The sequence below is a fragment of the Gordionus sp. m RMFG-2023 genome, chromosome 2 (genome assembly GCF_954871325.1).
Source record: "Gordionus sp. m RMFG-2023 chromosome 2, tfGorSpeb1-WG-v2, whole genome shotgun sequence".
Lineage (NCBI taxonomy): Eukaryota > Metazoa > Nematomorpha > Gordioida > Chordodea > Parachordodidae > Gordionus > Gordionus sp. m RMFG-2023.
Window position 1 is genome coordinate 41,396,820 of NC_088776.1, and position 72,089 is coordinate 41,468,908.

The following is a 72,089-nucleotide window of genomic DNA, read 5'->3' on the forward strand; positions in this document are numbered from 1 at the left end:
TGAGACTAGCAATCTAGGTTGGCTGCAAATACGGAATGAATAAATATGGAATCGTGCCATCAATTGTTACCGATAGCCAAGTGACCTATACAATCACCAAAAAAGGTGGGTCCAGATCGCCTGTAGTGAATCACTTCTAACCAAGATCATGCTATCAATAGGATTCGCAAATTACGTCCATCTAGCGCGAAACTTAACCTGGATTGCTTCGGAAGATAACCTTGCGGACGAGCCGAGTTGGCAGTGGATTCTGGATGAGCAAGCGCACAACACCTTACACGACATCGACGTGGAGGGTCTGCCCCCCCCCCCCCCGATCATAATACTAATGAACAACATTATTTTGTTAAAACCTTTTATTATATAAATAAATAAAGATTATTGTACACAATAACTTTTGACGATAGTCAACTATAGGCCGATAGACCTACTGGAAACGGTCATCATGATAATGATAACCTATCTGTTCCAGCTTTACCTCCTAGGGAGAAAAACAGAGACTAGGGTATCCACCATAAGAAATAAAGTCCCATGCCTATAAATAGGCTGCGCAAGGTTAATTGTTTACTTTTTCGTATTTTTATTTAAATTAAACAAATTAAATTAACCTTGCGTAGGCTAGAGGATACCTCTCTGTTTTCTCCCAAGATGGAATATCAGTTCGCACATGGCAAATCCTGCGGATTGCCATCACATTTTAAAATGATAATTATACTATAGTGAATTATAAAATAAGATCTGACATTTATATTAATTGATACATATATTATAACTATGTTAATAAATGGAAATAAAGAATGGCCTGGCATGGCCTCAGGGTCCTCCAGTACCTTGTGTACTCGAGGGCCCTGCAAATAATCATGACTTTTGCCACTTTTCTATTTAAATTTTGATTAACTTGTTTATAGTTTATATTTTAACCATTTTCTTCAAAATATTCCAATAAATTACTAACATAGCTATTATCATTTTTTCATGGTTCTTCATCACTGAAATATTGATTTAACATGTTTACAACAGTGTATATATTTATCTATTTGCTTCAATTAAATTCAAAAAAGTGTAATAATAATAATGATTATGAATTTGTCAGATTTATATGGGGCATCTTCACTGAAATTTTAATTTAACATGTTTACAATATCTATTTTTTACCCATTTGCCTAAAAAAATTCAAAAAATAACGATTATGACAATTGTCACTTTCCTATTATCTTCATTGAAATTTTAACTTAACATGTTTATAATATAATTTTTACCCATTTACCTTAAAAAAATTCAAAAATGACAATTGTCACTCCTATGGTACATCTTCACTGAATTTTCAATTTAACATGTTTACAAATTATATTTTTACCCATTTGCCTTAAAAAAGTTCAAAAATGACGATTATGACAAATGTCACTTTCCTATGGTACATCTTCACTGAAATTTTAATTTAACATTTTACAATATCTATTTTTACCCATTTGCTTAAAAAAAATCAAATAAGTTGAAGTCGTAAATAACGACCCGATGTTTGAATTTGAGTCGAAAAAACAACCCAAACTTTGAGTCGTAGTCGAGAAAAACGACCCATATTTTGGATCGAAGTCATTTTTACGGCTTAAACTCGGGTCGAAGTCGAAAAAAACGACCCACTCTGAGTCGGAGTAGAAAAAACGATTCAAACTTTGAGTCGGAGTCGGAAAAACGACCCGTACTTTGGGTCGGGGTGGACTTTGGGCGTTTTAACACTAGTTGCATTGATGAGAAAAAATATTGTCCCAGTTTTTCAATATGTTTAAGGTTATTTCTATAAGTTAATTTGAAAATTCTATCCAAAAACAAAATCAAAACATATTTTTAAATTTTGTGACATTTTTAAAACTTTATTAGGCCCTTTTAACGTTTTATAGAGAATTATATGACATAATGTGAGTTACACATGTAGCATCATTAGACGTTTCTTAATTTAATTAAAAATAGTAGAGTTAATCATGTGAATTCAGGTGCAATTAAAAATTTCCTTATAAATTTCAATTTTAAAGTGGATTATTCTATCATTCAATACAGTAAAACCTCGCTATAATGAACTCACCTGGGGGAATAAATTTTTTATTCTCTAAAGAATATTCGTTATCTGTATTATTTAGATTACATTATATGGTACCAATTTGATTAACTATAATGTAAATTTACTAGAAGTTTTACTATATAAAATAAAATTATAAGTATGAAGCATGGTAGGGTAAATATCTATATTAAAAATTTATTTAATGTTAATAGGATGATATATAATTGACATAAATGCCTTGTTAAAAAATTTAACTATGTCTTAAATGTTCGAAACTAAATATAGCCAGGTGAATAAAATTTTGCGTGATAATCAAGTGAATAAAATAAAGAATGTTTAAATTTTGATTATAACTAGTAGACATTTAAAAAAAACAAACATTGTTAATATATAATATATCACATATTACATTTTAACCAATGGTAAGTTTTTAAAAAAATATTTCGTTCCAAATAATATAAAATACAAAAAAAATTGATTATACTAAATTAACTCAAATTTAATATAAAAAACATATAAATCTATTATAATTAATAAGAAATTAGAAGCAAAAAAATATGAAATCTCAAAATTCATATCCAATAGCTAAATACTTATGGGTTTGAGATATTTATCTAATCAAACAATATTGTTCAATAGTCATTCAAATTATATAGGAAATTTTCAATACAAAAAACCATACAATTTTTAATAAATATATTTTATATAAAAGATTGGTTTTAAATATAGAAAATACATATGAAATATTTGTATTTTTTGACGAATCCGATTCAAAAATATTTCAAACACCATGTATATCCCCCATAGATATGAGATTGTAAAAAAAATATGTATAAGTAATTAATTATTAAAATTTGATATATATATTATCTAAAACGAATAAGATAAAAAATTTGAATAAATACGATTATAACAACGGATTTCAGAATTAACAACGCGTGTATAAAAATCTAAAAAAATGATGTTTCAATTTTCTAAATTTTAAATCTATGATACATTTCAATAATATATTATTATACAACAAAGGGCCGCGAAAAGAGTATAATATAATGATGGAGAATATATTTAAAAATAACTAAATTAATAAAATCTCAAGAAAATATTATAACTAGATGATGCTTGATAAGTATTTGCGAGGGTAATATTACAAAATTTAATATATTAAATTAAAACATAGTATATTAAATATATAATATACTATTTTAGGAGATATATAATTTTGTTAAATTTTTTTATAATAATCATAGGCCCTATGCTAGGAACATAATATAAATATATTAAAATATTTACTATATCATGAGATAGTACTAATTAACAAGGTAACTCAAATACTGTTTTAAAAAAATCGTTGTTATATTTATAATCGTATAATATTTTAAATTGTGTAACATTTTTGATAAATGACACATAAAATACTATGATACCCAAATTTTTTCTCTAATTCGAATTTTGTTAAAAATAAATAAACAATAAATTGTAAAAATTAAGCACAAACAATTTTTATAAAATGGGATTATTTTTTAGCGTAATTAGATTGACCAATATTGGTTTCTAGGAAATCAGGAATATCTTGATGTGTTTGCAAAAGAGTCTTATGCAAATTTTTAAAGACGTTCCTATTTTTTTCGTTGACAAATGTAGTCGAGTTTCCTGTAAATTTTCAGACATTTGAATTACAAAAATTAATATTTCCAATCATTTTAATATATATCATATGGTGAAGGTATTAAAGTAGGACTACAGTCAAAGTTTTAAAAGTAAGACCGATGTACCAAACTTAGAAACTGTATAATAGAGTATAAAAACCTATATTTTATTAAATATAATTAGTGCCTGCATGGGATGTACGCCCTGAGCCTCGGGCATCGAAGACTATTCGTCCCGGGACAAGGCTGTAAGAAGTAAATCAGCCCAAAAATTAAATATTATAAATATGCTCAATAATTATTTTATTTTGGCGAAAAGTTAATCAGAATCACATGTTATTTTTAATTTTACACATGTCCTTCATTCATTTACGTAATTTCCACTTCCAAATTAATAATAGCCTATTTATGGGGGGAGGGTGGGGGCGGGTAAATATACTTTTATTAAAGGCATTTTTAATTTTTACTAAGATATTAAACTCAGATTCATAAATTATTTTAATCGAGTCAGGCTGGAACAAAATATTTATGATTGGGCAGTAAATTTTTTTAGTTGGGTTCGAACCGCGAAAAAATTATTTTGCAGGGCTCTAGACATAATATAGTAGTTTGGATCAGTTGAATGTAAAATTATGATAGAAATTAAAATTGTAAACCAGTATTTCCAACTCTTCCAGTTCTACCTATCCTATGTATATATTCGTCTATATCGTTAGGCATGTCGTAATTTATAACTAGCTTGACGTTAGGAATATCTAAGCCTCTAGAGGCAACCTTGAGAAAATAAATTACCAAAATATTATATTTTGAATCGAATTAGATTCAGCATAAAAATTTATTTAATTTGGGTAATATTCTATTGATATGATTGATCATTATATATTAAGATGATTTTACAAAGGATACTTAAATTTAATGTTAATTCGAAAAGTAAAAAATAACATTGAGTTAACAGATGTTTTATAAAATTGGTATGTTTTACTCATAAAAATTCAATAAATTAGCAAGAATTAATATAAATTTCGGGATCAACAAATGGAAAGTAATTGCACTAAGGGAGACCAGAGCAAAGCGATCGACGGGTTAACAATGTTAACGCAAATAACGTATTAACCTTTGAGCATAAAAACCTTATATTTGGTGTGAAGATGTGTTTTTATATTTAATTTCTTACATCAATCAATCTTTATAAAAACTTTCCTGGTTTGATATATTTCGCTAAAAAACCGTTCTTACCCCAAAATTAAAAAAATCACTTTGTTTATTTTGCTCCTAGCAAAAGAAATTATGATTCAGAATTTAAAATTTTTTATAGATCTTCCTTAAAGCTATGATATAAAATAAATTTTATAGGAAGTTTAGCTCAATTTAAAAGTCCACAATAACAATGTGTACAATATATATAATCTTGGAAAGTTGTTATGGAAAAAGCGATTAAAATATTCGGCTTGATTTAAGTTGTAAAAAGATAATTTTCAAATATAAACGTATACACCATATAAAATGATACTTTTGAGCAAAAAGGAACAAAGAAATGGTCAGAGGAGAATGACTAAAATGATTGATGTGTCTAAAATAGGCAGACTCAAAACGTACTATTTTAAATACATTTTTTCATTCCTGTATTGTATTGATTAGTTGTTGCTAAAAGTGATGAATAGATGTCTATTTAATTAAACAATATAAATATGTTCAATTTTATTTTAACCACTTTACCTTGGATATGGGGCAAAATGGCATACTTCACATAATTTATCAGAGCTCTTAAAGAATTATAGGTAGAGAGCTACCGTTTTTTTGTAGATGTGGAATTTGACTACAAATAAATCTATAATTTGTTCTGTTTTTTTTATGTTTCAAAATTTATGGTAAAAATGCAAAATACAAATCGTTTTACCCAGGTCTCCCCTTAGTTAATATCGTATCAGAGCAATTCCATTGCAAATCGATAAATTATTCGGACAACTATTTTAAAAAGGGAGAAACTTGGATGAAAGTTAAACGGATTGTATATTTTATACAAATCCGGATTTTAATGTCTTAGCTCAAATATATTCCGAGTTCTAAGTATTCAAAGTTCGATGTGAGCCTTTTCCTCTTTTAACGATTCTCAAAATACTCAAAAAAATTTTGGATTTTAAACCATGAAACTTATGAAATATGTTTATTGCCAATATATTTAAATAAAGTAAAAAAAATAAGATCAAAATTTAATAGTTTTTACAATTTTAGTAATAAATCGATAAAATAATTATAATATATTTTCTTTATAATGGGGTATAAAAAACGGATTTAATAAATATTCTAGTGTATTTATAATGATAGAAATATTTATGATTATTTATAATATAAAATTCTTACTTTATTTATATACATTATATTATAATCATCTTTTTCAATAACGCCCTCTATAATTAGTTTATTTATTCCTATATTTATAAAAAAATTCAATTCTTATTTTCTTCATTTTACTTTAATATTTAAATATATTGATAATAGACATATTTGATGGTTTCGTCATTTCAAACTGTTGTGATAATTAGAATGGTATTATTTTTGTTTGAAGTTAATTAAATAGTTTTGTTTATATAAATTTGAATATTTACGGAAAATAGTTTTTTTTTATACATAAAGTTGAATATTTAGAGTCCATGTAAAATTTGAATATCGAGATTATGTAAATTTTAGTAGTATAAATATAGAGATAAAAAATGTAAATATTAAGTATAATTTTTAGTTTGACTTTCTATTTTTACGTTTTAGTTTATTTATTTGTTATTTTAGATTTTAATTATATTTAATAAATTGTCATCTTCAATTCGTGTTCATATTAAATATTCAACTTCTAACAATGGTGCCGAAACCGTATGTACTATGATGGACCTAAACATTCAGTCTAATTAACGAAGAAAAGAAATTCTAAATAAAGGGGGAGGGGGATGCATTAAATGACCATCGAAGACGCAAAATGAGATGAATGAAACAATGGTATCAATATCCAGGCAAATGGTCGTAGTTCGAAAAAGTATAGAATTAGTCGTTTTAGTCAAAGAGATCGTTATAGATAAAAGCAATTCGTCACAAGAGATCGTTTTAACTAAAAGAAATTCGTTACAATTTTTATTAAAGATATAGGTTTAACTGTTATTTAAGTTGATAATATTTAGCAAAATATTAGTTTGTTGATTAACCAAAATCTTCATAAAAAGAAACGGCTTTCATCATTAAAATATTCATGCCGCAATAGAGCTCATTTAGAGATCGGATTTTTATTTTGGATCAAAAGATACAAGAAATTGCTATCATATAAGAGATCTTTATTACAAGGAATGGTTATGGTTACAAGAAATTGGTACCCTTAGGATCGTGACAAGAGTCAGTATCGTTACAAAAGAGCCTTATCGTTATAGGAGATCTTTATCGTAGACATTATGGGACAAAAGAGATGCCTTAGCAAAAGATGGGGATAACTCAATGTTCAAGCTGTAATTGGACACGAACGGTTGTTAGAAACTAAGAATACTAGGCAAAGAGAGCCGTAGTTATAAATTAAAATACATTAAAGATTGAATAGATTTGGTGGAAATGCAAGACTAAGTCGAAATCGAAAGAAAGTTAGTCATTCGCAGAAGGGTGGATCCAACTTTAGTGGAAGGGTGTTGTGATAATTAGAATGGTATTATTTTTGTTTGCAGTTAATTAAATAGTTTTGTTTATATATTGAATATTTACGGAAAATAGTTTTTTTGTATATAAAGTTGATATTTAGAGTTCATGTAAAATTTGAATATGTATACCAGATTATGTAAATTTTAGTAGTATAAATATAGAAATAAAAAATGTAATATTAAGAAGAAAAAAAGAAAGGAAAACCTTTTTTTTATAATTTTTAGTTTGACTTTGATTTTATATTTTTACGTTATAGTTTATTTATGTATTTTAGATTTTGATTATATTTAATAAATTAAATTGACATCTTAAAAAAAAAGAAAAACCTTTTTTTATAATTTTTAGTTTGACTTTTTATATTTGTTTGATTTTATATTTTTTACGTTTTAGTTTATTTATGTTATTTTAGATTTTGATTATATTTAATAAATTGGCATCTACATTCATGTTCATATTAAATATTCAACTTCTAATACAAACATCCTTTGTAATTGATTTTTTTTATTCCTAAAATAAAATTATAGAAAACTAAATAAAATTTAAATTCTTATTTTTTTGTTGTTTATTCTTTTTGTTTGACTTGTGAAAATACCTTTTTATAATAATTTTTCTTAAAATATAATTTATAAATAAAATAATATATTATAATTCCATTTATTAATACATTATATTAATAATTTGAATATAATATATTATTTTTTTAAAAATAAAATTTAATGGTAACAATGGTCCGTAGCACAACAGGTACTTCAGCAGGCTTCACAATAGCCGAAGGAGTTCATCAAAAGTCGGCTCTCAGCCCACTTCTCTTCATTACAGTAATAGATGTATTAGCACAGTCTATACCTCAAACAGTCCCGTGGAATATGATATTTGCAGATGATATTGTGATACTTGCCGAATCTAAGGATGAAATGAAAGAAAGGTTAGTGAATTGGATAAATATCCTAGAAACGCACGGATTAAAAGTAAATAGAGAAAAGACGGAGTATATGGTGATAGGAGGAGATGAAACGGAGAGTATTGATATAAATGATTGGCAGATATCCGCAATTAAAAGCTGCAAATATTTGGGCTCCACTATACAAACAAACGGCACAATAGAAAAAGAGATAAAAAATAAGATTAATCAAGGGTGGTTAAAGTGGAGATCTTTATCTGGAGTGCTATTTGACAAAAGAATCCTACACAAATTAAAGGGAAAAATCTACAGTTCCATAGTACAACCAACTATTCTATATAGTTCGGAAACATCAGACGAGAGAAGTCTACAAACTATGGAGATGAGAATGCTGAGGATGATTGCTGGGGTAACAAGAAAGGATAAGGTGCGCAGTATAAGAATACTAAATAGTTTAAAGGTAGTGCCCATTAAGACTAAGTTAATGGTAAACAGACTTAGGTGGTATGGGCACACAATGAGAAGGCCTATGAACTACATAGGAAATAAAGTTGAAAGTTTGGAAGTGATGGGCAAACGTAAAAGAGGAAGGCAATGGGGCCATAAAGTTAGAGCCAATATAAAGAAGTATAAAATAGGTAAAAGAGATTGTATGAATAACATAAAGTGGAGAGAGATGTTGAAGGAGCTTACCACCAGAAAAGGTGAAAGCTAAAGAGAAAAAAAAATATATGGTATCTATAAAGTTATAAAGTATAAAGATGAACTTATAAAATAAATCATTTATATAATATGGGATAAACTTTTAATATTTAAAAATTTATGCAAAACCAATTAAATTAAAATTGATCCTAAATTTTATAAATTTGTCTGAAAAATACAATTTGAGCAGAAATAGTCTTTAAAAAAAATTTAAATGACTATATTAATATTTTTACTTAAATAAGTATATTGGTAATAAACATATTCAGTGAGTTTCATACTTTTCTATTAGATCCTTCTCAAAATAATTTTTAACAGAAACGACACTTATGATATTATTATAATAATTTTTGCAATTTTGAAGAAGAATTTTAGGGACTACAAAATGAAATATAATTTGTTACTTTAGACCAAAATAATTTTAAGTAATATGATATTCGTTAAAAGAGGAAAAGGGTCTCATAAACTTTGAAGGTCAATAACTCAAGATATATTTGCGCTAGAGCATTAAAATTATGATTTGCATAAAATATACAATCAATTTAACTTTCATCTATTTTAAAAACGTCGTTCGATAATCACGTTATTTTGTTCGATTTGTCATAGAATCACCCACCAATTAATGTTGTTATATGAGCCAAGTTTTACGATTAAGTAGTAAAAATTAGCTCGGACTAATAAAAATTCCAGGCTTAAGCCGACTAGATGAGTTGGTTCAAGTTTAATTTTGAGCCGAAATATATTTATTAATTATTAAAATATTTAAAACTTCTTTCTTTACTTTTCATTATTTTTTAATATCGTTCGTTAACTCGAATTTTTATATTTTCGTGTAAATCCATTAAACTATTAAGAGATTTTAATGTTTTTTGACATAATTCAATTTCTCTTTAGTAATTTTTTTTGCCATTTTAAATCATTCTGTCAAATATTCATTGATTTATATAATTTTTCTTGCGTATTGTTAAAAGTAAAATATTGTTCAAATAAAATTAGCCAAAATAAAGTATTAGGCTAGAGTGGTAGATTTTTTAATAATATTTATACAATATATGAATCTGTGTGGTAGAGTTTTTTAATTTATTTAATTTTAGTTAAAAATAAGCAAGAGTAACCTAAGAGTTTTAGAGCAGATTTAACCAACCTACTCATGTTGCCCATCAAACTAGATTGATTCTGAATCCATTTTTCCACTCAAAACTTGATAGTCGTACACTAATTCGGCATAATATTTTTTAAATGTTTCCATCACAATTAAATAAATTTCGGATCAAAATTAAACTCAAACCAACTAAAGGGACTCGAGCAAGTCGACTCATGTTGCTCAATAAGCTGGCCCATGTCTGAGTTAATTTTTTACTCAAAATCTAGCTGATTTCATGGGATAGTTTAGCCGTTTAACAACACTAGTACCAATATATAAACTTGATACCATCAATTCATTTTCTTAATCTAGTATAAATAAAAAGACCTTGTAATAACCTTATAATAACTATTTAAAATTGATTATAAAAATATTAAGCGAGCCTGTAAATTTTGCTCATAGATGGCATAATGGTTTGACGTCCATTAACGAAATATCGAGGCTTACGTAATATTATTTTGCCTAATATTTTAATTGCAAATTGGTGAAATAAAGCAGTTTAACAAAACTAATTTATTTAAATGATTAATTTAATTATATCAATTTATTTAAACCCCTAAGCAAACATACATCATAGAAAAAGAATATTATCGTTAGGATACTCTTCCTTTATGATTAATATCGATAAGCCTCGATGATTCCAATAAACTATATGTATTTAAATATGACCCCTCTTATGAAATCTATTATATTATCTCCCCTCTTTTCAATTATTTTTTGTAAATTAGTTTGTAATAGGGGTTACAGAAGTAGCAAGTAAAATGGCAATCCTTCCAGTTTTAAAAGCAGTGAGCGATTGTTCTCGTTTATCCTGGCAATGATCACCGTGTATGCTCATGGCCTGATAACCTTGAGCTCTCAAGTAATTTTCGAGGGAGTCTACACATTTTTTGCGCTCCAGGAAAATAAGGATAGAAGCAGTTTCCAGATCTTTTTATTTATTTATTTATTAAGATAAGTATGCGATTAGCATATTGTTAATATGATTAAGAGAAACAGCCTTATTAAATTTGATTCTATTACCCTTACTTTCTTTAAGGTTGCATTAATTATTAGCTCTATAATACCTTCCATATTGAGTAAGTTCATGAGAGTTCTTTTTTTCTCGTTATCCTCGACCCATAGCAACTTTTGTGTTATATCTTCAGTAGTAGCTCCGATTTTGCCAACAGTCAAAAACAAATAATCTTTCAAAAAATCTTGAGCCATAGCCTGGAATAATTTATTATATATTATACTATATTTATATCTGATAAAATTGATATCACCCCAACCCCAGACTTTATAAGGTAGGGATCATTCCGTTAGCTACCATTTAAAAAAAAATGTTAAACCTAGCAATTTTAAAATCTTTAAGGATTTACAAATACAATGATTTATTTTTATATTTATTTGTATTTTGTTTAATTTATCATTGGTTCCCTTTTTTAAAAAATTCTGATATTACTTTTATAATACGCTTCATCGATTTTTAATCATATACAACCTTAGAATTTATCATATTTAAAATAATCGAAATGGTGATGAAACAAAAAAAATTTAGGGCTGGAATATCCAAATAATAAGGTTAATATTTTTATATAAAATAATTAAGAATTTCCAACTTATAAAAAGAAACCTGAATTTCTTTAGGAAAAGTGGCAGAGAAAAGCATAGTTTGTCGAGCGCCTATCATAGGTAGATCGTAATTCTCTATAACATCTCGTATTTGGGGCTCGAATCCCATGTCCAACATTTTATCAGCTTCATCCAGAACTAAAAACCTTTTATTTATTTTTTAACAAACAAAATATTAGTCTATTTATCACTAGTGCGCCTAAAGTATATTCAAATCAAAGATATTCGTTAAAATATTCCAATCGAATTTTATCATTCAACCGTCGTCATTATATGTATTTAGATAATTTTATTTTGATATTTACGATTTTTTTCTATTTAGTAAATTTTAGGACCTGCTTGGGTATATTTAAAAAAATAAAAATATTAGGATCGGGCCTGCAGGTTTCTGAATTTTATATAAATTTGTATATCATATTATTATTTAAATAGTAAATTATGGAAAATTTTACTCTTGGCAGTAAAGTATTAGGTTTGATATTGGTGTATCTCTAACTATTTAAAAATTTTTTTCAAAAGCCAGAAACAGCAAATTACTTAAAAATAATTTATATAACTAACTCATCATTTTCAAGTAAATTTTTTATTATACAAAATAATGCTTAAAATATTTTTATTGGACTATAAATTATTTTCCAAATAGTTCTAAAAGGTGTGCTTGTTTAATACTAATTGTAAGATATAATATTTTTAAGGTAGCTTATTTTATTTCACATGATATGTTCCGTATTTATTAATGATAAAAGTTTTTAACCCTTTCGTGCCAGACTTGTTTTCCCTCGATGAAAAAATTTTTTTTTTAAGAGTTATTTATTATAGACACAAATAACACATTTTCATCAAAAAAACTTATTTCCAGTATTTCTATCAAAAGATATTCAATGATTCCAATTGTTATCAATGGGCAAAATGCAAGTTCATTTAAAAAATATTTTATTTCATATGAAATGACAAATAACAATTTCGTTTATTATTTAAACATAAATAGATATTACATTTTTTGCAAATAATTCTTGAATAGGCTTCTACGCAATACTTGCACCTTTGCTTAATACTTACGGGCATTGGGAAATGACCTACTTGGTCATATCTTATATCCGATATGGGGGCAATGTTGATAGCTTTTCTTCTTTTAACATCTATGCTGGAAGGTCTGCCGGTTTTCTTTGTATTATCCTTTCCTGCAAGCATCAACCCTTTTGCTATCTGCGATTTAAATACCAGTAAAGGCATAAATTTTATATTATTTAATGCTTTCATATGGCGTCTATATAGGAGCCAGGCATTTACCACACAAGAATCCAATAATTTACCACACAAGAATCCAATAAATGGAAAACCATTCGCATATAATATCGTTTCCATTTAATATCTGTCCGATATAACTCCACCAGCATATCGTGAAGATCTACTCCACCCATACCCTCATTATAGTTTTTAATTATTGAGGGCATTTCTACATTTATAAAGACTTTATCCGAAACAGACCATCGCTTAACTTTGGTTGTAGGTAAAACACCAAGTTAGATATAGTAGTAACGGCTTTGTTGTCCTGCCACTTGCAGATAATAATACCATTCTTTTCGCTTTTGTAATCTATGGCGCCTCTTCCTTCTTTTTTTAAAGCCTTATCATTTTTAAGTGTGCACCCTGATAAGCGATTTGATCTTATCGTTCCAGATACCAAATATCCCTTTTTTTAAGCATCAAATATAATTGATATGAGGAGAAAAAATTATCCATATATAATTTGTGGTTTATGTTTGGAGGTATAATTTCCGATAGCCGAAGAACGATATCCCCACTGATACCCAAACATGATTTTATGATGTTTGTTGACTTTCCCTGGTATATTTCAAAATCATACATGTACCCGGAAGAGCCACATAAAGCAAACACTTTTATCCCCCATTTATGGGGCTTCGATTTGATATATTGTCGTAATATTGATCGTCCCTTGAAGGGAATTATGAATTCATCGATGGCTAACTTCTCTTCAAGTTTAATTTTTTTGAAATTTTGTTTTAATTGGAATATGAAGGGTTGAATTTTGAATAATTTGTTGTATCCTTTGTCTTCCCTAGCTACCATATCCTTGTTATTATTGACATGGAAAAATTTCCGGATCAAAAGGAAACGGTTGCGGGACATAGTTTCCGCTATTTGTGGAATAGATGTTTCAACAGACCAATATTGTCGTATAGAAGGCATCTTAACTATACTAGTATATAAATGTATCCCAATAAATTTTTCAATTTCATCACTATCTGTATTTATAGATTTACCGGAACATTGGAATGAATAAATATTTGTTTCCGATACAAAATTACTGATTATCTGATTGTCAAAAAATTTACGAAAATATGTTAGTGGAGTTGAATCCTCTTCAGGAATTTCTAATATAGGGATATATTCTGTATTCATATTTCCTATGTCTTTCTTAGACCACATGGGGTTATCTTTTATTTTAATTATAGAAGTATCTTCTATTATATCCTCCACATCAAGGCCTAGTTGATTTGTTATATAAGATGAAGTCGGCAAATCATCTGCCAGCAAAGAATAATATATTGTCTTCTTCGTCTGAGCCCTCTATATCAGCCTCAGATATATCACCCTCGGGGATAAGTGTAGTATATCTAAATGCATATTGATATAAAAAGCATTTCATATTACATTTTATTTATATAAAATATTTATTAGAACCTCTCCCAATATCCAAGAAAACCCACTAATAGATATTAGATAATCAATATAGGTAACTATTAACAAAATCTAATCTAATTACCCCCCCCCCTTCCGTTTCCATAATTTTAAATCTAAATATCCTAAATAATTTGCCAAAAATTTCCATTTATTGATAAAAAATATTTTAGTGCATAAGAAATGACCAATGATGCCAAATGGCATTATGTTCAATTTCCAACACACAAAATGATTAAAAAGATGATAATTTTTAAATAAAAATATTAATATATATATATATTAATAATAAAATTATTACTTATATTTTTAGCAAGATTTGATAACCAGAAATATGAATTAAAATTTTGGCGCGAAATTGGTAAGAAAAAATTGATTTTTTATAACTATAATATGATATAATAACATATGTAACAAAGCGAGTTATTGATAAAATACGAAACAGCAAATATTCAAAATTAAAAATATGATTTCAAAAGTTATCAGTGGTTATTTTTAATGCATAAAAAATACTATTGAAAAATTATGATTCCAAAAGTTATCCATGGGCGCGAAAGGGTTAAACTTATTCAAATATTGTTAAAAATTATATTATTATAAATGAAATAATATTCGAATAGATGGAATTTTTACACTATTCATAAAAATAAAGTACTATTTTTCTCTATATTATGGAAATTACTATTCCAGCCTGTTGCCCTAAAAATATTATTAATTAAAAAGTTTTATTATTCAGAAAAAAACTCTAAATATCTTGAAAAAAAGTGATCCTAATAAATGGTCAAAAAATTTCATCAGTTTTACAATTTTCTTAAGAAAAAAAAAAGTTATATTAAAAAGTGTAGATAATTTCTAGTAGAATTTGTAGAAATAATATGCTAATATTTTCTGTCATTTATAATTTAAAAAAATAAGTCTTTTTTGAATTATTGAATGTATTCTGATGGTATTCAACCCGATAATGTGTATAAAATCAGCTATTCATTTTTAATATCAAAATACTCGCAAAGCGCAAGTGAAAGTACTCTTCTGCCAGTCGTTGCCACATTTCCGTTCATTCCCATTTGTCCGTTTTGGGCTGGGTTATATCCGTTAGCACCATAACCGCTAGCCCCATAATTATTGTTATTATAATTGGCAGTAAAATCTCTTGTATCCCTTCTCTCTAGGATATCCCTAAGTCTTCCTGGGGTAGCCACTAATATATGGCAACCTCCTCCAGACCGTAAATTACTAATTTGGGCCCATGGTTTTGTTCCTCCATAGACTACTTTACATTTGATCCGGGTTTTGAGAGTAAGTTTAAGACATTCAGAGTGAATCTGCAAAGCCAACTCCCGGGTAGGGGATAAAATCAAAGCGTGTGGTGTGACAAATGGTGGATCTGGCTCCGATAACGATTTCTAGGAAGATAAACAATTAAATGAAAAAGAAATCAAATTACCAAAATTATTTAAAGCCCAAATTTGGATCTTTTAGAATGTCAATAAATGAAAAAATAGAATTCATTTTAGAAAGGTTATTTGAGATCTATACTTGCAGGTTTTTTGGCCAGATTTGGATCATAGTTCATCCCAGATAAAAATCATAAACCCTGTTCAGTTCAAGGTGTGTTCAGCAAAATATAAGTTCGATTAAGTTTGGGTTCAGAAACTACAATTCTTTTTAAGTCACTCAAATTTTTAAATGTTAATTAAAAATTTTAAGCTGCCTATTTTTTACAAATCTGTTTTTTATTTAAAATATATTTTAATTTTTATTGAACTAATATAAAAAATTAGCAACAAAAAGATAAATCTATGGTAGAGCCCTGCATTGAACTTATTTTTTAAGGTCCAACTGAGATATAAAACAGAACCCTATTAGTCTGACAAACTCTAATTAGAACCATATAATAATCAAGCCAAGGGAAAAGATATAAGGTAAATATTAGTGGCAGAGAAAGAGGAAAAATGGAAACCGATTAAGAAGTTGAACTAAATGTTTTCAATAGTGACTGACTTCATTTTCTATTAAAAAGTGAGCTTATCAGATACATTTTTTTAAAAATGTTTGAAATTAAAGAAAGTTTTTTATATTTAATCATAAAATCTAATTTTATTTTTTAAATTTTATGGCAAAAATAGAAAGAAAATAAAAAATAATTCTTTTTAAAAGGGGTAAGGAGAATAACCAAAAAAGCATTTTAATATTCAAGATTAGGTTTATAATTTTTTCACCAAAATAAGAAATATGGTAATATAATAGACAACAATTTATTTATGAAAATTTAGAGGAGGATATTAGGTGTTACCTAAGATAATAATAATATTAAATTAAAAAACAATTAAATTTTTATTTTAAATACTATCATTAAATCGCTGAATAACATACCCTTGCTTTGTTGGCAACGTAGAAAGGAATTTCCATAATTTTGTTGATAATAGGAATCAAGAATGCGGCCGTTTTCCCGGAACCTGATCATCATTGAATAGTTTGTTTTTAAAAAAATTCGCTAAAATTAAAACCATGTGCATATAAATTCTTAAAACACAATAATATAATATGACTGACTAACTAAAATTACCCCCCTTCCCCAGGAAAGAAATATTTTGAGCCTTTTATCGATAATCGTTTATCGAGGTTACAAGATCTAAAATATTTTGTAAGGATGGATGAAAAACAATTATGAATGAAAATCTCGAAAAAGATGCAAGAAGATTCCAAGAATCATGTTAAAACAAAATATTTTTTTGAAATTGTTATATGTCAATAAGGGTCATTCCACATCAAATAAATCACTTTACAACCCGGCCATCTCAGATTTTGCTAAAATTTGGTATATAAGTTAATGAAGTGTTGCATTGGCGAACTAAAATATTAGCCCCTTAACTCTACTAGAACCAGAGATATAGTCTCAAGGTAGCTCTGTTTGATCATTTTTCGAAAATGATTTTTTAAAATAGGGATAACTTTAATATTGGATGCGCTATATATATCTATCATTGCTCATTTTATAGCACTAAGTAAAATCTTCGATGTATTTTAAAAAAAATTAATTTATAATTTATAAATTTTTTAAAATTGCGGTCAAAAATTTATAATTAATTATTTTTTTAATGTTAGTTTTTAGATATTTAGAGTGGTAAAAAAAGGTAAAGTAGGATAAATGCTTAAAAAAAATACAACTAGATGGCGTTAATAATTTCAAAAGATTTTTTAAAATATAAGTCTTTATATTCCATAATATAAATTGTTGAATAAAATCCTATTTTGGCACAAAAATACAATTTCCGCTATATGGCGCAAGTAATTTTAAAAAATAGCTAATTATGATTTAAATTAATTATTGATTTTTCGATTCATTTTACCAATAAATTTATCAATTCCAGTTGCCAATCTTTACAGAAATTTATCGCTTTTTAAAATTATTTATAATATTTAAATATCATATGTAAAAATTCTTTTAATATAAAAAACATTAATCAAAGAAGGGATTACGCAAAGTCGCTGGATGATGGAATTTGCCAAAATCAATATTGGCGATTATTATTGTTGAATGCCACCGCTACAACTTAAAATGAAGTCTTAAATTACAGCATAGAAATAGAAAATGATATTCCAATTAATAACGATGACGCACAACCCCTACAACTTTCTTAGAGTTCTTAAATTGAACGATATTAGATATTGGACAATCTCTAATTAAAAAAAAGAGATTAAAAGAAAAGGGATATCTTAAGCAAAAGCTTGCGAGAATTTCAAAGGGTATAGGCGATATTCTTCAACCAGCGATGGAGATAAATAATAGCAACAATTTGATAATTTAATATGAAAAATAGTTATCTATTCTTATCTAAAACCGATATTATCTCCGAATTGGAGCTTACAAAAAATTAAAAAAGAACTTAACACTATATTTTATGATATGTATTGAATTGTTGTTTTGTATTTTTTGTAAAATGTTTATTTTCATTATTATATATTATTTATCATAATGTGGCGCAGTCGATAAAAAGTTTAACAGATTCAAACTTGTGTTACAAAGATTGGTACGATTTATATAGAATTTAAAAACACACAACCAAGGTTAACATCAAGAAAAATCCCTGTTATTAAGAACAATAGGATGTGATACTTATAAAATATTGGTACATTTATGTGCACCAGATAGTCCAGGAAATAAAGAGATATTAGAAATATATAACATTTTACTCAAATTTTTTCATCCTACTCCTAATATAATTGTAGAAAGATATAGTTTTTATCAATATAATCAAAAAAATGAGGAAAGATTAAGACTATATACAAAATCTTCGAAAATTAGCAACGACTTGTGAATTGGGGAATATTTAAATACTGCATTAAGAGGTAAATTTATATTTGGAATAAATAATCCTAAAATTTTACAAAGATTATTATCTGAAGATGATATAGACATAAATAAAGCTATTCAAATAGCTACTGCAGTAGAAACAGCTATAAAAAATACAAAATGATGAAACTAAAATCGATCAGTTAGAAGAGGAACATAATGATAATATAAATAAAATTCAAAAAGTTAATAATGATAATGATAAACAATCCAAATCATATAATAATTATAATACGAGCTACAAAAAACCAAATCCCTGCCACTCCTGCGGCGGAAACCATAGAAGGGAAAATTGTATCTTCAGGAATGCCACTTGTTATAAATGACACAAAATTGGGCACATTGCTCGAGTCTGTAGAAAAGAAATAGTGAATTTTATTAATAATAAAACAAACGAATATAATTCAGAATTTTGGATGGATGTTAAAATAAACAACAGCGATATCAGAATTGAATTAGATACTGGAGCTGGAGTATACATAATTAACGAAATAGATTGGAAAAATAACTTAATTGTCCTGGATTAACAAATTGCATGCTAAAACTTAAAAGCTATAGGGGTCATTCCATGACAAATCAACCACGATTCGGCCGACCCTCTTCGATTTTTTTAAAATTTGGTAAGCAAAGAAAGGTCGATGTAACTAAGAAATAGCCAAAATTTTAGCCTCCTAACATTTATATTTTTGAAGATATTAGGGTTCAAAGTGTCAAAAATGACGTATTTTTACCATTATCTGCCTTCATTCAATTAAGCATATCTTAAAAACTACATAATTGTAAATAACAAATTTAATATCAAAATTACGTACAAAGATTCTACTTTTAGATAAAAAAAAATTTTTATTTTTTTTCCCAATTTCCGGTCATTTTATTTAATATATAAGGACTAAAAACGATTTTTTGGAAATAATACGACCTTCAATTTTTTTAAAAAATTTAGTAGACATTATTAAACTCTTCCTTTATATTTATAAAAAAAAATTGGTCTGGGACGCGGCCATCTTCATTCTCAAAATCGATAAAAATGTTTAGAAAAGTGTATAAATATTTTCCCGAAAGGGGGCGTCTTTGTATAAAATTATATATTAATCAGTTTTTAATGGTTTTTCTTGGACTATTTGATATAATTTAAAGGATTATTCATCTTGTAAGTGAAAATAACAATAAATGGGGCTTTCATTCAATTATAGAAATTGTCTATCGATAAAAGAAATTCAATTTATTACTTTATTATAAAATTTTTTGCCCATATAACATATACTTAATGAATATTAATAAAATATATTCAACCAAGTTTATAGTTCTTGAATATATGAATCAGAATCTTGTTCATTTCATAGACGCCAAAAATAATATCAAAATTTTCTCTACTCAATTTTTTAAAATAATTTGAAATTTTTAAAATATTACAAATATTAATTTATTATTATTATGAAATTATATACAAAATAAAAGTATTATCATAAAATTACCCAAAACAATATAAATATTGGATCGGATTTTCTAAAATCGGCATAGTCTTTCTAAATTAGAATAACAATAAATAAGTGTTTCAATCAATAAAATAAATAAAAATTTTAAAATTGATTAACCCTTTCGCGCACAGCGAGATCATTTGTCATTAAAATTTTTAATCAATTAATTTTTATATTTAAAGAAACTAATGGTTGGTACTTAGAGATATTAATTTATAAAACAATATTTATTATTTCATATTTTATCATTAACCTGTCAAAATCATTATTTTATTATGTCAAAATGATTATTTTATTATATCAAAGTACAAGTATTTTTTGTTTATGGGAAATATTTCAAGCGCGAAAGGGTTTTATTCATTCAATAACACATACTCACTATATTAATTCATTTTTTAATAAATTTCTTGGTATTTTGATTTCTATCAACACCTAACCCCAAGCCTGGAAAAACTATAGACGAATATACAGTTAAAATTGTACAAGAATTTTATTGTATGGACGAAATAAGCAGAATCATACCAGACAAGAAAGATTGCGTTTCGATTTTGACCAAAGACGGAAAAAAGAATACCATAAGAGATTAATTTTAGATAATTTGAAAAAAATTTATATATTTTTTAAAGAAATGAGGCCTGATGTTAAAATTGGTTTTTCGAAATTCGCAAGCATTCGCCCAAAAATTGTATACTCGTTGAAGGTAGTGGTACACATGTATGTGATTGCAGCTACCACCAAAATTTAAATTAATGATCATTGGATCAAATTTAACCAATGATATGTTGCCCTTTAAAACATACAAACATATTTTACACTTAATAATTTGTAATTCGCCTCAACCATCCATTAATATGGGCAAATGTGATAATTGTCCAGGGTCAACACATTTACGCGATCAAATAGAAATATTGTTTCGTTCTAAGGACATCGAATTTATAACATACAAACAATGGCTATCCGTAGATAGAACCACCCTTGAAACAATAACCAAACCAGTAGGTGAATTTATTAATGCCTTTTTAAAATAAATGGAATCTTTATCATTTTTTTATTTCAACGCAACAATCGTTGTATCAAAACAATCTAAAATTGAACTTAGACGAAGACCAATATTTAATTTTGTGATTTTTAAGAAAACTATAGCTTTATACTTTAGGATGAAGTACAAAATTATCATTGGAATAGGGCTCAATCCACTGTTCACCCTTTTGTTATATATTATAAAGATAATTTTGCCAATATTTGTTGCCTAAATTATGTAATGATATCCGAATCTTTGCAACACAATACAATAGCAGTACATAATTTTAAAAAAACATTGCTAAATTTTTTAATTAATAAAATTTTTTATTTTTCGGTGGATCCGCTGCACAGTACAAAAACGTAAAATTTTATTAATATTTGCCATCATGAGATGGATTTCGGGGTACAGGCGAAATGGAATTTTTCTGCTACAGCATACGGGAAAAGTGTTTGTGATGGGATTGGTGGCACTAGTGTTGTTAAACGGCTCGTTTTGAGCCGATTTTTAAAAACGGCTAACTCATTATTCCATCCAGAAAAATATTATGCAAACCTGAAGGTTTTGCTCATAGATGCAACAAAGTTCTATACATATATAAACGAAATCTCGAGGCTTAGGCATAATTTTTCTGGCTAATATATTGAGTTAGCCGTTTTAAAAAATCGGCTCAAAACGAGCCGTTTAACAACACTAGGTGGCACTGTTAAAAGATTAGCCGCTAGAGCTAGTTTACAAGGCCTTACTCAAAGTACATATCATATGAATTGTACGAGTTAGCTAAAGAAAATATTAATGTCATATATTTTGAATAGATGACCAAAATAAATTATGATTACGAAGATCTATTACTCAGGGAAAGATTTTCAAAAACTAGATCTATACCTGGAACACACAAAATACACCTTGATTCCAACAGATCTACATAATTTAAAAGTAAAATATATTCCAATTTAATAGAAAGTACTTTGGAATAGTTATCATATAATGATGAAAGTATAATTATTGAAGAAATATCATGATACCTAACTTATTTTTATGATTCTAATTGGTGGTTAGCTTTGTTTTAGTGAAAAATCAAAAGCAGGAAGAAATATATATAAAGTTTCTACACCCATCCGGACCTTCAAATTCCTTTACATTTCCAAGATAGACGATACTCTTTGCTTGCCCAAATGTCATATCTTAACATTAGTTTCACTGTTAAATGCTACTGGCCGTAGTTATACTATACATTGTCGTCACAAGAAAGTAAATGCGCTACCGAAAAATTAGAATCTTTTAAAAGTAAGTTTAAATTTAAATTATAGTAATTTTTTTAATATTTAGGGCGCCATATATGAAATGCACAAGATTCTGATTCATATATTCAAGAACTCGAAACTTAATTAAACATATTTTATTAATATTTATTAAATATATGTTATATGGGCAAAAATTTTTATAATAAATTATAAATAAAGTAATAAATTGAATTTCTGTTATCGTTAGACAATTTCTATAATTGAATGAAAGCCCCATTTATTGTTATTTTCACTTACAAGATGAATAATCCTTTAAATTATATCAAATAGTCCAAGAAAAACCATTAAAAACTGATTAATATATAATTTTATACAAAGACGCCCCCTTTCGGGAAAATATTTATACACTTTTCTAAACATTTTTATCGATTTTGAGAATGAAGATGGCCGCGTCTCAGACCAATTTTTTTTTATAAATATAAAGGAAGAGTTTAATAATGTCTACTAAATTTTTTAAAAAAATTGAAGGTCGTATTATTTCCAAAAAATCGTTTTTAGTCCTTATATATTAAATAAAATGACCGGAAATTGGGAAAAAAAATAAAAAAATTTTTTTATCTAAAAGTAGAATCTTTGTACGTAATTTTGATATTAAATTTGTTATTTACAATTATGTAGTTTTTAAGATATGCTTAATTGAATGAAGGCAGATAATGGTAAAAATACGTCATTTTTGACACTTTGAACCCTAATATCTTCAAAAATATAAATGTTAGGAGGCTAAAATTTTGGCTATTTCTTAGTTACATCGACCTTTCTTTGCTTACCAAATTTTAAAAAAATCGAAGGGGGTCGGCCGAAAATCTCATTTTTTTGCTCATTTGACGTGGAATGACCCATAGAGGAACCAATATACCACTATTAGGTCAGACTGTAGTAAAAGTACAATATAAAGGACGAACATTAGAACTACCTCTCATAATAACAAAAGGATATACCAAAAATCTCATTGGAAGAAACTGGATAATTAAATTTCCCAAAATGACTGAAATACCTGAATGGACCATACAAATAAATAACATTAATATACAAAATGAATTTCCTCAATTATTTACCAAAGAATTGGTCTGATTGAAAGAATTTAAGGCACAAATATATATGAAAAACGAGAAACCAATTTTCTGTAAATCACATCCCGTACCATACACACTAAAAGATAAGATAAAGTTGAAGAAGATTTAGACAGATTGCTAAAAATAGGAGTAATAGAAAAAATTAATCATTCACTTTATGCATCACATAGTAATTTTTCAAAAGAAAGATAAAACATTACGAATTTGCGGGGATTTTAAAAGAACTATAAACCAAAATATTAATATTGATTCATATCCAATGCCAGATTTATCCAGTTTGGGAAAAGAAGAGGAATTTTCAATATTGGATCTCTCAGATGCCTATTTTCAAATTAAAGTGGGGGAAGAGTCTCAAAAATCTTGTAAACAATATGCATAGAGGATTATTTAAATATATAAGACTACCTTTTGGTATATAATCTTCTCCAGCCATATTTCAAGGATCCATTATGAATTTATTAAAAGGTTCTGAAGGAGTAGCTTGTTATTTAGATGATATTATAATAACCGGGAAAAATAGAGAGAAGCTCTTGTCATCATATTTGGGGTTACAAAATTCAAAGAATTTATATATGGAAAAAAGTTCATATTACATAGAGACCACAAAGTCATTAAAGAGTTTATTTCATCCAAGATATACTAACAACATCTACTTCCAGAATAAAAAGATAAGCTTTATTATTAGTAAGTTACCAATATGAAGAATTCAAAAGTAGTTGACAACTAGCCAATGCTGACATGCTATCTCGATTACCTAAAGGGAACCCCAATATAAAAAGAAGAAACACTAGATCAAATACAGCTGGGAGAATGAACACCTTTAATTGCAAGCGAAATTGAAAGAGAAATAATAGATGATGTACTCTCTAAAGTATATAGGTATACAAAAGAAGGATGGCCAATAAACTATAATGCATGTTTAAAGGAGTATAGCCAAAAGAGAGAGGAAATTACAACAGAGAGAGGTTGTTTATTGTGGATAGGGATGTATCGATATTTTTTAACGGATCGGACCGATATTTCAACCATTTTAAAATATCAGTTATCGGCCAATATTATAAAATTTCCTGATCCGATATAAAATGGCGTTTTTAACAAAAAAAAGTTATATCTAAAATCATTTATTTTTAAAAAAAAATCGAAATCTATTTTTATGTATATTTTTTTAATAATAATAATTAATTAATAAACATTCTGTCATATTGTTATTTTTTTTGCGCATTTTGTTTATCGAATCTCTTTTTAGTGAAGCTGGTTATATTGAAAGTTACCATCGTCTCAGGCTGACCTCTAATAAATGAAAAATTTTGGTATTTCTAAAAAGAAATCTCCGATATATTAATGTTAAATATTATTTTATTTATTTTAAATTTCATAATATATTTGTTTATTACTTATTATGTATATAGATTAATGTTATTACTTATTATATAAAAGTGATTTAATAATAAAAATATTTTATATACTTAAAGAATTGCAATCGAATTGAATATAAACTATAACTGTTCATTATAATATATTTAAATGACATAAGTTATGGTATAAAAATATTAATTTTGGATTCTTATAAAATAAAAATAATTAAGTTAAAATAATCAAACAATGTCATAAACTATTTTAATTGTAATGTATTAAAATTAAAATAAATTTGGCAAATTTTAAATTGATAATTTAATTATGTGATAAAATAGTTGATGAATATAATAAAATTGGTATATATTCAATCAATAGCTTCTTCTGGGGTACATTTTTATAAATCATGATTTTTGCCAACTTTATAGCAAATGCAATAGAAACCCTAGATGCAGCTATCCTCGTGTTGCGAAAATGGAATTTCTATAAGCATCTTTAAAAATTTCACGAAGAGTGCTTATAGGTTATACTAAGTGGTGATTAACAGGATAAAATCATGATTTGAAATAAAAGAGTAATATTTATAGTGTCCTCAATTTTTGTGGAATAGTTGTTACTTATTATTACTCGATGCAGTAGATATGTTTATATATGGGTGATTCCATATTAAATCGACTAAGACCAACCTTAGTGCATGGGCAATGTATATGTTGTTAAATTTAAAAGCTCGATCCTAAATAGATATGGAATTGTGGGCTCTCAAAGTTCAAAGATGTGGGAACTTACTTTGCAATCTTAAAATCAGTTTTGTAGTTCTAAAATTTGTGGTGGGTGCATGATATTATTCTAAAAAAATAGTAGGGGGCATTTTTGTTTTTCCAAGAATTTGAGGAAACTTTTTATTTTTATAGTTTATATCAAAGCATTATATATAAAATACATTATATATCTATTTGAATGAGCAACCCATTAAATTTTGTACTTTTGCTAGAATTTGTTAGATTTTTAAAATGTGTATTCATATCTAAAAGTTGATTTGCAAAGGCATGTTATACCAGATTTCACTAACACCATCGCTAACAAAAGAAATACAATTTTTTCGAAAATATTTTAGAAAACCCAGCAGATTTAAGAAAATCTAGTATGGTATGAACAATCCTCTCTGCACTTTTTAATTTCAATTCAATCAGGTCTAGAAATATATGAATAGGATAGTGGATCCAAAAACAATTTTACATAAATAACAAAGGTTTAGTTTCTTTGATATGTTGTAGATTCATCTACCAGGATAGCGATAAGAATTGCAAATTGATAATCTTATTTACAATTTTAATCTGCATTCAAATGCTTTAAATTAATAAAATAGCATTACCTATAATGAAAATATGTGATATATCTTAAACTATTGTGCTCTTGTAATGATAACATTTTAAAATCTAAAATAAGGCAAGATGCTTTTGTAAGATAATATGTGGTATTAAATATTATCTTGCTTGATTAATAAAAAAAATTAACCATTTTTAATGCAATCTCTGGCAATATTTATTTTTGTTTGGACAAATAGCCCTTTTCAGCAGCTTTAGGTTCATCTAAATTGGTATTTTTCCATATTTTAAATGCAAACATCATAATATGTGTTCTGCAATCAGGGTTAACAAGTAAATGGATAGTCAAAATGGACACAATGGCATTCCCATATAGGACCCATTCCCGACTATTAAATAGTAATCATCATCTAAATCCAAGTTGAGCAGGGGCAAAAAATAAAAACTGGGCTGATTCAAGTTAAATATATATTTTGTTAATTTGGAGCAAAAAGCAGGCCTCTGTACATAAAAATATGTTTTTAATTTTTGTTACTATCTTTTTGGTCTATGGGTATTATTACAGAACTCTTACAAGCAATTTTTTGGAATATTCAAAAACATAATTATAAACCAAAAAATGTTTGTAATACCAATGCTAATTTTAAAATATTCAAAAATATAAATAACAAACCAAAAAATTGTTAAAAAAAACCAATGAAAATTTTTGGAATATTCAAAAACATAAATTACAAACAAAAAATGTTTAAAAACCAATAAATAAAAATTCCAATTTTTTGTTTCATTACATATTTGTTGGTTTCTTCTGTATTCCATATCTTGAATAAAAAATAAAGGACTTCAAGGATAGATATCGGCTTTTTGAAGTAATTGGGTGAGGGTGAAATATTCCATAAGGACCAAAATACTGAATGCAAAAATAAGCTTATTATATGCATTGTGGTCAAAAAAAGCTATACCGAAGATATAATTTGCTCAAATTAAAAGTGGATATAAATATAGGTATGCAATTGGCAGGTTTTAACCTAAAGCCTACCTATTAATCTAAAAAATTTGTTTAACCCATCCACTGTCTCCATTTTTCTAAAATATTTGGTTTGTTTGCCTCTTTATTCTAATATATTTTTACTTAAACTTACAAAATATGCAATACTATGTTATGAAATTTTTTTGATAAATATAAGATTGTTCTGTTCATTTCCAGAAAATATTTTAAATTCACCTGCCTACTATTTAAAAATAATTTTAACCCTCTCACATGTGATCAAACTATGGATAGGCAGGTTAAAAATTTCACCTATTGTATACTTATAATATAGACTCCTATTTTAATTAGAAACAACCCCCTGGCGCATATCTGTTTTAGGTGCGATCAGCCAATTATAAATTGTTATTTTGATGAAATAAATTGATATATGTAGAGTCCCCTCTCACATGTTAAATTTTAAAGGCACCCTTAAGTGATCTATATTTCACTAGGGAGTGAGGGGATTCTGAAAATTATTATTAAATCTGTTTCAGATTAAAATCTAGGAAAATGTGCTAATCAGGGCTCAGATTTTAGTCTTAAGTTATTGACTAATTTTTATGACTGAGCCAATTGTGCTATAGAAAAAATATGATTTAACTTCTTAGTATTGTGATATGATCATATCTTAAAAATCTAATTTTAACAAACAAATTTTTAAAAAATAAAGGAAATATATACTATTGTAATTTTTTTTAACAAATTTTTTAAAATATAACCTGTCTGGGCACAAGCCATCAGATCCCTACTCTCCAATATTATACTGATGGCATATTTTTGAACAGGAGTCAAATCTTCATAAGAACAACTGCATATATTTTCTAGTATAACTGGATTCAAATTTGAAGATTCCCACTATAGATAACAAATAATGTAGTTAATATATGATTAAATAAAATAATTATACATTTTCAATAGGACTTGGACAATTATCACCAAATGTTTTAATAGGAATGTTATTATACTTTTCAAAATTTATTCCCTTGTTGGTAGATATTGTAGAATTATTTTCTGTATTAGAATCCTTGATACTTGTATTATATTGATCAATCCAATCTGAAAAACTTTTCAATTCTCTTGATTCTTTTAAATACCCCAAGATATTTTGTCCTTTTCCAATATTTGTAGAATTATTATGTGCTTGTTTATAATTACCATTATATTTATTGACAGAATTCTGAAAATTAGTATAATTGTTATTTATACTTTGATTTTTTATGTAATTTGGTTTATTAAAACTATAAGTATTGTTAAAATTATTTTGTTGATTATCGTAGGCTACATTTGGATATAAATTAGTTTTATTGAAGGTTACATCATTAGTATCATTTTGCTTTTGATAGCAATTCAAGACATATTTATTATATTCAAGCATGTTTTTTTCCAAGTCATTTAAAGGTTTTTCAAGATTATTATTAGGCAAAGATGGAGCTCCATTATGATTATAATAAAAAGGATATTGATAATTTTTATTATAATTATTACTATACCACATATTATTATTTTGTGGATAGGGTTGATTCAAATTTAAATCATTCATAGAATTGATAATATCATAAGGTTTATATATATTTTGATAATTTTTATTATACTGAGGCCGGGGATTGTTATTAAATTGAATATTTGTATAATTTGGAGTTCTATACCTGTAATCATGAAATATTATTATTCAATAAATAAAATTACCCTTTATTTATATTTTCATTATTGTAGTAATTCGGTTTATCTATGAATATAATTAATAACAAATAAAAATTTTAAGATGTTACTCCATCTTTTATCATTATAATTAAGGCTAGTATTATTTGTATCAAAACCGTTCTTTTCATAAACCTTTGTACCTCTTTGCCAGTTTTGACTATTAATCTAAAATTAATAATATAAAAAATGGATATTCATGATCTAAATTACCTTATTTTCATTCATTATATATACGATAATCTCTTTGAGGGGACTAGTTCACAAGAAAAAAAAATTAAACACCAAAAGACGCAATAGACATTTTTTTTAAATTTTATTATTTTTGATAGTTTTGAAAATTAATTAAATAGCAGAATGTAAATAAATTAAAAAAAATTTCATTAATTTATAATAAATTTTATCTTTAAATCAAGTGCATACTTGTTTAACATAGTCACGGTACTATTTTAGAAGGTATTAGATTAGGTCCTTAGTTTATAATAGTGTTATAAAATTTTAAATAGTAACAAACGCGTATACTAATCATACTCATAAAAAAGAATAAGACACTACTCTAAGAACAAGTGAAAATGTTACAGCAACTAGTTTGTTAATCTAATTTTAGAACTTGAATTAAATTATTAACCTACTCATTTATAATGAATGCATTATCACAGTATATGGTTTGGCATGAATATGAGCTTACTGATAAAATGCCTACGTCCTTGTAAATTATATTTAAAGGGATAGCATATTATTTTCAGAAATTTTTTTGGAAAATAATGTCTATGATTGTGTGTAAAATATAGATTTGGTCGATCATTAACAATATCATTCTATTAAAATACGTCTATAATAGAAGTACTAATTTATAAAACAATACATTTGCCTTATTTTATTTAAAAATTTAATAGATAACCCCCCATTAAAATTATCCTATCCCCTATAAATGCTGACCCCCTCCTCCCTCAAAAAAATGGGATGCAAACTTTCCTATCCCCACCCCTCCACTAGTTCTTGTAGATATCGTGTATATATACTTGGAAATTAATTAATTAAAAACTTATATACATAAGAGTTAGATGTAAAGCCATTTTGTGGTTTGCACTTCCCTAATTGTCTTTATTTATCAATATATAGCAATTTTTTAAGCAACACCCAATTTTTAATATGCAGTAAAATTCAATGTTTATAATAGTTTGCAAAAATTAGTGTTTTGCGAATTGGTTTTTTTTTATCTATTTTGAATGGGATAAAGACTTAAAAATTTTGTTATATAATATATGAAAAATCGTATTTTCGGAAAGCGTCTGTTTGAGAATAAAGATCATTTCTGAAGCCAGCTTGATAGTTCTTTCTTAGGGATGATGATATATAGTTGATCGGAGTGGACTGCTTGACTCCAGCTTAACGATAAATATTGCTGGGTCAACATATTGTATTCCTTTATAATAATATTATAAAATATTACTGAGTGATAAATATATTAACATAATAATTGATTATATTTAAAGGCTAAAATTTTAAAGAGCTAGTATTTATATTCTTCGTGAGAAAAGAATTACTTACAAAATAAATCATTCAATTAATTAAACAATCTAACAAGATATATATAAGTCGTATATATTTTGATAAATGTGTATATTAAATAATAGCTAATAGCCCGTCAAGAATGACGGTAAATGAAATTATTTTCCTTTATTCGATGCGATGAATCAGAATATATCCGTTTATTGAGATTGATAAATCAAAAATTGAGCCTATCTTATGAGATGTATATCAGAAATTTATCTTTCTTTACAAAATTATGATTTTATAAATATGTTAATGAAATATATGGTGAATTCCATGACATATAAAAAAACACGATTTCAACCTAGACCCCCTCAGATTTTTTAATATAGTTTTCATAAATTATAACTGAGAAAAATTAAAATTTTAGCCAAGCAGCGGCTGGGATACGGGCCTCTAAAGGTCGAAAAAATGATACATTTAAGGTAATATTCTCTCCCTTTCATTTTAATCATCTTTGGATATAATTAAGGTAGAAGCGTCATTTAAATTTTTTATATAACATAATGGCAAGCCTTTAAGATTATATAATGTTAAATATTGTTTAACAAAATTTAAGTCAAAAACCGGAAATGGTCATATAATCAAATCAGCATTTTCTTTCTCGCGATTTTTTTTAAATATTGATAAAGGTTAATGAATAAATAAGCGAATTTTCAAGTTGGACTTAACTGAAGTTTAGAAGATATAGCATTTTAATCATTAATCTATTGCAATTATTATTGATAAATATTTGATATATTGATGAAAAATTGTAATGTAAATCAAAAGCTATCGAATATTTTATGTTATATTTAATTTTAAAAGAATAGTTATTTTGGATTTTCCAAAAATAAATTTTTGGGCGGTAGGGGGAATTTGGTTAAGTTATTGATGAATTGAATTCTCCTTATAAAAATAATTAAAAAATCAAAATCATATTATAATTTAATAAAGATAAAATTTAATTTTATTCATGTGATATTACAAAAAAAATGGCTCTGTTAATTCCAAATTCAAGTTCATGATAGATTATGAATTTCATTAATGTATTGATTACTGCATGACAGAAAAAAAACATTTTTGATATATTTTGATTTTAAGAAAATCAATCATTTAAGTTTGTCTTAAATCTGTAAATTTATTGAAGCTAACTTTTATAACAATATGAGTTTCTTTAAAATTATTATATAATTCCATAATTATAGCATAAATTATCTTCTTTAATTGATTCTCTCTTTCGGTTTTTGTCAGGCATCATTCCCTTCTTTTAATTGGAATATTGAAATTTTTGAATAATATCTATAAAATAGTCTCGAATATCACTTCCAGCCTTTATAATATTTGGATTGGATAAAACACCCTTTTCTTTGATCTTTTTCTATCCTTGCCATGGATCCAGTTATAGAAAATTCTTCTTGTTTTTAAGGTCCAAAAATATAATAAAGCCGTCAATATTTGAATTTTTCATTTCGAGAATGTGTTGTTTCAAATTTATTTTTCTATTGCTTAATGATTTCACATTCATCGTTAATATTAAAATTATTAAATATAGCCAGGCCGAGCCGAATATTTTAAATCGCCATTATTATCTATAAAAATTGGGAGCGAAAAATATTTTGAAAAAAAAATTCGAGCCGGATATACCGGGCCTAAAAATATAAAGGATGGGCCGGGTGGAAAATATTTTAAATAAAAATTTGAGCCGGTGTAGGATTGTGAAATCAATACCCATTGTAGTTTCAATTTATTGATATTATCATTGTAGATTCAATACCGTTGTGATATTTTGTTATTCTAGAATCAATACCGCATTGATTTTTAAGAGATGTTTTCATCGCTTTTGTAAACCGTATTAATTTTAGATGACATTGATTTTATAATCCTACACCGGGCTAAGTTTATGGTACCTCTACAGGTCCCTGATTTAAATACACCAGATATTTAAAAGATTTAACTTAAATATATTAAAATTATGATTTATCAAATATTTATTGCGATATTTTAGTTGACAAATGATTAAAATGCCAATTACAATTTTGCAAATTCATTATTTCGTTCTATATAAATATATATAAAAAATTTTAGAGATAAAATGCCTATTTGATTTTATGACCATTTTCGGGTTTTATCATTTAAATTTTTTTAACAATATACTAACGTTAATGGCTTATCATTATGCTATACAAAAAAATAAGGACGCTCTAGCTCAATTATATCTAAAGATATTTAAAATTAAAGGGAGATAATTTTACCCATAATGCCCCATTTTTTCGACTTTTAGAGGCCCATATCTCAGCCGCTGCTTGGAGACAAATTTTATTTTTTCCTTAGTTATAATATATGCAAACTATAGTAAAAATTTTAGAAACATCTGAGTGGACCGAGTTGAAACCCATTTTGATTTGTCATTGAATTCAATTCATCACATATTTAGTACGTTCAACATGAACGAATAATTGGAACATATGGGTGTATAATTTTTCATTATATCATTTTTATAATATCTGAAAAATTATATTCATAAGCACGTTAAAAATTATTTTACAACTTTTTATTTGTAACACATATTTTTCAAAAACAATGATATCCATTACAGATATTTTATAACTTTTGAATATTAAATAGAATGATTCTTTAGGCAATAACTAAACCTTACTGCAAATCATTACAATTTTAATACTGACACCCTATAACTTAATGCGATACCGAACACTGCAGCTAATGCATTGTGTAAAGAAAACTTTTCAAGACTGAATCTTATTCTAAAAATATTTAAGCGCTCTATAATGCAAGATAGGATACGTAATTTATCGATTTTATCAAATGAAATTGTTAAGAGCAGGGGCTGGCAAATTACGATGGGTACAAAAGCTGGGGTCGGCATTGTCTGGACATCTGACTCACCGTGGACAGGCCCATTTATTATTCCTTTATAAGACTTTCTAAAATTCTATTTTTGGACGGAACAAGGCAAACCAACGTTTATTTCAATTTCATTGGAATAATAAATTATTTGCTATGGGAAGAAATAACAACTATAAATGTACCATTTTATATGGAGTTATATAATATTAAATAAAAACTAAATATCTGAAATAGAGGTTTATAACGGGTGTGTTTTAAAATCTTCCATGGGTGGGCGGGTTAAAAATTTAAATTTTGGGCGGGTAATATTTTTAAAACAAAAGGAGGGCGGATAGTAAAGGAAATATCTTTCGAGCAAAATGAGTAGTTATAAATTTACAAAAAATATATATAAATTAAATAAATAGATAAACCAATATAATTATTTTTAAAACATACCCATTGCAGACTTCTAAGAGTGGATTCATTATTTTCCTTTTGTCATATCTAAAATGCATAAAATTCATTATTTATCATTACCGTATTTAAGTTTTTGTGAATAATCCTAAAATTTGGAGGAATAAAATATTCAAATTTTATCTCTATTTTAAAAAAAATTTAAAATCCCTGCAAACTCAGTACTGGGAGGTTCTAATATATCACTCGAGTCACACATTCCCATAGACAATATGCTGTCCGACAAGGTGCAAAATTCACAACAAATATAAAAATTAAAGCCCAAATTACCCCAACTCAACAAGAGGCTATAATAAAATATTTGTATTACGAATCAAATAATATAAACGGTTATTAAAATACAATATCGTCATATAAATTCATAATAATCGATACATCCGCTGAATTACCTGTAAATTCTTTTTTGGCCCAAGGTTGCCTTGAAATTTTCAATTGAAAAATATAAATTAAACGCACTTTTATCAAGTATAATTAAAGAAAAATCACTAAGTGTTTTGATCTAATCCCAGGAAATTTTTAATTATTCTATTTTATTTTTTAGAATTAATTTATAAATAACCCAATCCCGGCTTTAATTTCAACTTGAGCCCGTATCAAAATTGTTAATTTCTAGGCCAGTGCCGGACTGGGCAAACTTGCATGGTTCTACCTATCATTACTAAAAATATAATTAAATAAACACCTGTCATATTTAATTTTAGCTAACTCATATTCTTTTTTTTTATTAGTTCTCTGTCATTTTTGACGGAAAAACCTGGTAGTTATAAACTTATTTCATTTCACACTGGTTTTAAAAATAAAAACGAATATTTTATTCAACAAAAATGTGTTCTATTTAATATATTACATGTTATATTCGTTGATAAAATTAGTTTATAATATTTCTATCGTATTTTAAATAATCATGATGATTTGTGTGGTAATTTTGACCATTCGGTTCGCCAAAGTTCGGTATAAATGGTACTTGGTTGCTATAATAAAACATAATTTTTATAGGTTTAAAAATAATATATACATAATATATTAAAACTAAACCTTTCAGGTTGTAAATTGCTGTTAAAAGGGAATCCTTTGTATATTAGAGGTTTAGGAAAATTATTATCGGGATAAGGATAACTATAATGATTGATGTTAGAAGGCAAAGGAACATCATTACCACTATATTGATTTACTGATTCGATTGGCCATTGGTTCATAGTAACGAAATTACGACGACTAGGCAAGGGCGCATGGTATTTATTTCGATTATTATAATCCTCGTAAATATTATTATTAGCATAAGGTGCAGCAATATTCAAATTGTTTCGCAACCTTTCATTTGATGAACAATGGTGTGGCATGTTAAAAGATTGCTGTAAAATTTCATATCTATTCGTTTCACTGTTAAAGCTAGAATTTGATTCCAAATAAAACCCATCGCGTTGTTCTGAATAATTAGTTTTAAGGCCGATGTTTCTGGGGCAGCTCTGGTCAGGCTTGAGTGTCTTATTAAAACTGGAGGTGTTCCTAAATTTTTCGCTATGTCCTTCTAGACGTTTTAAATTATTACGGTGATCAGATCTCGATTGATTATAATAAGAATTCGAAGATAAATCCCTATAATCCTTATTATTTTGGCGATCGCTCGTTATATTACATTTAGAATTGAAGGATAATTCATGTAATTTGTTGTTCCCGCAAGAATGGTAATCGTGCACCTCATGTTTCTTCGAGGAAGCACTTAGGCCATTGCGTTTATTGGAAATAATTAAAGAAGCCTTTATTACAACATCGTTAACGAATTTTTTGGAATTAGCCTGAGAGTCTATTGATATGCGTCGATCGCGATTTAAATTTTTCTTTAAATCGAGAGATTTGACATAATTTGCATTTTGTTTTTGATTTATCTCATCACTTTCTATTATAATTTTTCCTTGTTGGTCGTGATTGGGTAGAGGGTTTTGGCTTGGTAAGCAATGTTGAATATTGCTATCAAGATCTATTGGAGTAACCCTATTAATAAATTTAAGCACGCCATCCTTTTTAGAATGTTCATAAGGTTTGAGAGACTCGTTAATATTTTTAACGCGATATTTGACCCTGCTAATATTTTGATTTGAGCTTTCTTCTAAAACGAGAGGTCTAATATTGCTTTTATTCACATCATTTGCCTCGACTATCGTATTTAATGGAGATTTAAAATGTTCTTCAGTATTTTCACATTTTCGATTCTTATTCCAATGCCTAATATGATCATTATTACGATTTATAGCGTCATCATCAATTTTCTTGATGGCTTCAAAGGTGATAGGAACAAAACTTAGCGATTGGGAATTCTTATCGTTGTCTGATATATTCTTTTTGCCAGCCATGCAATTATCATCACTTATTTTAGAAGTCGGAAAATTTTTAGACTTTTTAACTAATGACATATCAAGAATGGATTCTTTCCTAGGAACTCTGCTTGAGCGATCAATCTTTTTTATCATTGGTTCGTCAGATTTAAGCATATGATCCTTTTTCGAATATTTAGAAGGTTTGCTTGTCTCAATATTCTTAACGGGGCATGCATCGACTATCTCGATAGCTGTATCTTCTGAAGTAACAAGACTTAGCGCTGCGGAGTTCTTATCGTTTTCTGATTTAATTTTACGAGATAATTTTTTTTGGTGATTATCATTTGGAAAATATTTAGACTTTTTGTTACCAAAACTGTCAAGGATGGGTTCGTTACCGGGAACTGGGCTCGTATCATCGCTCATTTTAATCATTGGTTCGTGAGTATTTTTTAAATTTGCTTTCCTAAAAATTTCATAGGATCTATGTTTTTCGTCCGAATTGATAATATTATTAATCCCATCATTTTGATTACGCTTCTTCTTTTTAGATGGCCTTATAGTTCCAATGTCCGTATGATCCCCATCTAGCCTATTTGATTTCTTGTTTTTCCGCTTTTTCTCTTTCAGAGTCATCTGACTTAATTGTTTATTCTCCTGCTCATTCAAATCCATCGATTGGATCGTTGTAGCCGCCGCTATATTTATCTCGTTGACGTATGCTTCTTGGACCAATTCCTTCAGGTGTTGTCTGAATTTGTCGACAGGTGATGCTGATTTATCATTAGAAGAAAAATTTGACGACTTTTGTAATTGGCTAATTTCTCTTTTTTCTATCTTCTTAGGTATTTCTAGATCTGCTAAGCAATTTTTTTTCTTTTTAATTTTTTTCAATTTTTCCGGATATATCTCCTCTATCGGATTTTTTTCGGTATCATACATATTAATATTTGATAAAGGTTTATCTTCGTTTGTCAATGCCGTTTTATTCTGGCGCTTCCTTGATTTCAAAGATTCAGAATTATCTGAAGTTTTTAGTTTTTTGTTTTTCTGGTGTATATTTCTGTTAATAATTAAAATTTCAATTTTTCAATATTCGTTATTAACAATTAATAGTGACACTTAATATGCAAATTATATGATTTTATTTCCTTTTAATTATTTTCCTAAGTTTTATGAAGTCTTAAAAGCTTTTAGAGAATGTTAAGAAAATTATGCAAGCAAAAAAATATATAAATCAAATTCATTTATCTAAAAACTAAAAAAATATTTGTTAATATAAATTATCTTCGATTAAAATTAAGATATGTTACCTTATTTGTGTAATTTCTTCGTCATTGCTTTTTGAATCAAGAATAGTACAATCGTCTGGTAAATTAGAAATGTTTTTATTTATAAGACTTTTCTTCTGCTTTTTTCTAGGATTGATAGAGATGAATTGGTCTAAAAAAGATACATATTATTATAAATTAATTTTTTTAATATAAAATGTAAATCATTTTTACTTTTCTGATTTGTATAAAATAATAAGTGTTTTATAAATAAATGTTTGGGGGAAACCTAAATAGCCGTGCTAGTGCATAATAGATGGTAAGTCGCAGATGGTATGCAGTGAGAGAAGGGAGAATGGCAGGGAACAAATTACCGCAAAGCCAAAAAATTCAAAAATATTAACGTTTTATGATTATTAATTTATATTTTATAAAAATCTACCTCTTATAGAATATATATTCCAATTTCATTACATTCACAGCAGAAATAAATATACTACTAATTTATTCTATGAATTTTATCAATTTCAAATTTTACTTGGTGTTTTTTATTTATAAAATTTCCCACCAAATCATGAAACTTTTTAACTGCATAACTAAAATTTAATTGAGACTATAAGAATAGCTGAAAGTCTTATATTGAAACTTAAGGAAATTATGACAAATTTAGATGACGAATTTCATAAATTACATGTCATTGTTTGAAAAATAGAGCTCTCTGAATTTAGTCAACTTCGACTCGCAGCAAAGAAAGCCCATCGTTCCGATATTAATATAAAGTCGGTCAAAGAATACTCTATAATAGATCACTTTTTCACCCTCTTGGATACTTTTATAACATAAATTAATGAAAGTTTCTTAATCAATCAGACAGCACCTACAATTCTGAAAATATATTATTACCATAGAATCCTTCCATATCTATTTCATATTGATAGAGAAAAAATTAAATATTTGACAGATTTATATTGTAAGGATGTTAAGGTACCTCATGATACATTACTAGCTGAATGCTAACTTTGGTATAAATGGTTAAATATGGTTGATAATGTTCTAAAAAATTCTATAGCTTGCTTAATTTCAAACACATTTTAGACTATTTTCTAATATATTAAACTTATTATTAGGGCTGTGCCGATATTAAATATCGGATCGAATCGACACCAATATTTAGCGTTTTCCAAAAATATCGGATCGAGCTGACAGCTCTAAAACCCGATTCGATTTTTTTACTTTTCTTTTTTATGTTATTTTATGTTATGTGTATTTATTTTACATTATTATAATATTTTTTAAATAATTTTTTTTTAAACAATGCAAATGCACAACACCCATTAAATTTAATTTATTTTTGATCTTTTTAAATAATAACGTCAATTTTATTATTTATACTTTAAATAAAAGAATCTTTTTAAATATGGTATCTGAATTATGGAAATATTTTACAAAAGACAAAGATAATTTTGCAAAATGCGTTATCTGAGAAATCATCTGAGTCTGCCTTCAGTACGGCAGGGGATATAGATAGTCATATCGTAGAAGCTTATTGCCAGAAATCTAGAGGCTCTCATATTTATTTTAAAAAATCTAATATATTATAATTTTATAATTCATACCAACATAAAATGGATATATTATTAAATATATATTTTTTTAATTAGTCTTAATTGTAGAAATAAAAAAATTAAATTAAATGCATAATTCGATTTTTTGCATAAAAAATATTGATTTTTTAATTACATTTGGTTCAATGGGGGATGGTGAAAAATCAGCATAAATATCGGATCAGTATAGGATCGGTTTTGAAGCAATATCAGAAAATATCGGATCAGATCAGGGAAAAATATGTGGATCGGCACAGCCCTAATTATTATATTATATTTTGGCAATTCCACCCATTAGTACTTCTACCAATGAATAAACATTTTCTTTTTAACAAGAATAAAAACATATCTAAGAAATAGTGTTGTTAAATGACTCGAATTGAGCCTATTTTTGGCTAACTCAATATTCTAGCCAAAATAATATTGCCCAAGCCTCGAGATTTTGCTGATGTTCAAACCTTTGTGTCTAAGAGCAAATTCTTCAGACTTGCGTAATATTTTTTTGGATAAAATATAGAGCTGAACTTTTTTAAAATCGGCACAAATAACAACACTACTGAGAAGCATTACCTCTAAAAACAGATTGAATGGGTAAGCCCTTATTAATATATATAAAGTTGACATCAAGTGATAAAACTTTTAAAAAAACTCAATCTCAACGAAGATTGGATTTCATTATAAATTTATGTTTATTAATTATATTTTTTCACTTTTATTAAAACACGTTATATGTTTTTCATTTGCAATAATTCTTAAGAATTTAATCTATATTAGACCTGTGCCCTGCAGGAAATTTTATTCACGCCGAAAAAGTCACTGATTGAGATGAGCGGCATACCAGGCTCGCCGCCGATTTTTTTTATGTCGACGACTCGTCGTATAGAATTTTTAAAATGCTATTTAATTATATTAATATCAGAGACCTTCAGGCCCGGCCCTAAGCCGGGCCCGGGTACCAGGGCCGGGCCGTATTTTAAATTTTAAAAATATACCCGGGCCGGGCCGGTGTAACGTGCTAGAATCACTCATGTATTAAAATTACTCTTTTTAGCCTATTTTAATGAGTAATTTTAATACTTATTCTTCTATTATAATGTATTTACATTTCTGAGTAAGTTTTTACCAGTGCTAATAGAAGAAATGAACTTATTAAAACAGTTCACAGTGGCTGTGATATTAATATCGAAGCAGTTTCACTATTAACAAGACTTATAAAAAATTGGCTGATAGGTAAAATGTATTTATTGTCATAATTAATATTATATTTTAGCTTCTGGTGGCCAAATATGAAAGATAATGTAGTCAAATTTATTAATTCCTGTGACACTTGTCAATGATGTAATACAAGATTTGATAAAACTACCAAAGAGTTACAATCAATTCCTGTAATATCAAAGGTAATAAAATTTATTATATAAAAATTATGATTTTTAAATTTTTTATAGTTTTAGTCATTTTAACTGTATATAATGTTTTTTAATATATTTTTTACTTATAGTCTTATTAATGATATGACAATATTATATATATATGTGACACTTGTTTTTATAAGTTATGTTATTTTCACATATTGAACCATTTAAATTTTAAGTTAGTTTATTATATCTTCTATCCAGGCGCGTAACCAATGAGGGGGGGGGGGGAATTCCCACCCCCATCGCAAATTTGACAGTTTTCATAAATATCATTTTAAGCTAATAAAAATTTTACCCCCCCCCCCAATCAAAATTTTACAAATATTAGAATATCAATTTTCCAACATATTATTCAAAAATATTAATAAAATGGAAAAATATTTAGTCAAAGAGATTGAAATCAAATGATAATTTATTTTATTGTTATATATATTTATTCTATTAATTCAAAATTATTAGTGAGTTAGAATTAATAAGTATTTTTAATAATATTTTAATTATTAATATATATCTATAATTTTTTAAATATTTTTCATTTTTACTTCCATTTTGTAGAACAGAAGAAATAGAAATATAAAAGTTAAATAAGGCTGAGCATGAAAAAAAGTAATGTGTCGTCAGAAGCGATATCATTAATGAATTCAATTGATCAATCAGAGTTTGTCATTGCTGCTAGTTGCATCAATAAATTATTTTTAGCTAACTACTTTGTAGAAATTTACAAAAACCAAATTTAGATTTTGGTTCAGGTTATTGATTTGGCGGAAAATATATATGAACAGGTAGATACCATCAGTAGCCCCTACAACGGGGGGGGGGGGGTCCGAAGCAACTGCTTCAGTAAATTTGAGTGGGGATACTTTTTATTAAAAAAAATAAAAAATTTAAAACTTTTTTTTTAAATTTTCTTTATTATTTAATTCTTTTACTGTTTTGTTACATCCATCATGATCAAGTTATTTCTGGTTTATAAATGTAATAATAAGACCCCCCCCCCCAACTTAATATTTAATTTAATCTATATTGACGGAAATTTTTCTAATTTTTTTTAAGCATAATATGAATAGATAGTAGTATTCATATTTTAATTTAAATATCTTATCTTCCCTCCCTCTCTTTTCTTAGGAATCAAATGATCCCATCAATATTGTTGGAAAAAGAATTGACAAATTTATAATTGATAAATATCTAGAATTAGGAGCTCTTCAACCTACACATTATTTATTCCCCAAAGATATTAATAATAGAAACAGATCCTTTAATGAAAGCTTTTATGAAAAAACTAATATTGACAATAGCAAAATTGCTAGAAATTGGATTACTTATAGTATTAAAATGAATAAAGTTTTTTGCTTAACATGTCTCTTATTTGGAGGTCCACACACAAATTCAAAATGGACATGTGAAGGTCTAGATAAATAGCAGAATATTAATCGTGATATTATTCTGCATGAATCTTCACAGGCACATATGATGGCCGATTATGGAAGGCTTTCTCACAATAAAAATTAGATATTAAAATTTTTAACACCCCAGAAAGAATGTGTAGATACTAACCGTTCTATCATAAGAATTATAATAAGATGTTTAGATTATTTAATATCTCGTAACCAAGCCTTCTGGGGGAACAGGCAACAAGAAGACAATATGATGGCCCTTATTAAGCTTATTGCAGATTCCTGTACTAAAAATGTATATACAACAAAATGAAGAAAGAAAAAGGGATAAAAAAAATAAGGGATTAAAAACGAAATTATATTCAAATCTATTATCATATAATAACATAAATATTCTCATTGAAACCATGAGAAATATGGTTATAAAAAAAATTCAAAATGAGATTATATTTAACGGGTGCTTTTCAATCATAGTTGATTCGAAATCAGAAGCAATAGCTTTGATAGTAAGATATGTTGAAAATAGTGAGACGCCGAAGCCTGTTGAAAGACTGATTGACATATATTGTACGGGAAATACCACAGGCTCGATATTAAGCATAATATAATATCCAAACTCGGCTCGATGAATTTACCCCTTGAATTTCTAGTGGGGCAAAGTTATGATGGCGCCTCAAACATGAGTGGAAGAATCAATGGTGTGCAGGCCTTGATGAGAGCAGAGGCGCCAAAGGCAGCTTTTATTTGGTGTTATTGTCATCGATTAAATTTAATCATTGTTCAATTATGCCAATCAATTAAAGAACTTCGAAATGTTCTAGGAATACTAGATGAATTGAGGGCAGCTTTAACAAATTTAAAGGATTCTGAAGATTCTGCCACTTCCATTATGGCAGTTTTTAGAATAGAAAAATTTGATTTTATCTTATCACTTTGTGTTTTGGATAAAATATTGTTGATAACAAGTTTGGCTTGTACAGGGTTTGCAATAAATCAAATTCAATGGCAAAAGATTGCTTGATTAATTTGAGAAGTATAATATAAATTATTGTCTTAATTATTTTTTAATCTAATAGATAATAACACTAAATTTTTGGATGTTATTTCAAAGCAAGATTTTATGAAGGAGAGAAATCTACCTTTTGATTTTGAAAGTTCTAGACTTCAAACATTACATTCCAAAAAGGAGAGGTATATATACTTTCATCATTAAATATAGAAATTTTTTTTAACTTTAAAATAGGTGTGTTATATGCTGCACTTCCTAAAACCTCATGTACTGCCGAAAGAGTCATGAGTAAAATTAAATTAATTAAAACAAGACTTCGTAGTACCATGAAAGATTCATTTTACCATGAAAGATTCATTTCTCAATAATTTAACCATATTATCAATGGAAAAAAATTAATTTAAACAATTAAATTTTGATGAAATTATAAATTCGCTTTCTCTTCCCCTAATTTATCTAAATTATTAATTTAAAAATAATATTTATAAAGTATATTTTTTTGCATATTTATATTATATATTAAAAATTGATGCAATAAAAATTATTTTTGGAATTTATGGGTGTCATAAAATAATTATCATTTTTTCGAGGAGGGAGGGAGGAAGGGGGGGGGGGGTACTTTTCAGGGGGGTATTCTGCTTCATTCGCTCAGAAAGTGTAGGGGCCACTGGATACAATAAGAATGAATGTAGTATCTATTAAATAATAAAATTATAGTTTTCCGGCCATTAAATACATTATTAAATAATATATGTTATATTTTTTATTAATTAAAATATCATTTTTATTTTTTTTATAAATACATAGTATATTCTCAAAATATTATTTACTCAAATTTTTTAAAGTATCAATTTGTAATATACTAAATATCTGTTTAGAATTAAAAAAAAATAAAATATGTATGTGTTGTTAAACGGCTCGTTTTGAGCCGATTTTTAAAAACGGCTAACTCAGTTTTTTATCCAGAAAAATATTATGCAAGCCTGAAAATTTTGCTCATAGAAGGAGCAAAGGTCTAGACATATAGTATCGAAATTTCGAGGCTTAGTCAATATTTTTCTGGCGAAAATATTGAGTTAGCCGTTTTTAAAAATCGGCTCAAAACGAGCCTTTTAACAACATTAACTAATATACTTGCAATGATAATACTCGCCAAAAAATATGATAAAATATGAAATAATGAATTTTTTGTTATACCAGGTCGAATATAATTTTAAAAAATTCCGAGCCGGGCCTAAAAAAAAATTTTTTTAAAAAAAAATATCCAGGCTGGGCCGGGCCCCAAAATTTTTTTTTAAATATCCGGGCCGGGCCTAAAATTTCTAAACCCGGGCCGGGCCGAAAATTTTTTAATCTGGGCCGAGCAGGGCCGTACAAATGGTACCTCTGCAGGTCTCTGATTTATATATTAAATTAATATTTTAAATTTGAATATTAAAATTATGAATTATATTGTATTGATATAAAATAAATACAAAATCTAATCGGGCTAAATTGTGTTGCTGTTTAGAATTAATGCAATTTTATTCTTTAAAAAAATAAATAATTGATTTTCAAAAAGTTGGATTTTAAATAATATGATTATTAGAAAATAAATTCTCTAAAAATAGAAAGATAATTAATTCCTCGTCAGAATTGCCTGATAAGACAATCATTAGTCAGAGCGCACTAGAATATGTTTATTCATCTATAAAGGTGCATGTTTTAAATCGAAAATTTTGTTCTATCACTTTTGATTTATGGACAGATCATTTCAAGGATTAAAATTATATCACGTTTAGTCTTCATCATCTAAATAAAAATAAATTTATATTTTACCCTGGCAACTAGAAACGTGACGCAAAAGCATACTGGTGAAACCATATTATCTGAAATCAATAGTATAGAAGAGGAATTCTATTTAAGAAACAAAATAATACAGATGGTAACTAATGCTGAGGCAAATGTCAAAAGAAGCGTCAGATTGAGGGATAATGAACATTATTTATGCTTAGGTATGGATTTTATAATTTAGTTATAGTTGATGGCATAAAAAAAGCTGCCAGAATTAACATTTTGATTTAAAAAATTAGAGAAATAATCTCAAATATCGAGTAAATGATTTGAAATGTGAAATTGAGGTTGAGCATCGTATATGCCTGCAATGAATTTATGAGGCAGGCTAAATATTGAGTATTGATGATTCTGATCCATACCTTGATGAACATTTTGAAACTTTAAAATTAAATTGCCATACCCGCTGGCATAGCATAATAATTATGCTAAAAATTATAAGTAGTGTTAACAAGATTCCTGTAATAATGTTCTATTTAAAAGAGGAAAGCAATTATTAATACGTTTAAATAACGAATGGGATATAATTGACAAACTTTACACATTATAAATCCATTCATAGATTCGGTGGAATTTCTTTCTCTCAAAAGGGATCAAAAATAAATTTGGAGTTATATTTCGCAGAAATAGAAGCACATATAAAAATCTGATTGTTCAGATATCATCTGCCTAAAAGAAAATATGCAAAAAATGCTTGACCATAGGTTTCTAATTACCGAACTTCAAGTATTTTATATCACATTTTTATTAATAAAATTATATTTTAAACATTCGATATTAGCGACACTACTTGATCGAGTTTGAAAATATTAAAATTGTTTGAGAATAAATTCGAATTCTACAACATCATTGCAATTTTTAATTAGACATTTAAAACTTTGAGTGAGATTCAAGTTGAATATAATGAGCAAACATCCAGTTCATATATAGCTAAAATATCTGGTAAAAATTACCTTTCAAGCAACGATAATAACAACATTAGCAGTCTAGAACATGAATGTCATTTTGCTCAGTAAGCATAGTATATCAGAAGAAGATGCATTAAGATTTTGGGAAAAGGCGACTGAACTTCCTAGACTTCCTAATTTAGTTAGGAAGGTTCTTTGTATACCTGCAACCGGTACATCCAGCTAAAGAATTCTATCTATCGCTGGATTAATGCTCAGTGCAAAAAGAACTTCTTTATGTTCCATAATTCTTGATAAAATGCTATTAATTCATGGCAATTATAATTTTACTAAATCTGATTTCTAATTATTATATATCTTACTTTATATTTTGCTTGCATTCCAAACTTATATATTAATTTGTTTTAATAAAAATCAATGGAATTTTAAATGTAATTCTGATCTGAGTAAAAATGCTATTCCTTACCCTTTTTCTGAGAAAGAGAGAATACATACATTTAAATAGGAGTGAGACAATAAATAATTAAAGAAATGAATTAAACTATATTAACAATGAGTTAAAAATACGAGCGCTTAAGAATTATAAAAAATGTAATACATTGAATTATAAATTCATTTTAGAAATATTTAAATAGCTCGCCGTGGCCGCCGGCCAACGCCATTAATAAAATTTAAAAAGAACGACACCGTCAATTGAGAGGCACAGGTCTAATTTATATATCCATTACAAGTTGTTTTTAAGATATTTATTTTATAGTGATTTATATGATTATATAAATTAAATATTTTATCACTAATTAATATTTGAATTTATGTATCTGAAATTGCCAATATTTTATAGTCACACACACTAGCCTTAATAAATTTCTGAAACTTAAGATATTCTTAAATAACTCCTAGAATAATTCTAAATTTTTTTTAATTATCCCCCTCCTCATAGCGAATTTCTGTCTACGCGACTGTGTCAGTGTTGTGACGGTATGCAAATTTGCTTTGGTTGTCTAGCTTACTAATAATGGGTTTCCCATTTGACTTTTATAATATTTTCACATTTATGTTGTTTTTATGCAAATTTTTGATTCAGTCAGAGATAGATAAGTTCATAAATCCTAAGACACAGTTCATCGGAAAGCTGGTAAAAATTTGGAGGGCGTTAAATTTTCATACCCTATTATACCCATATTCGGGGTATGTCTTTAAAGTAAAAAAACCACTAGTCGATAGAATAGCATAAGTAAAACAAGTAAGTAAATAAGAAGATCAAATACTTTCTGCCTAGATGAATTGGTAAAAGCACAACCCCTAGACTAATTATAAAATTGTAGTTTTTTTGTATTATAACGTCAATTTATTTATTGTGGGGGGGGGGGGGGGGTAAGTAATAATATTCAGCTTTGATTTGGTCAATTAAAATGTGTAGTCGTATTATATTTTTTTAAAACATGGAAGTTATTTATGTTTTTTTAATATTCATTCATTTCAATTGTAATGCATCTTTTTATATTAAGTGTAATTAATTTATTTTCAACTGTAAATTATTTTTGATTACCGTTCAAGTCGGGAAATTAATATTAAGTGGGTCGGATATGGTTTGATTTTTATCATAATTTTGAATTTAATCAGTGATACCGTTAAATCAAGGTTCGTATATTATTTAACAATTTTAGATTATTTCTTTTGATTTCTACAATTTCATGTTTGGAAGTCGGAAAAATACTTTTCTTCTTACCAGTCGGGTCGTAAAAAATTTGTCTCTTCAGGTCTCCAATGTAAATACTATTATAAAGTTCTTTAAGCAATGCTTTAAATTATTTTATTCGCGTGTGAAATTGAAATTTGCTTATTTACAATTTTGAGTTAGAGTAAGGATCCGAAACAATATTTATGTGCTGCTTTTCCGCCCTGAACAAAAAATATATTTATTAATTTTTATCAAATATTATATATTTATATTTGTAATTTGTGTTTTGTCAAAGACATAATAATACACCTAGACTTGACAATTCATTCTATTAAAATGCATTTTGTAATTGAATAAAAATCAGCTAGTGGCAACTCTATTCTGGTTTATTTATAAAATTTTAATAATTATTTATATGGAAAGCCGAATCAGCGTGTCACCATGTGATTCGTGTTGATGATACACAGTTAAATGAATAAATAATGAGTCTAGTTACTGCTACATGTCATTGATTGTGGTTTTATGTGTGTAACAAAATTGTCCAATAAAATTTTATCAAATAAAATGAAGTTTATAAAAAAAATTTAAAAAAATAAAATAAATTTTGCATTTTCTTTTATAAATTTTTTTTTCCTATTAACTTTATTTATTCAAATATACTTAACAATTAAAGACTATACATATATATATACTATAAAAACGATATAAAATACAAAATTATGTTAAAGGAGGGGGATTTGTAGCGGACAGTAACGTGAATATTTTATTTAAAATACTAAATACGAATACTTTTTATATTTGTATTTATATGATAATTTTAAAAATTTAGTATTTGTATAATATATACTAATAAATAAAATGTATTTTGTATTTATTACGATTTCGCGACGAATACAATATACTTTTTATTTTTTATTATAAAATGTAAATCCAAATTTAATTATTATATTAAATAGTTGTGGCCAAACTTAGCGAAAAATTAACATCTTCCATTTTAAAATTGTATTTCTAAGAAGTATTACCGAAAGTGAAAACCAAGTTTTTTTTTAAAGATGATAAGGATTTAATAATTGAAGAAAAGGAGTGTCTATATTACCCAGAATTTAAACTTAGGGCCAAGTATATAAAAATACAGCATATTTTGTATACTTAACAGCGAATTCGTGCTAACTGTGAATGCAGGGTTAGGGCTATTATGTTTATAAGATAATTTTGTGGAGATTATGTGATAACTTCAATATCTTTTAAATGGAATTTGACAATTACTATGGATTTTTTTCAAAATATCATCAAAAATTAATAATATAATGAAAGCTAAATGTAATACCTACAAAAATAAAACCAAATTCATAAATGGAGCTTCATTCTCCAGAAATTTATCATGTGCTCTGTAAAACAGGGTATTAATTATATTTGCAATTATTATATAATTTATGTGATATGCTGCTGCAATAATAAATATATTATATATGATTACCTATTACAGCAGATATTCGATAATTTTAGAAAATGGATAATAATAAATACATTAGTCAAAAAAATTGATAGCGAGATACCAAAAAAATCGACTTGAAAAAATATTTTTTATAAAATTTATTTGTGCAAAAAGTTTTCATCAGAGTATTTGTATTTATATACTTTTTTTGAAAATATTTTATAGATATTTAATATTTATATATATTTTTTTTAACGTATTTGTATTTATATTGGAATACAATTTTTTGAAAATTTTCCCAACCCTGGTTGTAGTTTTAGAATATTCTGGAATAACTAGTTCCCATTCTATAATTCTGTTAAGTTTTTTCTTTTCTATTCCCTCTCAACCTGAGTTCTAGAAATTAAAATCGTGATATATCGTATCGGCTAAAAGAATTTATCGGGATCCACAGGTAACTTTGCTCTAAATTCATTAGTGCCTAATTTTCCACCTAATTTCATTTTTTGCCATTGAAGGGATGATATTTACTTTTGTTTTCATGTTAAATTATTTAATATATTTACATGATTAATATAAATACAACTTAGATAAATTTATATATAAAAGCTTTTTATCTAATCGAGAAGTAGATCAATTTCCAACTTTGCCACTTTCGCGTTATATATTTTATCATACCTTACACCAACTTAATTTAAATAAATCCATTATTTTAGTCTGGAATTTCCATAATATAACAATATACCAAAAATACCATATACAATACTAGCCTATACTGCAACATATATTATAACTTTAATAAATGAAAAATAAACCTTTTAAAATATCAGGAGGTCCATTTCCAATATCAGTGGCTCTTGAGGAACCGAGAGAACGTTCCTTGAGTTTTATGCTTTTCGTCACGATAGGAATGTATCTTTCCTTCAATTTTATAATCGTTTTTACAAATCCAATTTCTTTATATTCGGGTACATATGGTCTAAGATTTCTATACCTATATTTTTAGAGAGAGGGGTCATAAAATTTTTATAATAAATAACGTATTAAGCAATCAAAGAGATATTAATCAATGTTTAATCCAAACATAGGATCTGCTAGATCATTGCATGGCAATATCCAAGTTCATAAATTGATCCATGCTGAATCTATCGATCCAAGATGAGGCACTAGAAATTGTTACATTTTAAAAACTCATATATAAATAAAATTTTCTTTATTAATAATTATAAAATTTAACTAAAATTACAATATTTAATTAAATTTTAAATCTTGCAAAAACATTTAACTCTATCAATTTTTAGAAATATTTTTATCATTGCTAAAAAAAATTGTATACTTTCTTATCATTTCAGTGATAGTGAAGTTAGATCCCAATTTTTTATTGATCTCTTTAGTCAAGGTATCCCAATCAACATCTCTATGAACTTTTATCTTTCTAACTTTGTTAATTTTTTTTCTTTCCTTTTCACGATCTATATATTCACTCTGCGGCTCTTTATCTTTAATCAATCGATTCAAATAAAGTACTAGCTCTTTTCGAGCTTTTAAAGTTGTCTTGTAGTCGACTTGGTATAATATTTTCTTAGATCTATCTATGACATCAGATTTATATAACGAAGATGTATTATTGTTATTGTGGGTAGGGATATGTGGTAGAAAGCGGTTAGGCATCCTTGTAAGCGTGACTGATTCAACCGTTGTTCCATTAATGTCACCTTCGATGGATTCGACTATATAGTTATTTGCTGGAAATAAAGGCAAATAAATCATACTGAAGGCTCAACCCTGCATTCACCGCGAATTCGCAGAGACTTCGCCACGAATTCGCGCTAAATGTGAATACTGGGTAATTTATATACATGGTTAGATAAAGCAAACATATTTTAGTATATTTGCTTTTTTGAAATTTTAAAAATTATTATAATATATTACATTTCTGATGAAATATTTTCAAGTTTATAATATCCCGTCGTGTAAGATTCGACGCGATGGGTAAAGAATCATCGAAATCTGGAAGAACGATATTTTTGAGAGCGAGAACGATAGCGCGAAAATCTAGTTGGTCATGATTAGGAACATACTTTTTAATAAGATCGGTGTATCTAAAATGAATGGTTATTTTTTATAAATTACGTTTTACACAATATATACTTGTATACATTAATTTAACTATATTAAAGAAATTCTCGTTAATAATTTATATAATACTTATAGGGGTGAACGGAGCTATATGGTGTGTTTGGGGTGGGGAGTAACCGCCGGCAATTAAAAAAGGATAATATCTCTGATAAAAAATGTATAAAGTCCGATAAAAAAGGAAAATGGTTAATCAAAAATGGAAAGTGTCCAAGAAAAGAAAAGTCCCAAAGGTTTAATCAAAAAGGAAAATTTTTAAGCAAAAAAATGAAAATTGTTTTTATTTGTATATTAAATAAAAATTCTATTGTCATTAAACTTATTCCTAAAATATCATTTTTTTTAAAAAAAATATTTTTATTTTCTCAGCCATCTTTTCTCAATTCTCTATTCCAACCATTCTTCTTCCCGAATTTCCTTTTAACCATCTAATAGCTCATATCTGAATCTAATAAGATATGTGTTTTTCAATGGGAAGATTATGTCAGAATTCCAAATTCTAATAATGAAGTAGAATTGATGAATTATTAATCATGATCTGTTATAGTGATGCTAAAAGCTCGATTTTTAAAAACGGCCAATCCAATATTTCTAAAAAAATAAGCAAACTTCAAGATTCGTTAATAGATGATCAACCCATTTTACTATCTATAAGCAAATTTCCAGGCTTGCGTAATATTTTAAGCTAAAATATAGTGTAAGCCGTTTTTAAAAATTGAGCCGTTTAACAACACTAACCTATTAGATTTGGCAAGTTATTAATAAAGATGATTAAAGTTTGATAACAAACCATTTTTAATATATCTTAACCCCACCTAGCCCATATCTCGCAAATCCTTAATTAACGCTAACCCATATCTCTCTAATCTTTAACCATATATTTGTTTAACTTATTTCCCCAATTAAAAAATTCCCATCAGTTGCAGATTCCTTGAGTTGGGTTATTATCGGATGTAATTAAAAATAACAAAAAATATGATAGATTACAGGGAAAATAAGGAAATTATTTTAAAGACAAAAAAAAGAATAATAAAAAACGGTAAGGAAAAAATTAAGAAAATATGACATTAATTGATTAAATTAAAATGACAATAATTTAAAAAGATCCCAAAAATCTCGAAAAAAAATAATCAAAATTCAAAGAAGAATGACATTTAGGATTATCATTTTTTTTAAATATATAAAAAATAAGGATAATTTTCCTTGTATGATAAAACCTTTTCCTTTTTTGATCGAAACTGCTCACCACCATTCTATTTTTTACTCTATTATTTCATATAACATAATTTTATTAAACGGGTTAGATGTAGCGTAAAATTTTACCAAGATAGATAAAAGATTGGTGTTAAGTAGTGTTGTTAATCGGCTCGTTTTGAGATTTTTCAAAAAGGCTAACTCAATATTTTAGCCAGGAAAATATTGCCTAGGCCTCGAGATTTCGAGAATATATGTCTAAACTTTTGTTCCTTCTATGAGCAAAATCTTCAGGCTTGCGCAATATTTTTCTGAATGAAATATTGAGTTAGCCGTTTTTAATAATCGGCTCAAAACGAGCCGTTAACAACACTAGTGTTAAGGTATAAAATCAAGCACGTTCCATTGACACTTCCACTTGGCTTTCGGGTTTAAAAGATAAGAAAGGTATCGGTGAAAGTATAGTAATGTTTATATACTTTAAGGATTGTGGATTACAAAAACAACCATATAATTAAATAATAAACTAATTTAGATATAATTTTATCCTTCCTTAAGTTTGTCAAATCACACCATATAAACATTTTTATAAATTATTTGGGTTGCTTATTTATTTTGTGTAATATTCGTTATAAACAATTAATTTATCCTCAGAAAATTATATTCACTAAAACGTATTTTTCATAATATAATTTAAAAAAGTACCCTCAAATAGAAAGAGGCATGAGAGTGAGTTCTAAAAATGCTTGATTTGGGATATACCAACATCAGAAAGCTACTAATCATGATTTTTAAATTAAAAGTATTAATGAATGAAGAAATTTACCTTAGCATTTTAAATTGGGCTAATGGTTCAGGACACCCCATTGGGAAATAACATTAGCTAAAATTAAAATTATAAAGCCACCAGTACTTTAGTAGTCAAAAATAAAATTTTAAATTTGGTTTAACAGTTTTATTTGTATCAGGAACTTTCAAAAAGTATTCGTTTTCGAAGATATTGAATTACTTTCTTTACGAATAACTGATATCGACGTTAAAAATATATTTAAGTGCTCTTTTAGTCCATTCTCGTAAAATTGTTTTGATATTATTCTTTAAAAATATGAACATCCCCATCTAAGTTACCTCGCGATATAATAATACAATCACTTATAATGAATTGTTATTTTTCGTTTATTATGCCCAGAGTTGTTAAGGAGCGGCGCTCCTGTAGCGCCGCTACATTTTTCCAAAAACACCTAAAATGAGGAGCGGGAGCTAGCTCTTTTTAGGGCTAAAATAGAGGAGCGCCGCCGCTCCACCCTCCTTTAAATTTAAGGTATAAATTAAATTATTTTTTAAATATTAATAATATTTGTTAATTAAAATTCGATAAAAATGAAATTTTATTTTATTTAAATTTATCCATTATTAAATGTTGAGCCGAGTTTTATATTGGTTTTTCTTCTAATCATTTTAAATATTAAACATCAAGTTTTTCATTTTATACTGAAAATTTTTTGGAAAATCTTTTAAGTCATATTAATATTCACTTGATAGATATATAATAAAAAATAGTTTTCGATATTATGGATTTAGAGATCATAGAAGAAGAAATCGAATTGTCATTTCCATCATGCAAAAAATATTTTAAACTTCTAAAAGATGTTTTTCCAAATGATCAAACAAATTTAATGGCAAAATGCCTTTTGTGTTTAAGTAAAAATATTTCATTTTCAAAAGTGAGCAGCTCTAATCTAAAAAAGTATATAAAAGTAAAAAATCTTTCTTTCAAATTCGAAATGATAACTATATTTTTTTTATTTTGGAATAATTTTTTTTTAAATGGTTATAATTATTTTTGGGAAATTCATTATAGTTGAGCTTGGGTTATTAGATATGATGCTATTTTAAATATATTAAAATATTTATTACTTGTTCAACCTCCTTTTTTATACCTGAATGAAAAAATATCTAATACCCCGCTTCCCTCTAGTGCTCCTGTGGAGCGTTTATTTAGTATTGCAAAACAGGTTTTAGGGATTGTGGCGTGGATGTTTGTTAGATTCTTATTTAGAAATTTGTTACTTTTAAAGGCTAATAAAAGATTATAAATATTTTGATAGATCATTTAATATAAATAAAACTTTTTGAAAAAAAAAATATGATTTTGTTTCGTGTACCTTCTAAAAAATGAAAATTATAGGAGCGGTTATGGAGTGACACTCCATTACTTGGAGAGGGAGCTAGCTCCTTTTAAAAATGTAGAAGCGGGAGCGGAAACTAACTCCTTTTGAGAAGGTAAGAGCGGGAGCGGGAGTTAGCTACTTTAAAAAGGAGCGTTAACAACTCTGATTATACCATTGATTTTGCATAAATAAAAATGAAAAAGAAAATAGGGACCATTATTTTCTTATATCCTTCACGAATAAAAGATTCCTTTTCTTAAAAATTTGTAAATTGAATGATAAATTTTGTTATATGGATTTAATAAAAATTCTTTCTTAAAAAATTAAATGATAAATTTTATGTAATAACAAAAAAAGAAAAAGAACGAATCACTATCTTGATGTTTCCAACAAATTTCCACCGTGACCGTGAATCGGCCCCGCACCGTCTCCTAAAATAAAATAAAAGCTGCACTTATTCTACTGTGCAAAGAAATATTTTCTTTCTTTTTCAAATTAATTTAGAATTAAATCCGCACTCAAATTGCAATGCGGCGCTAACCGCCACGGTCATAAAATATGAGGCTTAGTTGCCTAATAAAGAAAGGTTCAACTAAGAGGCCTTTTTATTGAAATCAACTCCCGCCAATCCTGGGGTGAAATTATTGTCATCTTTAGTACTGGTGTGTGAATCTTTTTTGTAGATTTTAGTACGATGACAAAAATTGAAGCAAAACCAGGTCCCCAACCCATATATTAGGATATCCCAGACCGTCAATCCCTACCCCCCCCCACCTAGGTTCTAACAGCTCATTGTTAAGGCACTGAATAACAGAATCGATATAGATTCCCATTAACATTTGCTAAGTATAATTTATAATTGAATTATCATTTCAATATATGCAGTGATCGTCTGCCGTTTGGTTCTAATTCCAAGACACGTGCATCTCTAATTTGCATAGGTCCACTATTAATTATCAATGCAGTAATAATTTTACCAACGTCTTTTATAACATCTTATCTAACTACGAAAATGAATGAAAAAAGCGGCTCTGTAAAAATTGTCAGTTTTTTTATAAGATAAGTTTGATTTCAAAGCAATAATCTTGAGTTAAAAAAACTATCCAACACTTCTTCGTAATGAATATGAATTCTTAAAGTACAAGCGATTATAATTAAATATATTTAAGAGTTTTTTACATTTTTTTTGAACGGTATAGCCGTGAAAAGAGAATTTGATCCATTACGTCCCAGGCTATTTTATTCTTGTTGTATTCCCCTTCTTGTGGGTCGTACATGGAAACGACACAATTTAATAAGGTTATAAGTCTATGTTGGCATCTCAATTTAGAGTCTTTTAAATTAGTTGATTTATTCTGGTGGGAAGATTTTATAAACTTAGAATCTTGAGTTTTTAGAACTGAAATTGTATTCATTTTTGCATTTATAGGCAACATTGTATCCGGTATAGAACTACTTTTGGGATAAATTTGTATTATTGTGTCATTTGTTTCATTAGCGATTTTAGGATGGAAAATATCACAATTTTTAGAAATGTTTCTCTTCTTCGTTTTCAACTTATTTATGGTTTGATTGGCCATGTTTCCCAAGATTTTATCGTTGGTAGTATTGGAGAGAGGATCTATTATAATGCTAGGATCTAGGGTAATTTCTCCTTTTATAACTTCAGTATATTTGCTATTTTTTTTCTTAACCTTAACTGGTGGTCGATAATTAGTTTCAAAATCGATGGATTTCACAAAAGTTATATCACTGCTCTTACCAATTTGAGTATTTACATTAGCCTCTTTTATCTGTTTGCCTTTCATGGAAACTGTCATTGTGTTGTGCTTGATAGTGCTAGCTTGGTTTAATGCAGATGAATTATGTGCATCACAATTATTCATAGTGCCCAAATCATTTGTGCCATTAAGAAACTCTATTAATTCTTTGGTTTTGACTTTCAACAATTTTTTATTCTTCCTATAACCCTCTTGTACATTACTTGTAGAATACTTTTGATCAATATTTGGTAGTATTAGGTCTGAATCTAAGGTCCCTGTATTGCATCCTTTTTCTTTAATAGGTGTGGACATGAGATTGTTGAGCTGAACTCCTTTGGGGAATTTTGTATACTTTTTAGATTTTTCCGCAGTGTTCATTGAATCTTTATCACATTCCTTTTGATCATGTATGAAGTGTGAGGCAGAGTTATAAACATAATCAATGAATTTGAATTTGATGGTAGTGTGCCTATAAAATATGATTAATTTTAATATTGTTATTAAATTATGACAAATATAATCTAGTAATATTATTGCAAATTTTTCATTATCAAAATCATTTTATAACTTGCTCATTTTAATTAAATTGCATTTATTTAAAAAACTAACTTTTTTATTTTTTCAGAATTAAATTTACGATACTTTTCCTCCCATTTTTTACATTAAAAAAACAGTTTTTTTTAAACATCGTACTTATAATATATATGACATAAGTTTACCAAAATGTAATTAATTCCTTCTCATTTTTGAATAACGAGAAATGATTTGACAAAATCCAATTATATATAGGTTGCCAATCAATATTTATATGATGCAGTGTTTGTGTGAAAATTGATATGCTCATATTATCTCGTAGAAGCATCAAATTTATATCCAAAATAGTGGTTATATATTTATATATTATTTCTATAAGAGTTTTTTCTACATGTATATTACAACTATTCTGATCATGAATTCCCAGAACATAATTAATATTTGTGGATAAATTATTATGAACTAGGGATTGACTGTTAACCTTAGCTATCTCTTCTTGTATTAAATTTATTATTGTTTTTAAAATAAATATAGGTCTTTTTAATGTTTCGCTTAATGTTTGATAAATAGCAAATTTATCTTCATCATCATTTGCACAAGTATTTGGTTCATTTTTAATTAAGATTTGATATTCCTTCCACGAATTTATAATTTCAGCCAAAGTAAACTGTCCAGTTAACTTAAAAGAATTGGCATATGCTTTGCGTTTCATTCTATAATAAACACAATTAAGTCTTCTGGGAATGCCATTACCTAATATATAATCAATAAGAAGTAATATTTTTTATATTTAACCAAGTCTTTCATATAATTTTGATAATTTTACAAAACTTAAAAAGATTCTCCTTAATTCAATCACTGATTCTTCAAATTTCATGCATATATTTTTGTCCTCCATATTATTATGAGTTTTAGATATATCTTCATTATAACTAAGTATGTCACTTGTGATATTATAATTTTTTGGTGACCTGAGCAGTAAAACTTCATATTTAGTAGACTGAAAATCAAAATTTTGTTCCTTTAAATAATTTTCCCAATTTTGCAATAAAATATGCTCTTCCCAATAGGCCCAGGAAGATTTTTTACTAGAGGTCATTGGTAAGTAAAGTAGATCGCTAACTAAAGATAAATTTGCTAAATATAAGATTAGTATTAATGAATACTTGACGATTTATAAGATAAAGGAGAAGTTGAGTGTAAATTCTGATCTAAATTTATGTAAAAATTTTAGAAATAAGGAATCAATTGTTTATAAATAAACTTTTAGCACTTAGAAATCTGATGAAATCCATCATTTTCTGTCTACTTTTATTGCTTGATATTTCATTTAATCTTTTCACAAAATCTTGCGTGAAAATTGAATTCATTGTTGTACTTTAATATATAAAAAACACCTTTAAAGCAAAATCTATAATAATTTTTAATCACTTTTCCATGGTTTCCAGTTACGCTGAATATAGAGTACAGCGTTATATTCAAGAGTTGCGTACGCTATCCAAATTACAGCTGATTCTTCTTATCGTTAATATTTTTCAAAATAAAATAAATTTTTTATATTATATTTGAAACATAATATACCTATTTAATTCATTCTCATTTTTATAATAGTTTTGCGCATGACTTATATTTTTTAAATTTTATCATAGCCTTATCATGATAACATTGCATTTACAGTTAGCGCCAATTCGCGGTAAATTATATATTATTAAACAAAAATAGGGGTGATAATGTCCTACGCCATACGCTTATTAGCAAGAAAAAAATGCTCTTGCTCATATGCCATAACTTTGGAAAATAACATCAGGTGTACCGTAAATTGACTGTTAAATTTTGACCGCTGTCATTGCACCACGGAGAGTCATTTTACAACAGTTGTAGACGCTGTAAAATATTTTAAACTTAACTCAAGTTAAAAAAAAAATAGAAAATAATAGCAGTATTCATTTTTACTCAATGACATTATATGTCATTGGTAATACCATGGTTATATTTATAATAATTATTTTACCCTCTAGTTCTTAATATCAAGAGTCCATTATTTATTTTAATTTTATATTTAATTAGCTACTGATACAATTTTATTAATCAAACATTCTTTTTTATCAAAAGTATTTTTATTTTCTTAATTAATAATATTTACATTAATTATAATAATATAGTCATACCTTATAAAATAAGTTTAAGCTCTTTGCTTGTAATATGCAGGTTAGCAATATAAGCAATATTTATTCAAGTTTATTATCAATCTTATTTACTTTATGCAATATATATCTAAACTGTGTCATTGTTTCAGTGACGAGGCGTCAAGTTTACTACTAGGGAAGCAATCAAAAAAAATTTTTGTTTTATTTATTAGTCAAACCATAAAAAATTAAGATTTATAAATAAGCGGAATTCGTCTTTGTTTTTGAGTAAAATGATCAAGTACTGAATTATAAAAGTTACTACTAGATTTTAAATTTTTCAATAATTTTTTTTCAATAGAAATCAAAGCTAGATTCGATAATCGATTTTGACTCATTCTGTTTCTACAATAAGATTTGATTATTTTTAAAGATGAAAACCCCCGTTCTGCACTTGCTGTTGTTGCAGCCAAAGTTAAAATGAATTTGCATAGTTTAAAAAACTCTTTAAAACTTTTCATCAAATCGGTATTAATTAAAAATTCAAGTATTTCATAAACATTTTTTCTCTTTCTAAATTCATCGTCACGAAACACTACCTTTAATTCGGTTTCCAGATTGTGTAAGTCGAAAAATTGAGAATAAGTGTCATTTAAATTGTCTAATAAATATTTTGGGAAATTTTGATTAAATATTTGAAATTTACTAATATCTAACAATTCGACGAATTTGATATTTTTTAATGTATCAAACCGAAAATCAATTTCATTGATTATAGTATCTATTATTTTAATTATCAAATTTTTATAAAATTCTCTTGTATTAGGCAATCCGGATCTTTTACGTTTTTTATCTAAATTGTCTTCAATATTTTCCTTTACATTTAAATTTCTCCAAAAAACATCAAAGTTTTCTATGTTAGATTTAACTGAATTTCTGAAATCGTTAATACTTTTAAGACAATATGATACATCGTTAATTTTAGTTTGAAGTATATCAAATAATAAATCGGATTCTAGAAAAACTTCTTGAAAAAAATATAACAAAATTAGAAAATTTGCATCATTTAATATATTTAAATAACCACGAGATGTTATTAGAACATCATTATCCCAAACAATATCAGATTCTTCATCAATCATACTTTCAAAAAAAACGACTAGATTCTTCAAATAATTGAAAACTGTTTGAACCAGCCGATCATTGTATTCCCATCTTGTTGGGGCTACTCGTGGTAATCTTTTTTTAACATATTTATCAAATTCTGCTGTACGCTTAGATGATGTACTAAAAAAACTGGCTAAACCAGATAAAGTTGCAAAAAAAACCTTACATTCTTTAATTTTGCTGCAAGATTTTGATAATATAAGATTTAACTTGTGGGCAAAACAATGAATATAAAGTGCAGAAGGATTGACGTCTCTAATTTTTGCTTGCAGTCCATGTGAATCACCTGATATAACAGCTGCGCCATCGTAACTTTGACCTATCAATTTTTTCATAATTTTCTTATCATTCAAAAATTTAATGACAAATTTTGATAAAGAATTAGCATCACAATGCATTGTAACATCAAAGAATTCAATAAATCTTTCATATAATGTCCCGTTATTTAAAACATATCGAAGAACTACAGCCAGTTGGGATTTATTATTTATATCAATTGTTTCATCTAATATTATTGTTATTTTTTCCTTTGGGAATAATAAGCATGACCAACAATATAGAGAATTAGAAAATTCACATCCAGTGAGCCATTCATATTTATCATATTTATCGATAGAAAAATTACGAATGCAAGATTTTATTTCTTTTTTTAAATTTCTTAAAATTGGCTTTGGTCTTCCTTTTTCAATAATTAATTTTTTGGTATCAAAATTTCTTGAGCTAAATGATAATATTAATAAATTTTCAATAATACAATTACAATTATTAAACATTAATTTAAAGAAAAAAAAATTTTTTTTAAAAAAGTAAGAAAAAAAATTTAATATAAAAAATTTATTTTTCTTTTATAAAAGAATAAGCAATTTTTTATTTGCTTCCCCAATGCTTATTTTTTAATCGTAAAATTAAACAATATCATAACATGATTTTCTATTTATTTATTGAAAAAATAAGCAATATTAGATTTGCTTCCCTCTTGTATATTTTTTTCGTAATAAAAAAATTACACCAAGAAAATATCGTATGAATTATGATTTATTAGTATATTTATTATAGGAAAATAAGCAATATTAAATTTGCTTCCATCATTTTTTAACATAGTAAATATAATAGTAAATTTTTTTACGTAGTAAAAATAATAGTAAATTTTTGAACGCAGTAAAAATAATAGTAAATTTTTTAACGTCAATTTTTTTACGTAGTAAAAATAATAGTAAATTTTTGAACGTAGTAAAAATAATAGTAAATTTTTTATCGTAGTAAAATATTATAAATCTTTTTAACGTTATAAAAAATATATTAATTATTTTAAGGAAGTAATTTTATTTTTTTTTTAGCATAGTATAAAGATTATATTAAGTTTATCTAAAAATTTTGTAAAAAAAATTACAAGGGAAGCAATGCTTCCCTTGCTTCACGCTTCGTCCCTGCATTGTTACTAGACACTTTTTAAGAACATCTTTCTAGTTTCAAATTTAACTAGGTTTAAAACAAATTTTTAAAATTTTCATTTTTTCCTCGTGGAATAATATATTGACCGGCCAATTTATTACTATATCCGGAGTAAAATATAATGGTGGTTACAATTTATTACTAGATACATTTTTTAGATTTTTCTGGTATCAAAAACTTTTAACTAGGCTTATTTTTAAAATATTATTACATAATTTTTCCTCGTGGAATAAAATATAATGGCAGCGCCAATTTATTACTAGAACTTAATATTTTAGAACGACTTTCTGATATCAAAACCTCTAAACCTGTGACCCAGCAAGCCGCTAATGGAAGCTACACATCGGAACAACCAGATGGGTCAGTTTATGAGAGCCATTGGGTCTCGTCAGTTCAAATCTATCACTAAATGTGTTGGCTCGGGTTTAAGATCGTTTTTTCGGCAAACTTGGCTGGGTTTTGGCCATGCCAACCTGACCCATCTATTTAACAACACTAAGCGTAATTTTGAAATCAGCGCAAATTCGAATATCGTCATTGCTTTTGCGCATATTTGCGTTTGGCGTTGACTCCTGAACCCTAGTTATAGTCGAATTGATCTAGGATCATTCTCGCAATTACTCGTTGGTCGGGTCTAATTTCATTTCAATTGTTTAGCGAAGTATAAATTATAGCCTATGAGTTGGAAACAGTTTTGATACAGCTTAATCCTTTAAATGTATTGGCAAGGCAAAATCATGTTGATGTCTTATCTTATAGAAAATTGATTGATGTTTTCTAGCCAATTCTTAAATTCTAGAATCTGCTGCTTTACTACATTTTTTTTTGTCAATAGCGAGATTTGATTTAGATTGATGCAACATCCTCACCCGAATTCAGCACTTATTGGAACTTGTTGAAGCATTCCTAAATTGAACACTACTATCAATGGTAGTCTAAAAAGAGGTGCCCCATTAGTGAGCCACAGGTAGAATCTTTGTCCGTATCTAGACGATAACCAGGGGCGTCGCTAGCCTTTACAATCACGGTTAACAGTGTCTACATGAGCGGGAGGGGGGGGGGGTAGGAACAGTTTGCATCTAATATCTAAAAGGGGGTGGGGGGTAAGTATAAGTTGGGGAGGGGGGTAGGATAAAATTATTTAGAATACTATCTATTACATTTTTAATTTATGGATAAAATTTGCTATAATAATTTATAATACAATTATAGACATATTATAATATTATTAGATTGCTAAATATCAACCAATACAATCTTAATATATTCGTTTCGTCCCGTAGTCTCGAATTATGATTAACTTTATACGTTTTGTCGCTTTACGAAAATGTAAAAAAAGGTGTGAAAGTTAGTATTAAAACTTAATATTCATTATTTCTTAATACTTTGACTTAATATTAGCTAAAATTGGATATTTTTTAACTTATAATGTCCTCTTACTTTTATAGGACCAATATTTTCACATTTATTTACATGATATATCAGATTTTTGTCTGGTTATATAAATACAGAAGTAGTCAAATTATAGTTTTGTTTCTCTTAATTTGAAATTTTCTCTTTAAACATGTTTCAATTTACATAGTAACTTAATTAATCTAGGTCCCTTCTTAATTAAAGATACTCTTTATCCCCTAAACATTTATGACATTAAATTTTATAGTTGAAATTTAATATTGGTAAAATGCTTTAATAAGCTTTCAATGGTTTTTGATTATACATTAGCTGTATTTATTCATTTTTGCTCTTAATGTCTGTATACCTTAACATAACTAATAAATTATATTTACTTTTATTATATTAACTTTAGTTAGATTTTTAAACTTGTAACATTATATACAGATGATTTTTTGTATATAGTTAAATTCAACATTTGTTAAATTTTAGTATTTTAGCTAGTTGTAAGGTTCTTAAATTTTACATAAGCTATATCTGGGTATTCTAGTTTAACAACTTTCAACTTAAAATATAAATAATTCATTTGTATTATTACTTTCAATGATATTATTTGATTTACATTATCATGTCTGTATTAGTATAATCAATTTTCCTTATATTTTATATATTAATCTATTTATATATAATATTATATTATATGCATCGATCGGTTTTAACACCATATACATATCTTCATATATAAATATTTTTATTTATTTAGGTTATATATAAGGTCAATCTTAAAATCTTTAGGTCCCCCTAAATTAGGTCGATAAACTTGAACCTTATATAGCGAATAAGTGTTAATTTTTATCCATATTTATCCCAGATATTTTATTTAGTGGTTTTAATGCTCTAATACTTCTATGGAAGCATGACTTTAATCCTTTCTCAGGTATTTAATACGAACAAACTCCAGTTAATATACAGTACTTTTTCATTTATTACTTTAAATCGGTAGTAGTTTTGGTTTATTTCTCTCGTGGGGCGATTACTCTCTATGTAACTAGCTAATAGTATATTCAGTCTTTCTAATTTTAGTTTCTCCGTGTTGTGTATTCAGTGGCGTAGCTACGGGGGTGGTTTTCGGGTTTGGACCCCTCCCAGAGCAAATTTTTTTTAGATTATACGTTCAAAAGACTTAAAAGTGACTTTGTATCAAATAAATACCATTAATATTTATATTTTTCTGGTTTTGATGTTTGTGAAAGGATATTATATTACTACTGAATTTATTATGGGTAGTATTATTATAAAGTCATTGAGAATAATCTACTAAATTATAATAACATTATTCATGCATTTAAAAATATTTATATATATTGTCGAAGATGTTGTTATGATTTTTAAGATAAACCCGGCCGAAGGCAGAGCAAAAGGGCCAACCCAGGATTTAATATGTATGGACCCCCTCTAAGGAAAATTCCTAGCTACGCCACTGTGTGTATTAATTCTATAGAGTTATTAGTTTCTTTCCTGATGTCTGTTTTTTTCTTTACGTTAATTAATATTATACCTTTCTAGCCAAAGATAAAAAATAAATTTACAAATTAAATAAATTCCTTAAATTGCCTATGTTAATTGTAATTATTTTTTCTTTTCTCTTTCAGGCGCCGTTTTGATTTCGTTTTGATTTTGATTGATTTATATTTCTCTGTTTATGTAAAATATTTTTTTGTTCATGAAATATTTTTATAATCATTTTTCTTCATTTATTTTCCTTTGTCTTAGTTTTTTTGGGAAAAACTTTTAATATTAGTTTTAATATTATGAATTGGCAGTTTTATAATATTTTTGGTTTATTTTAAAGTTTTCTGCGTTTGAGAAATCCCACTTAGTGTCCTGCCCCTTGTTATTATGTTTCTCTTACTCATGAAAAATGTAATGAATAGTTTTGTTATTAAAAATGTAATAAATAGTTTTGTTATTGAATTATAAACCTTAAAAACAAATTTTTCCTGTAAATTTAAATTCAAATAGGCAATTTTTAAGTGTTCATTACCTTCTTTTGTTTATTATATTATTATTTGTTTCTGTTCTTTTAATGCGTCAATACACTTTTTGGATTCAAGCCAGTACACCTCTATGGAGATAAACCTATCATAGATATAATTTTTCTAACATTAGTTTAATAAATTTTTTGGATATCTTTTGATATTATTAGTCGGTACTAAATTTATTCTCTTAATTTTATCTTTCTGGGAAGTTTCTCTATTATAAAAACTCAACTATTATGAAATATTATACACCTTCATTTGTATTTGGCAATAAAAATTGGTAACATGATTAGGATAAATGGAAGTAAAATGCTTAACGTTAACTTTTTAATTTTGGATTTGTTTTCCCTTTAATCCTGTAGTCTCAGAATTTGTATTCAAACTTAAGTTCATTTTTTTTAACTGTTCTTTTACCCCCCTTCACTGGGCTCTTTTGAAACTGGCGACCACCTCATAATAATAATATCCATAAAATTGTGTTGTCTAGTGTTGTATATTGGGTTAGTACCATTATAAATTATCTTAGAAGGTCTCTTTTTAAATTAATGTTATATTACATCTTATGCGGCTCCTCTTATCTCCACACTAATATCTCCCAAATTACATTTTGGATTTTACTTATACTTATTTCCGACGTTTTTATTCTCTTTATTGGTTTCATTCATTGGTTCTCTAGTATAAGTTCACAGGTAAGCTACAAATAGCGTCTCTCAACATAAATGATATGAAAAACAAACTGGCCGTTCTCGGATGTTAGCAGCTGAGAAAATCGACATTATTGGCATTCAGGAAACCCACTCTCCAAGGGTAAACACGGCTATTTTTAATGACTATAAAATTTTCTGTTCGGCACCACCTTGAATAGTTGGTCCGGTCGTTCCTTATAAATAAACGTATGCAGAATTACACAATCAAATTCGTACCAGTATCAGAAAGATGCGGACTTTTATATTTGAACACAAATTTCAGGCCCACAATAATCATAAATTTCTATGTCCCTCCCAATAGGAATGAGAGATCAAGTTTCGTTGATTCTATGATAAACACGATACACTCCCTACTGGGAAGATATAATATAATTATCTTAGATTTTAACATGAAAATCGGCAAAGTGGATGAATATGCAAATAGTAATGTTATTGGGCATGCTACAATACTACAACGAAATTGCGAACATAGTAAGAAACTCCTAGATTTCTGTAGAAACAATAATTTCAAGATCGAGAATACTTTCTTTAGCCACCGTGAAAGTAACACTTACACCTTTGTATCGGCAAAAATCTTAAATTGACTTTTTCATTTCGAACGTTCACCGGTGGTTTGATGATGTAAAAGCACTAACAAATATTAACATATCAGATCATAGAATGCTCAGGGCAAACATTACAGTTAAAAACCTATGGAGTTATCACTGTGGAAGTAGACAAACTTCAATCGGTCCTAATACTTATCTTTAGCGCACAAATATAACACGCAAACCCAATAAAGTACAAACACCAGAAGATGCAAGACTCTTCGATCAAATGCTAATCAGGAAAGTAGCTAATTTTGTAAATATAAATAGACAGGAAAATGTAGAAGCATGTTGGAAACTTTTTAAAAGCGATCTTACAGAATCATACAACGTTTTGCCAAACACAACTCCTTTCTCTAGGAAAGAATGGATGGCTAATGACACTCTAGAGAAAATAAATTTGTTAAGAAGTGAGAATGGCTCGAATAGCGACCTATGGAAGGATATACAGAAACTACTACGCAGAGATAGACGAATATATATCGCGAGGAAAGCCTTTGACATTGACAGATATGAGAAAACAGGATATATGACGCATATAAAGAATTAAAATATTTCTGTAAACCTGATAGCTTAAAGAAACTCCCCTCCATTGCCTTAGGGAATGGGAAAGTGATCATAGATCAAGATGAACAAATAGCTGTATGGCTTGACTATTACATGACAGTCTTCGATTCAATGAAAACAACCCCACCAGCTAGCTTAAATATAATCCCTGTCTCACCCCCATCTGGCTTTTCTATAGATGATATCGCTAATATAATAAAAAAATTACGTAGAAACAAATCTCCGGGGCCTAATGACATAACAGCTGAGTATCTGAAAATTGCACCTAGGAATGTGTCTTCCTTCCTTTTGACCCTTTTTAACAAAATATGGAAATGTGGGAAAACTCCGGAGGAATGGAATAAATCGTTTTTATGCAATTTCCCCAAAATTGAAAACCCACGGAAATTCATAGATTACCGCGCCGTCGCTCTGACATCATGTGTATCTAAAATATTTATGACGTTATTAAAAAACAAAATTGTGCAATCGACGCCCCATCTTTTCCCCAAATACATTTGTGCTTATAGGCCGAACAAAAATATATTAGAACCAATATTAGCCTTGAAAATAATTATGCAGAAATGTTATAATTACAAAATATCCTACTATTACACTTTCACTGATTTTAGCAGAGCTTTTGATAATGTTAATCAGGGAGCTCTATGGGATACGCTGGCTGAACGCGGAATAGAACCCCAAATAATCCTCATCTTAAAAAACCACTTATCAAAATTAGTGGCGTATTTTAGAATAAACGATAAAATATCTCCTTGCTTTAGAATTAAAAAAGGAGTAAAACAGGGGTGTATTCTATCACCATCCTATTCAACATGATAATTAATAAAGTTATAAGAGAAGCACTAGGGGCAGCTGATCTAAGATCTGATAAGTCCATATCCTTTGTTAACAGAATAATATCATATGCTGACGACATTGTTGTAATCTCCAAGAGCATAGATGAAACCAAAAATTTCTTATACTTACTAGAGACCCTAAGTCAAAGAGTTGGACTTGAAATAAATTTCAAAAAAACTGTTATTCTCCCCTCCCCAAATGCTCCACCAATAGACAAACTTACTTTTGGAGGAAAAATAATTAAGGTTGTAGATAAAATTAGATACTTGGGTATAACACTAGACAACAAGTGTAGTGGTAAAGAGGAAATGACGATAAGAATACAAAAAGCGAGGGGTACCTTCTACAAGTATATGAAAATTTGGAAAACAAAAGAGATCTGTTTTTACCAGACTGAAGTTATTCAACTCGACAATTGTCCCGGTTCTATTATATGGAGGGGAAATTTGGGAAGCAAATAAGACAGAAATGAGACGATTACAATCATTTATAAATAATTGTCTACGTACAATTAATGGCATTTTCTATCCAAGAGTCGTATCAAACCAAAATCTCTGGAAAAAATCTAATCACACGCCAATTAATATCAGTGTAAAAAAACGCCATATCCAGTTTCTAGCCCACATAATAAGGAACTCCGACCACAATTTAGCTCATCATAGCATGGTTGTACACACATAAAGGAAAACAATATACAAAATATAAATCCTTATGGTACTATAAAACCATAAAAGATATAATGGATTTAAATATCAATATGAAACAATTCATAAAACTTAATAATAAATCTTAGCTTTATTTTTTCAATATCCGAAACGCCGTAATCGAACATCCTATATGCATAGTATAGACTTTGGCCATTTTGTTGCATATTATTATAATGTTAGCGCTAAATTTATATTAATGTTTAATATCTATGATATTTTATTAATTTATTTTACTAAAAATGTAATATTACTTAATTAATTTATATTATTTATTTATATATAATAATTAATATTATTTACATAATTAATATAATTTATTTAATATTATTGATATATTTAATATAATTATTTTATTAAATGGATTGGCTTGAACCATTATAATGTCTATTATATGAATATACTTGAATTTATCGTCATTTTATCTTTTGAATAAATATATATTTTTATCAAAAAAAAATAAATAAAAGATCCATCAAAAAACTTTTCTGCATCAAAAAAAGTTACCTCAAATCAAAACGTATTTTGAAGTTCTTTGCTCACATATTATATCTAAAGGTTCCCTATCAACTATTATTCAACTTTTTTCTGGAAGTATTCTTTAATTTTCCTTAATAAAAATTTGTATTAAAATTGTAAAATTTTTAAATTAAAAACGATCCCTTAAAGTAATTAAATTATATTGTAGTTTTTGGGTATAGGCTCTTTCTTTTCCCAATCCTTTTAAATTAAAGCCTATAGAGGTTTAAGCAACATTTTTCGAAATGTTGTGCCTACAAGTACGTGCGACTTGCCCACAAACGTGTGGTGGGCTCCTCATATTTTTACTTTTATACCCAAATTAAATGTTCCAATTAGATGGAAATGAGGAAAACCTAGCGTAGCTCTGTTGAATCTTAAACGCTAGAGGGAAAAAGCGCTATATATCACGTAATACCATTTTTCAATAATCAACCCAGCATAATACTTTCAGTTTATATAAATAGGAAGTATAAAGGTAACCAATTTTTTTTAAACTAATAATTAAATATGACATGCAGATATTTTATGCTATTTCTAATTACATAATTATATTTATATAGTAGAATTTTTTTTTATTTCTTGTTAATTTATTTGTTTTGAACTATATATTATAATTTGTTATATTATTAAGGTAACAGATTAAATCATGGGGAAATTTTCATATATTATTTTTTTTTTATTTATTTTTTTTAATATTTTTTTTTTATTTATTATTTTTTTTAAATTTAAAAAAAATCTTAAGTATATTTAAGAATTTAGAAAAAAAGAATATATTTAAGAATTTAGAAAAAAAGAGTATATTTAAGAATTTAGAAAAAAAGAGTATATTTAAGAATTTAGAAAAAAAGAGTATATTTAAGAATTTAGAAAAAAAAGTATATTTAAGAATTTAATAAAAATAGTTATACTAAATAATTAATCAATTTATTTGAATAAACATAACATATATACAATGATAATATAGATATATATATTTTTAAGGAAAAACAAAAATAGTTCTATGTTATCCATAAAGAGGTAAAATGTTAAATTTAAAAAAACAAAAAATTTCCTTCAAAATCCACACGATATTTATTTATCAAAAAAAAAATCTAAAAATATGCCAATTGAAAGAAAAAGGTAACATTCAGAAATTTCTACCAAAATCCAGACAATCTAAAAAAAATCAATAAAAAATTTTAAAAAAAATAAATAAAAAAATAATAATATATGAAAATTTCCCCATGATTTAATCTGTTACCATTATTAAATATGTCACAAATATGTAATTAACCTTATTGGATAAAACAGGATCATATATTATTAATTTAAAATCATCAAAAATTTAATAATATGGTGATTTACAAATTAATACTATATTATCACCTCTAAGAAATAATTTAGATAGATGTCGTCTCCTATATAATATATTTGTATTACATCCACCTTTATAAATTTTATTTTTTGGTTGTGATATATTTAATGCACTAATCATGTTGGTCATATTTGAGTTAAAATTGCAATGAGATAATTTTTGAACATATTCTATATCTTGTGAATTTAATTTATGGCTATTTAATTGTGTATTTTTTCTTATATTTTTGATTGGTATTATATAAAACTCATCAACATCACATAATACAATATTCCAATGCTTATCAAATGCTTCCAAATATCCATCACAATATCCTCTTATATAAGTGTGACTTCGTGTTAATATTCGCATGCGCTTAGGTGAAATATCCTTAGAATTTTCATATGAATTAAGATCATTTCTATACATGTTACTAATATATTTTTTATAACTTTTCATTAGCAAATCATTCAAATAATCAAGTGGACCACCTGAGTTTTGTGCCATCAGAGTTAAAACATTTTTTACCTTTAATTGTTTGGTTGTTTCTAGTGGATAAGATCCAGTTTCAGATATTTTATATTTATTTTTCAATATTCTATCAAAGTTTCTAGATTCTTGATCAGTTGAATTAGGTTGCCAATCTTTTATTTTATTATGTTTTATTAATTTTTTATGATCATTCATAAAGTTTTTAATAACTTCATTTGAAAAAGATTTAGTTGATATCTTTGAAGTTTTGTTTAATTTTTGAACACAAATATCATATATCCATTTTAATAAAGGATCATTAAATAAAGATTTTAAATAATGTATATCAATTAAATTTACAAGTTCCATACCATTTGATTTGTAATTAAAAATAGCTTTTTTTCTAGACAAAAGAAAGTCTGTTAAAGGTGGTAACTTATAATCCTTTCTAGCTTTGCACATTCTTTCTAGCAAATGAGTGTGTGAGAATCGATGTTAATCGATTCGGATGGAAATAGCGGCATAGAAAATGTATTTAAATCTTGTAATATATTAAGTTTGCTATACAACGTTTTAAGTAAAAAAATATTTTAATGAAAACATGATAAATTTAATATGGTTTATTCCTTTCTCTCTTTTAACATAATAAAATATTTAGTAAACATAAATCATTCTGCACTAATATTTATTATTTTAAATTAATTTTTAATTATTATAATTTGAATTAAATTCACTTTTATTTTACCATAAATTTTTTTGTTGATTTATTTTTCAAAGTCATGAATCCAAATAATGCACATAAAAAACTAAAGTAAGTACTATTGATTCTTAGGCGAATTTTTTATTCATCTCAAATTCTTAAAATTTTACATATTTTCTGCTTGATGAATTTAAAAATTCAGGGTTGGCAGATTGGTTGACCGGTTAAAATCAATTGAATGGTGGAATATTTGACAAATACTCTACATGAATAAGTCATTTTACAGGATGGTGATGAAAGTATTTCAAATGTAGGGGGGGGGGAAGATCACCCCATACTCCATTATTTTTCCTGTCAAATTTTTTACAACATTTTTTATAAAATTATATTTTAATTAAATCAATTTTTATATTCGATATACATTGTTAGATGCCAAGCAATAAAATATATAAAGTAAAATGCTTGCATACAGGCTGTACTTTCAAGAAAATTAGAAAAGACAAAATTAATTTACATTACAAAAAAAGACACCTAAAATGTACACATGAAACCTGTATTGAAATGCAGGCTATTGGAAATGATTTAGACATGGTGAATAAATTAATTCAACATACCAAAAATAAATTCCAAAGATTAAGGGGTAAATTATTATCTATATGTTTAACTATATTTTTTAATTAAGCAAATGGTGATATTATTTTCTCTAAATTACATAAAGATGTTGAATCCTTTATGGACGATAATAATATTATAACAGATATTTATAATATAAAATCATTATTTAAGCTGGATCAAACAGAGTTTGATAATTTTATTGAACAACAAAAAGAGAAGTTAAAAAAAGATTATTTTAAAAATAATCTTTAATTTTTTAGATATAAAAATGAAAAT

General features: G+C 26.9%; 2 protein-coding genes across 3 annotated transcripts; both read right to left on the minus strand.

Moving 5' to 3' along the window:
- Positions 1-2,272: 2,272 nt before the first annotated feature.
- On the minus strand, positions 2,273-29,399 carry LOC135923597 (uncharacterized). Of its 2 annotated transcripts, none has more exons than XM_065458437.1 (12): positions 29,285-29,399; positions 29,143-29,239; positions 29,060-29,099; positions 28,281-29,013; positions 28,093-28,228; positions 16,812-16,894; positions 15,441-15,841; positions 11,737-11,881; positions 11,186-11,330; positions 10,864-11,048; positions 4,359-4,476; positions 2,273-3,706 (listed from the first exon to the last, which is right to left on the minus strand). In XM_065458437.1, exons 1-12 carry the CDS (start codon positions 29,297-29,299, stop codon positions 3,570-3,572), a joined length of 2,235 nt encoding a protein of 744 aa, XP_065314509.1. In that variant the 5' UTR covers positions 29,300-29,399; the 3' UTR covers positions 2,273-3,569. The 2 variants fall into 2 exon arrangements, with proteins under 2 accessions (XP_065314509.1, XP_065314508.1); XM_065458436.1 differs by having other exon boundaries at positions 28,281-29,019.
- Positions 29,400-30,360: 961 nt separating this feature from the next.
- Positions 30,361-60,285, minus strand: LOC135924339 (uncharacterized). Its single transcript, XM_065459397.1, has 15 exons — positions 59,805-60,285; positions 59,565-59,747; positions 59,162-59,381; positions 57,859-57,971; positions 57,761-57,805; positions 57,390-57,716; positions 56,780-57,347; positions 55,477-56,529; positions 50,729-50,898; positions 50,133-50,541; positions 49,612-49,790; positions 37,557-37,686; positions 34,964-37,306; positions 33,911-33,958; positions 30,361-30,497 (listed from the first exon to the last, which is right to left on the minus strand). The coding sequence occupies exons 1-15, from the start codon at positions 60,283-60,285 to the stop codon at positions 30,482-30,484; spliced, it is 6,285 nt and encodes a 2,094-aa protein (XP_065315469.1). The 3' UTR covers positions 30,361-30,481.
- Between the last annotated feature and the right edge of the window lie 11,804 nt (positions 60,286-72,089).

Coding starts and splice junctions, on each gene's coding strand:
- LOC135923597 (XM_065458436.1), bottom strand. Junction 11,882..15,440: donor CTTTCACTTGCGCTTTGCGA/GTATTTTGATAT, acceptor AATAAATAAAAG/GTTTTTAGTTCTGGATGAAG. Junction 11,049..11,185: donor GAACTTACTCAATATGGAAG/GTATTATAGAGC, acceptor ATAAATAAAAAG/ATCTGGAAACTGCTTCTATC.
- LOC135924339 (XM_065459397.1), bottom strand. CDS start 60,285: ATGCATTGTGATGCTAATTCTTTATCAAAATTTGTCATTAAATTTTTG. Junction 57,717..57,760: donor TTTATCTTATAAATCGTCAA/GTATTCATTAAT, acceptor ATTTATCTTTAG/TTAGCGATCTACTTTACTTA. Junction 56,530..56,779: donor AAGGAATTAATTACATTTTG/GTAAACTTATGT, acceptor CATATTTTATAG/GCACACTACCATCAAATTCA.